This window comes from Musca vetustissima, unplaced genomic scaffold, assembly GCF_032173495.1.
Source record: "Musca vetustissima isolate MV318-11 ecotype Yass unplaced genomic scaffold, APGP_CSIRO_Mvet_v1 utg4395, whole genome shotgun sequence".
Lineage (NCBI taxonomy): Eukaryota > Metazoa > Arthropoda > Insecta > Diptera > Muscidae > Musca > Musca vetustissima.
In genome coordinates, this window is record NW_026885219.1 from 508,159 (window position 1) to 580,247 (window position 72,089).

At 31.2% G+C, this 72,089-nt stretch overlaps 1 protein-coding gene across 1 annotated transcript; it reads left to right on the top strand.

Annotated features, from left to right (window-relative positions):
• Positions 1-5,717: 5,717 nt before the first annotated feature.
• LOC133332356 (sodium/potassium-transporting ATPase subunit beta-2) lies at positions 5,718-43,085 on the top strand. The gene is made up of 7 exons (XM_061540753.1): positions 5,718-5,875; positions 30,318-30,458; positions 32,487-32,606; positions 33,101-33,267; positions 33,336-33,446; positions 33,662-33,827; positions 42,604-43,085. The coding sequence occupies exons 1-7, from the start codon at positions 5,746-5,748 to the stop codon at positions 42,705-42,707; spliced, it is 939 nt and encodes a 312-aa protein (XP_061396737.1). The 5' UTR covers positions 5,718-5,745; the 3' UTR covers positions 42,708-43,085.
• The last annotated feature ends 29,004 nt before the right edge of the window (positions 43,086-72,089 follow it).

A 72,089-nucleotide genomic window follows, 5' to 3' on the forward strand; every position in this document is an offset into this window, starting at 1 on the left:
TGGAATAGTCCTGATTTAACAGTACCCTTACATTTTTTGTATTTTGAGGATTTTGAACACACTTTAACCGAATTAGACGTAATTTAGTATTCGGGTTATCATTGGATAGCAAGTCTCCCTCCCAAAAAAATTATCAATATTGATCTCGCTTTCGAAAAGCATTTATTTTGGTATTTTTGGTGCTTGTGAAAGTTTTTTAATTTAACATTTGTTTTAAAAAGTGTACACCAAAAATGTTCACCGCTCAATATAAATCTATAGTAATGGGGACTAATTCCCCCAGCCCACGGAATAGCTCCAAATAGTTAGTTTATATCAGCATTAAGCAACCGTCCGCACTTTTGCTCTCTTTAACAGTATTATGTGTGTAAAAAAGGCACAAAAGAGGAACTTTCTGTCCTCTATTGGTTTATATACCTGAAAGTATGAAATTTGGAGACAATATATATAGGCATGCCCGTCTGTCGGTACATTTGTTGTAATCATACTACATTCAAACTATATTGGGATTTCAAACTAAATGGTCAGGTTCGGAACTAAGCAAATAATGTTTATATTGGTCCACTATTAGGTATAACCTCATATATAGATTTACGTATTTGTAATAACGCCTATATAAAGATATCTTATGTTTTTGATTCAATCGGAGATTTTAGTCGCATTTGCAGTAGTATAGTTTCACGTGGGGTCGAAAACTTCAGTCCAAATTTATGTCATAGTACCTATGTATGTATATCAAATTTTAACTTCACATAGGCCTTATATAAAAGTTCCGATCAATTTTAATTATTTTGAATGTTCATCATTCAAAATAGACCTGCTTCACTTTGAAAATATATATTTGTTCACTTCTTATATTCTTTTATACACATTACAATATCTGAAATTGTGACATAATGACCACCCTCTAGTCCTTATGTGGATAACATTAACATTTGAATCAACTAATTGGGTAAGTAAATAAAAAATAGAATAGAATATACAATCGATTCCAAATGTGAGTTTCATAGCGTATATGTCAAATAAAATACATTAGGATTTACTAGACATATATGCTACTGAATGGACTTTTGAAATCGAGTGGATTTCGTAGACTAATGCAGTTCAGAAAAATATTCAATTCAGCTTAGTTTTTCTACAGAAACCCTAAATATATCAAACTATTTGTACAGGAAAATTAAATATCGATAACTTAATTGAGCCAATATTTGGTGCAGACAAATTCATGTTAGTTAACTTTCACACTTTTTCAATAGAAACATTCAATTCAGCCACATTTTTTCGCCGAAAACCTAAATTCAGCTAACTTTTTTTACAGAAGAAATCAATTTACTTAACATTTGTACAGAAAAAACTCAATTCAGCAAACTTTTCCGATGGAAAAATTCAAAAAAATCGCAATTCAGCTAACATTTTGTACTGAAACATTGCATTTAAATAAATTTTTCCATAGAAAACAAAATTCAGCTAACTTTTTATGTTGAAGAATCCAATCACCTAACTTTTTCTAAGGAAAAATTCAATTCAGCTAACTTTTTCTGATGAAAAACTCAATCAAGTAAACTTTTCGAATAGAAATCACCAATTTAGCGTATAGAAAATGTTTAAGGCTTGAATGTTTTTTAAATAGAATTTGGTTTGAAGTAGGAATTTAAAAATATTAGTTTACAATATTAAAAAATTAGTATATGGAAAATATTAGTATATATTAGTTTGTTATGAAAAATATTGTGAAAGACAGCAGTCAGTCGATTACTTCAATTATATGCAGTTATTTTCCTATGACATTTTTATTTTGAAACTCGTCCATATGATTATTTATTTTTAAATTTTATTTTTTTTTAACTTTGTTAAAAATTTTTGAAATTAAAATGTTTTTGTAAGTTTTTTTAATAACAAATCCTACTAAGACTAATTTACTGCCAATTTGTTTTATGTAAAGCCTATTCGAATTTTAATTCCAAAAAATATTTCCTACAAAATTGTTATTCAATCCAATCATGGCTACGAATAGAAAAGAAAATCCATACTCCCTGAGGTCATTTGGCGACAAATGAAATTCCCACAAAAACATACATTCGGAAAAAACGGCTTTAGACAATTCACAGTCGTTAATACAAAAAACAGCAAACGAAAGAATGCTCAGAGAGGAAATAGTAATCAAGAAATACTGAAAAAGTGGAAATTTGAGAAAAGAAAAAGGAAAGAAATGAAAAAATTACTTTTATATGAACAATAATATTTTTCAATGTTCAATTAGTTTTGTATAGAATTTTATATAATGTTAGTATTTCGAAAAAGAAACATTTTTTTTCTATAGAAAGAAAAAAATATTGTTATTACATTAAAAGAAACAAAGGGCCTGAAATACAAAAGTCTGGGTTGAGAGTGGGAGAGCTAAGTTAGTGACACATATCCGAAACGAAAAAGCGCCATCCCCTCCCCCACTTGAAATAATAAAATAACAACAACAACACACAATGATAAAGGACTTTGTTACAGATACCAATAGAGAAATGTTGCTACAAAAAGGAAACCATAAAATAAATGGAAATGTCACAAAAGAAAATTATGAAAAACATACAGACAAAAAATAACACACACACAAAACTCACTCACGCAGGAAAGAGAGAAAGACAGAGGGAAAATGACATACTATCTCTCTCTTTGCTACATATTACTTGCTCAAATTATCACAGAGTTTGGGGTTTCTCTCACACACTCTTTCTCTCTCTCTTGTGGAGATATGAAAGCTTTAGTACAAATACATCACTGTGGGAACAAAGAGAGAGTGAGTGAGAGAAAGTGTGAGCATAAGAGCGTGCTTTATTTAGTACACCACCACCATTAAGGAGCGAGCCCCAAAAATATTTTCTGCTGCCTTCTGTTGTTCAACCAAAACTTAGTTCAAACGTTCGTTCGGTTGGTCGGCGGTCGGTCTTTCAAAACGGAATCGAAGAAGAGAACGTCGTCGTCGCTGTCGTTGTATACTTGACTTAAAAAAAAGAACTTTTTTCTTTTTGGTTTGTGCGCTCGGTTACATAACACAGTTCTGTAGGCCAAATGTTGGGACAAATTTTATAAAAGTAAAGAAAAAATCCATTGAAAATTTATTAAAATACAATAAAACAAATAAACTCAAACAATTAAATAAAACTGTAATGAACTCCAGCAAATAAATTGTGAATTTATAAAAGTTGAAAAAAAAAACTGTTATAAAAAGACTTTAAAACGACTAACTTAAAGTGAAGAAACAAATTAAATAATTGAAAAAAAAACTGTGAAAAATTATATAAAAACTGAATGAAAGACTTTTTGAGTTAATAAAACAAAAAAACGAAAAATAATATATATTAGCAGATGTTCTCATAATATCTATACCTTAACTATTTGATTTGCCCTCTAAAACCCTCGCCCCTTTTTCCTTATACCCTTCATATATATATATGTATATATTTTTTTTGTTCTCCCTAACCTTAACAGATGGATTGTAAATGTTGCGGAAATAAGAAGTATATTTTTTATCTTAAAAATTTTTTCGTCATAATTTCGGAAAAGGACATTTTGAAAATATGTTATCTAAATAATGGATATAGAAACCATCCTCCTGCCAACAAATTTTATAACATAAAACCTCAAGCTGTTAAATAATATGCATAACAATATAATATTGCCTCGCCCCGACATTTAAAGACATATAATTATTTACAGCCTGAAAGTATACCTTACTTGATTACAATAGCAGTTCCCCTCGGGTTATGCTACACGGATTTGCTTTTACAATAGTAATTCCTCAGCGCTGCCTTACAAAAAACCGATTCATTTTTATATATATTTTTATTTATTGCTGAGGCTGGCACTTATGGAACTCAAACAAAACTAAACTTTTTTGCAATAAGAAAACAATCTAAGAGTTTTTTTTTCGTTGGAAAAATATAGTGCTAAAATATACTTATTCCTTGGCGATATATCGATAATACTGGTAGCCAATTAGAGTTCTGATATCTTTTATTCAAAAACAAATAAATTCACTCGAATGCATAGACTATTTTGGATGTTGTGATCTCATGAATTTGCTTATTATTGTCTGGACTATTATCTAAGGTATTCTTCTTTTGCAATCAATTTATTTCGTGCAGTTATCTCAACTGCACCAAGAGTTATGATCTGAAGAAATCGATTACCGAAGATATACTAAAAGTTGGATACTTTAGGTTACTGGTATTTTTTCGAATATATCCGAAATTTTATGAATGAGATCAAAACATTATTGATTTGATAAGCAGTTTAGGCATTATTCTTTCGAAATCCACTTAATTCGAGAAGTTATCCCAACTGAGCTCAATGTTACGACTTGTAGAAATCGATTACCGAAGAAATACCAAAAGATGGAAATTTAGGGTTAGTGGAATTTTATCCGAATATCTCCGATATTTGGTGAGGGACATCTACATATAATTGTCTAGATAATCAGCTAAGGCATTCGTCTTTCCAAATCAAGTTATTTCGAGAAGTTATCTCAACTACAATCAAAGTTATGACTTCTCAAAATTGATACTAAAAATTTAAATTTTTTTGGGTTTATTGTAATTTTTACAGATATTTCCGATATTTGATTAGGGCCATCAATATATTATTGCCTGGATTATTAGCCAAGGTATTCTTCTTTCAAAATCAAGTTATTTCGAGAAGTTATCCCAACTGCGCTCAATGTTATGACCTCTAGAAATCGATTACCGAAGAAATACCAAAAGTTGGAAATTTTGGGTTAGTTGAATTTTTTCCGAATATCTTTGATATTTGGTGAGGGACATCTACTTATAATTATCCAGATAATCAGCTAAGGCATTCTTCTTTCCAAATCAAGATATTTCGAGAAGTTTTCTCGACTACATTCAAAGTTTAAGTTTGTTTACCATATAAATACTAAAAATGTAAAAAATTTTGGGTTAGTTGTAATTTTTACAGATATTTCCGATTAGATATTATATCAGAATCAGATATGCACCGCCTGATTTCAGCCTGAAAATATGCAGCAGCTGTTTTCTATACAACTCATCGGGATGTATTTGTATTTTCTGTGCAACTTTACAAGCCAAGTGTTAAATACAATATTTTATCAAACTCTTTTCCAAATTTTCCTCATTTCTCCCTCATTTTTTATATTCTAACCTCTTGCTAATTCGCATTCCTTCACTTTCCTTTTAACTTTTAGGTGTCATCATTAGACTCAACCAATAAAAAAATTACAAAAAAAAAAGTATTAAAATAAAACGACGGAACGCACCATAGGACAAAAAGTGTAAAAAAACAACACACAGCATTTTCACAAAATATCGCCCAACGTCAACTACTCGAAGTCCTAAACATCTCGACAAGCCCCCCTTACAACAACAGCAAGCAAGCAAACAACAAGAGCTGTCAACATGTTTTTGCAACACCACAGTTGATTATGATATTTAAAAGGACATTGCAGCATCAGCAACAACAACAAAAACCGCAACAATATTATTATTCAATAATTAATTGTTATACGAATATTTAAGATTTAAAATTAAAAACAAAAAAAAAAAACATCATAACCACAAAAAAACTAAACCTTCCACAAAAAAAATTAAATAAATAACGATTTTTTGTAAATCAAACAACAACAAGAAAAACTTTCAACGCATCTTTAACAACAAAAAGTTAATTTAAAACTCCTCCCTGTAAACACCAACCAACACACACAAACAAATCGCAAAAATGGCCGATAAAAAGATTGCTGAACAATATTATGCGCCACCACCCAAAATGGGCAAATGGGAAGGCTTCAAGAAATTTCTGTGGAACAGTGATACTAGCCAATGTCTGGGCCGAACAGGTGGCAGTTGGGGTAAGTGCAAATATGCATTTAAATTTAATTATAAAAATCTTATATACATTTATTTTGTTAACATTTTAAATAAAATTAAGAATTTGTAAAACGTAACTGAATGTATAAAACGAAACGCCGAAAAAAAAACGATTTAAATATTTAATTTTTTATTACAAAATATTTGGACATATACACAAAATTCTGTTCCAGAACCTGCAAGAATCTTCTAATTTTCAAATGTTTCGTAACTTTTTACTCCAATATCGTTTCTGATATTTGTAAAGTTTTACTACAGAAATTTAATAGGACAAACATAATTTTACTTCAAGGTTCTTCCCAACGAAACTAATAGTATTTTACATTGGATTGGATTTTGTAAATCTAGTGGGTTTAAATTGTCAATTACATTGCATATATGTCAAATAAATCCTCATGAAGTAGGTTAACTCGGTAAAAAGTTATAATGCACACTTCCGTTAAAAGTGAATTTGGGTATATGATTTTAAATCGACTAGATTAATGAAATCCTGAAATGCACACTAATCGTTTACACATACCTTGAGTTTATGTAAATAACAGTCATCTTCCCGGTATAGCAGTGACAAATTCCACTTTACTCCATACCCTTATATATGGCAAAATAAATAGATAGCACAGCTGACTATCCGATTAACTGTCAAAGTGCATAGTTTCTGACCTTATTAATAGATCTTGATCATACCCTTATCTAACACAAACAGACTAGTCCCTAACTGGTCCCATAAGAACTAGTTCAGTACCGATTATATGATTCCAAACACTATTTTATACATTTGAATTCTTTTTTTTTTATAAATATAAATAAATAATATTTCCAAAACTTCTTTCACAAGCAGTCGAAATTAAAAATAAATATTTTTATTTTTTATATTGAAAATAAACATTTCAATTCATTCACCACATTATTTGTTTACTTTGCTCAATATTGGGAAAAAAATCTATAAATATATATTTATTTACAATTTTGATCGCAAACAAATGACTGAGCTTTGTCTGGAAAATACAAAATAAATTACGAACAAGATAAGCAAATTAATAAAATTATCAACACAATGTGAAAAGTTCCCAGGAAAGCGTAAATAAATGCCTGGGATAACTGATAAGCCATCGAATTGAAAGCGAACAAAAAATAAACTTTGTTTTAATGAATGAATTAATGATGCACACAATTACTCATTAAACCATAGCGAAGCATTCACAAGTACTATTGAATTAGTAATAATAATAAAAAACAAATGGAAATATAAATTGTGTTTTGTGTGTGTCACAGCCACCTGGAAAGAAGAACTAGTTCGCATTGAACCAAGTTCTTCTTTTACACGGAGATCAATGCCTATTAATTAAGTCATTCAGGGAGACCAGCTGGATATCAGCTGTTTCTCAAGTTTGCTGTCAAAATCCATTACTGTGAATTGACTTCCTTTATGAAAACGCAAACAAAAGTCCAAATGTTTGACATTAGACTTGAGAACAGCTGACTTTGGCTAACTGACTTATTAATAGATCTTGACAGGCGGGCGTTATTGGATGTACTTGACACTCTCTACATTACCCGATGTTGAGGTGCTGCTTGAAAAAAAAACTGGAATAAAACAGATTCTTTTCGCTCCTATGCGATCTTATCAATAAGTCTTAGCTTCTAAGTACAGTATCGGACAAAACAATATAAAAGTTAGTTCAAATAAAAGTTAAGGGATATTTAAATTCAAAAATTTAGATTACTTATATTATAAAAGGATGCCCCTCTTATCTAAACCAAGTTTTTACTAATTTCGGGGTTTATTACGTATCACGGTGTGCTGCCTTGTTCAATAGCTCAATTCCTTTGAATATATGCCAAGTAAATCCTCATAATGCAGGTTAACCCGGTAACAAGTTCTTATGTAAATGCAATTTTAATGAACTAAAAATAACGACTTTGTAAGACCAACTTCAATCGCTCTTTCCAGAGAATCGTTCATTTGAACTAGTTCGTTCGTAAACAGTACAACTCCACATTGTTTTGTGGAATCAACGGCAGTTTCCTATTAAAATACGAAAGAGATCGAATGAAGAATATGGGTATAAAGGAACGAGTCCAGAAAAAAAGAGTTCGAAAAGTAATGAAATCAAAAAAGGAACGTGGTCAGAAAAAGGAACTATATTAATTAAAGAGCTGGAACTAGTTCCGAACGTTCCTTTCTGGGAACTAGTTAGTTCCGGAACTATCCAGCTCTAATAAACTGCTCAAGGATGTTTTTATAGGTCAGGCATGTCACTAGCAATAATATTGAATTTTGTTTCATCAATGAGGATAAAGTTTTTCCATTGCTTCAGTGTTCCTATTGATCACGCTTAGATATGAGAGACTTCTTAGCTGACATATAAACCAGTGGTGGACATAACTATGTGAGAGTAAATGTAGGTGAGCGTAACTGAGGATTCATCACCAAAAATGACTGAGGAAAAGTGAATAAATGAAACTGCATTTTTTAACATTTACGCTAACGTATGATTTTGGGAAGCTTTGAGCATCAATGATATAAGCTAATAAATAGGGATAAGTAAGTCGAATTTCGACTAATCGACGCTTTGTATTGATCGGCTTTTGATCTTTGTAGTAGTCATATAGTCGACTTTTAAAGGTCGACTTGACTTATTATCACAAACCCCAATTGTCCAAAAATTACACATTCCAGAAGTTAATTTCATTTATTGACAGCAATTCATGTAAAAAATAAAATTTTAGTCGACTTTAAATTTAGTCGGTAAAAATTGAGAAATCTACTTTTTAGTCAACGGCTGGAATCGAAATGTCTAAAAATCGATTTTTTGGATATAGACAAAAATGTTTGGATATATTTTTTGGATATAGACAAAAATTTTCGCTGGTATATGTATCTCTAGTTCCAATTGATTATTGGGAGACTTCTTGGTTGACCGATAAGCTAACAAATCAGCATCGATAAGACGTCGAGAAACAGTTCTAGTGCTTACCAGAATATATAATTATTGTACCAATGGTGCAACAAATTTGAATCGTTCTTACAATTAACGCATCGGTTCATTTGTCATTTCTCGTGGCTGCTGATACATAAATTGTAAGTATTCAAATTTCTTTGTAGGATGGTAATAATAGGTCGATTCCCGTACTATACTGCAAAAACAGTACTTATACATTTTATTAAGTTGTTACTGACGTAATAAGAAACCTAAACTCACAAAACCAAGTTTAAATGTATGGCAAAAGTTTTGTCCGATGCTGTAGATCTCAGACAATAGGACTTTCTACAAAGTAATCAAACAAAAATAGTTGAAAATATTTTGACCCATAATACATTCAATATCATTTGTTTATAATTTTATACAAGCTACATACAAAGTAAAACAAATATACAGTGAGTTACAGTCAAAATTATCCACTTGGCAATTGTAATTTCAGCCTCACAGTGAAAAATATCCAAGATAATTTTTTTACAAATCGATTATTTTGGATGGTTGATACTAAATATGATATCCCTTCTTATGTTTTATAGCTTTCAACCTTGCCGACATAGATTTTACCAAGTTTTCTGTGTAAGATGTCTGAATTTTTCCCCATTCACTTGTAAATCATTTCTCAGACTTGGTATGCTTGAATTATTATGGCTTCTAATATATTTCTCCAAAATACTCCATAAATTCTCTATACGATTCAAATCCGGGGACTGAGGATGTATATGAGGTATATAGAATTTTAGTCTTTGTTTTACTTTTGGCATTTAACATTTTCTTTTGTCTTCATTACTGTATGACCTCACCAAAAAACTAGATATTTTGTGTATTCCGCATAGGAAATATTGGAAATTACTGTAATTACGAAACAAGTGAACATCAATCGGCACAGCCTTCCCACTCCTGCCATATACCCAACTACTTTGTTTCTATTTTATTATTCCCTTTTGTTTTCTTTCACATTCCTCCCCCCGTTAAATGGTGGTATTAAAATTGTAGATTTTCTACCATTCTCGTTGATTGTCCTTGTCGATTGGCGCCGAATATATCACCTCAAACCATTGAAAAAAAAGAAGAAAAATAAAACACTTTGTATGACTAATCATCAAAGTTGTTGTCATGGCGTGTTTGTCTGTCGTCATGTCGTGTTCGAGGGCAATCAGTGGCAAATGCTTAACATATTATAGTCATTGGAATATTCTGATGTTGTTGTTGTTTTTTATTTACTCAATATATCAATAGGTTCATAAAAAATGTCGGTTCGAGGGTGGGTATTCAAAAGGCTTTTAGTAGGGTAGCTTGATTAAAGTGTTGTACCGCCTCTCCTCCTTTAATGGCAACAGACAATAAAAATGATAACTACTGTTTTTTCGGGGTTGGAGTTGGGGGTGGTTAAAAATTCAGCTTAATATCGTCATTAGCGCCAAGAATAGCTGACGTAAAGTTGGAAAAATACAGAAAAGAAATTAGTTTTTGGTTTCCATGAAAAACAGAAAATATAATAATGATGTTTGTAATGTATTAAATAAACTATGGAAATGTGACACTTGTAATACCCCCAACCCTCGATTACTCACACATTTCGATTTGTGACATTTGTAATACCCTAACCACTACTCTTTACAATTTTTTAACGATTTATAAACATTTAATTTATTTTTAAAGCAAAAATAAATAATTTCCTCTTTCAATCAAAAAAGCACAGAAAACATGCACGCAATTTCGGAACCAACAACCGTCCAAGCGTCGAATCCCACCCACTTCATCCATATATATTTTTTTATTGTGTGGGCTATATCATTAATTTTTTGTTTTTTTATTATTTACAGATGATTTACAATTTTGCATTTGTGGCTTTCAAGCACTGACATACTTAAATACAAAACGTGATTTTTGCTGAAAATTGTATATTTTCTAGTAGTTGTTTTTTAAGTAAATTATTTAAATAACTGAAATGGACATTTAGAATTTTTAGCCATAAAATATTGTGGTTCAGTAGTCCACAGTAATAGAAAAAAATTAAAAATGAAACAAAATATTTAAACGGTTTCAGAATTTCTAAAAATCACATGCCAATTCAGGCACGTGGTGTAATAAATTACGGAATACCGTGTCAAATAACAATGTGTCCCATTCTTTTAAATCAGCCGCACCTGCCGACCAAGGCTGTCAGATGCCCATAACCGTATTACGGAGGCTTAGTAAGGGAATACGGTTATGCAGTCAGATTCAAAAGAAAGTGTACACCAACTAATGCAAAAATTACAACATCGTAGAGTTCAACAAAATATTCGAAGGCAGTTCGGAAAGTTCTTTGCCTAGCACAAAAAGCTCGGTATAAACAGAAAAATGTTATGTGTTTTGGAAACTTCCATCTCTGTTATGAACACATGTTAATTTTTTTCCGATCTGGCAACTCCTTCATATAGAAACAGGAGTTCAAAAAAGACGCATCCGCAATTTTTTACAATGGAGAAATGCGTGATTGTAAAAAAAATTGCGGATGCGTCTTTTTTGAACACCTGTTTTTATATGAAGAAGTTGCCAGATCGAAACAAAATTTAACATGTGTTCATAACAGAAATGGAAGTTTTTAAGATACTTAACTTTTTTTCTGTTTATACCGCACTTTTTGTGCTATGCTAAACACTTTCCGAACTGCCATCGTATATTTTTTGAACTCTACGAAGTTGTAATTTTCGATTTGCACGAAATTTGGCATAGCGTGCTTAATAAAGTCTAGAATGATATGTGTTAGGTTACGTGAAAATCGGTTCAGATTTATATATAGCTGCTATATATATTTTCGTCCGATTTAATGTAAATGGTGTGTCAAAGTCCCTATATATCTTTCGATTTGCATAAAATTTGGCATATCGTACAGTTTCGTCCAGTTTTATGTAAATAGAATGATGAGTGCTAAGTTTCGTGAAAATCGGTACAGTTTTAGATTTACCTCCCCTATATTTTCTTCTGATATTAATGTTTCTTCGAGAAAACATTGACATGAAATTGTTAGCATACATATATACAATACACCCAAAGTGGTAAAGGGTATCATATAGACGGCCCAGACCGACTTCACTACTTTTTTTAAAAAATCCAGTCCTTTATTGGATCTTTGAAAAATATTTTTAAAAAATCCACGCCTCGTTGAAATTTTAAACCAGTAAGCGGAGAAGTATAGTCGGGCGACCATACGATACTACCAACTACCACGAAACTCTAACTTTCTGCGGATATTTATTTCGAGCCTGGAATTTCGTGATATTTGTACCATATTGCGCGATTAGAGGTCAACAAAACCTCTTCCTTACCCTGACATATTTTCTGAATATTATTAATATTTAGTACAGCCCTTCAAATTACTTGTCCAGATTCCCTTCACTGTGGGTTGTGTGGTGATGTTCGGCTTTTAATTGTGGACTATAAATCGACTCGAAAAAATACAAAAAATTATGTTTTTGGTCCACTTCATCCTAAAATTATTATCTGAACATAACCGAAAATTATAAGCGTTGTCCTTGACCATAGAACACAAATTTTGTAATTTTTTACACAAAAGTCAGGGTCCATTTGACCCGCTAAATATTGTCCGATCTTTATCAAAACAGTCGTGCTTATTCTTTGGCCCGACCCCCTTCTCCATGTAAAAATTCACGATGTTCGGGCCATAATTGCGGCCTCTGGAGCGACAAAAAAAGTTTTTGGTCCTTTTCATTCCCTAAATATTCACCGATCTTTACCAAAAACAATAAGGGACTTCATTGGTCAGAGCCAACCCTACATACAAAATTTCGTGAAGATTGGTCGTGAAGATTTGGTCGTTGAAAAATATTGTAAAAAAATCCCCGCCTCTATTGGGTCGCTGAAAAATATTTTTAAAAAATTTACGCCTCTATTAGGTCTTTGAAAAATAACAAATCCATGCCTCTATTGGGTTGTTGAAAAACATTTAAAAATTAGTAAATATTCAACATAACTGCCTAACATAATTATGTCAGCTCCTGAATCCTTGATTTTTTAAATTTATAATAAATATTCCTATAATTGAAAACAACAAATGTTATTATGCATTTTTTACCTCATGGAGAACATTTACTAACAAAATTATGAAAATATTGATTGAAAAATTGCCACAGAAACTATGATGGCACTGAAATGACAGCTAACAAATCCACGTCATTTCATTTTAGTACTAGTCTAAACCGCTCCGATTTGATATCACGATAGTCTAGGTATTTCGTGTTTTAATAAAATAATATTCCCCACAAAAGAAGCATTGACAATTTTTAACAACTTTTGAAAAGCATAATAAATATATGAAAAGAACATCGCCATCAGAAATATGCCAGCAACAGAAAATCCAAAAAAGAATGACGAGATCAAAATACCCACCCCACAATTTTCATTCTTTAAGTTCTTTTTCGATTCTCTTGTAGCAGTAGCATTGTTTTGATGTATGTATATTTAAGAGTAAATCAAACAAATATATTTGTTTACATACAAAAAAATAAATAAAATAAACGGCCATATCAATGCGATATTCAAGACTCGATATCTTCATTTCATTCCATTTTTTCTTTTCACTTTATTTATATTGAGCCTAATGAAGACTTTATGAAAATTGATGACGTTCGACACAATCGCAATACGAAAGAAGAAGAAGATTTATACACAACAACAACAATAACAAATTTGAAATCAGACGCCAAGCAATTTATTTGTGCAGAAGAAAGTATATATGTTTGTGGATATATGTATGTATAAACAATATCAAAAATTCACATAAATGTGGGGACTATGAAATATGAATTTTTGTTTTGGTATATTTATAGTTGATTTTGAAAACTCGTTATTTGTTTGTAAAGGAAAATTAATTATATTTATACAGCTGGAAATGTGATGCTAGCACAAATACACGACAATGGACAAATAAATAAAGCGTTATTTTATCCCTTTTAATGGTTAAAAATTTCATTGGCGTCAAGGGAGAATTTTTATCCTCGTGCGGTAAAAGGCACTATAACTAATTCTACTATAGAGTCACTGAACTTTTAGAAAAAAAACAAAATGTTAAATGAACATTTGTTTTGAATTAATATTTTTTTTAAATAAATTTACAATGCATTTTATTATGCATTTAACTACACATTGTTGTTGACAACTAAAAAACCAAAACATTTTAAATTACCCCCTCATAATAATTACTGTCACAATAATTTATGGCTCTTTTGTCTATAAACTATTTTTCCTTCTTGGAAAAGAGACAACAACAAAAAATAATTAATTATTGTCTGTTAATATGTAAAACAACAATAACAAAATAAATAAAATCACACAAATCTTCCACTGATTTTAATCTCATTACAAAAAAGCCCCGAGATTTTCTTAAGAAATTTATATTCTTCAAGATAAAAATTACTTTTGACATGCCAATATTTTTTTTGTTTTGCTATGGAAATCGCTCATGAAAATCAATAGATATGTACGGTATTGAAAATGTTAATAAACATTGCTTAAGCATTTTGTGAAGCTTTTCAATTTAATTGTCAATAAATCAATACATGCATGTGTACATGTCACACAGTGTATCGAACGCCCCAATACAATTCTTCTGGAAGCTGAAGTGAATATTTCAAGAGTAGAAGGCGAAGACGACGATGACAAAGACGAACGCGATAAAGGTCGTTATAGTCAATAATTGTTAATAATTGATATGTTAAAATCGTTGTTATGAAAAAAAACGACAACAATAATACTAATAATTATAACTGACAACAATGACATATGTACATACACATTTTCAATGGATATGTTAGTAATGATTTTTATCAAAAAATAATGTTTAATTAGTTTAACGATAGGTACATCGTATCTATATGTTAGAAGTAGTATAAATATATACTATTCTAAAAAAACAGAACCTCATATTTGTAGCCTCCATAAAGGCGCTTTTAGACTACAGCTATTCAAAATAAACTACTCATATATTCAAAGGAATTAACAATTAAACCTACTGGGTTAACAAAATCCAGTACAATGTAAACTTACTATAAATCGTGACAATTTCAAATACAACCCTGTTTTTAACCAAAAAATAATTGTTTCTCCTTGACAACGTTACCTAAAATCCAACGAGGCGTACAAAAATATTCAATTTCGAAATTTCGTCGAAATGTTTTGTATGGCCGTATTACTCAAATACGTCGAGTCCATATCTCTTAGCGAACTAAATCGAGGATTAACTTGAAAATTTCTAAAATGTGTCCAATTATTTTATTATTTCATTGAAAAATTCATATTTTCTATATATTTTGTTTCTTTTCAAGAAAAAACAAATTACGTTCTGTCATAGTTTGAATTTGATCCGTACGTCGACGTATTTCGGTAAATACATGTGTTCTACTTTTGGGGTGAATAACTTCGAACGAGCTAGTTGAATTTTCGGTAGGGCTGTAAAATTAAATTGTTTTCAAAATAACTACCTAACAAAAATATGAAATATTGGTATTTTTAAATTTATAATAAATGTTACTATAATTTATAATAACAAATATATTTATACATTTCTGACCTAATGCCTATCAAAATTATAAAAATATTTATTGAAAATTATTGGTCTGTTCCAGTACTTTTTTAATAGTAAATCTAGTAAAAGGGAGACATTTCAAAATCACTCTCAGAGTATAAAATAATTTGAAAAGTTCGGAAACGCAAATCTAGTAAATATGCCAAAATTAGATGGCAATACTTCAAATCAACATAACAGCAAATCAGAAGTTGGCATTCCTGTTTACTATTTTTACTCGGACAAATTTTTCGAGTAAAAAGTTTACAAAGAGAACGCCATTTTGTTTTGTGTTCTCTTAAATTTGGTTCAATGTTTTACTAGTTTCGTGGGTTCAGGAACGCAAAACTTGTAAAAATAGTGGATTCTTTTAGGTTCTGGAACGGAACTTATATGTCATAGAAGTTATGAAAGCAATGAAATGTGTATGTATTCGTAAACAAATAACAGCTGACAAATCCATTTCATTTGAATAGTGTAAACTACTAGGATTCTAGATCTGGATTTACAAATCAAGTAGATTTAGAAGGCCTAGTCTAAACGCGCATCGAGATAATTTCAATTACGACCCTGCTTTTGCACTAAAAATATATAAAGACTTATCCTTGATGTATGCTACAAAATACGTTACAATTCAAAATAAATGATCAAAAGTCTGGTGGCTGATGAAAAATTAAGACTTACTGTTCTCAAAACAGCAACTGTGTTTATGAATTGTTGACCTAATAAGGAGCAATCCCTATTCGAATTATAAAAATATTTATTGAGAAACTGCCACAGAAATTATGAAACCAGTGAAATGTGTATGTATACCTAAACAAATAACAGGTGGCAAATCAATTTTATACAGTTTAAACTAGTCTAAAGTGTTATGATTTGATACTTCGATTAACTAATCGAGTCAATTTAGAAGGCATAATCTAAACGCGCCTTATTATCCAAAATAGAAAGATCTCTGTTGTTATTATTGTGTTCACATTTATGTCAATAAAACAAAATCATTGTCAGGTTTTAAGAAACGTTGATCTAAAGGATTTAATGAACCCTCATGTTAAGGCCTATTAATAAGGTCATCAAGAGAGATCAGCTGCTTCTCAAGTTTGCTTTCAAAATCCATTATTATGAATTGACTTCCGTTATGAAAACATAAACAAACGCCAAATTTGTGACATTAGGCATGAGAAAAGACGATTGGCTTTCACTTGCTGGATGAGCTTATTAATAGATCATGATTTAGATCTATATGATAATAGCGATCTCTTTATCACTTTAGGTCGAACAAATGCTATTTTGATAAATTGGATTCCGTCCAAATACAATATTTTCTCTTTGTTCTTAGAGATTTACGATGGAATGCAGATTTAGCTCTGCCGTCTTATAAAAATCATTAGAAAAAATAGACTATTCGTGGATCTGGATGTTATTGTTTTATGACATATTGGCATAAATATTTTAACGATCCCTATGTGACCAAGCTTTACTTTGGCAACCTAGTTCGAACTAAATTAGAATATTGTTGATAGATTTGGATCCATTTCTCTAATTCTGAATCCTGAATCTGATAAATTTGAATCCGTCTTATGTTTATTAGTATTCCATGATCTACTAAATCATATTCTGTCAATAAGGTCAATAACGCATTCATTTGTACCGGTACCTTTCTAGAAATCGTACTGATGTTCAAAAATGAAACTATTTTCAGACCATAGTAGCATCTGTTGACCAACACTATCATTCTCCGAATTTCAAAACTGATATCATTAGTTTTATTTATGGGGTTACCAAGGTGTATAAAATTACTGACAATATCAAAGCTGTAGTTTTCAACAGTCCTCACTATCTCAGTCCCGCTCGCAATGCTCGGCCCAATGAAGTATTGATACAAAATTGTAGAAACATCCAAAACGCATTTGATAGGTACAACATGAAAAATTGATGAGTTCATTGAGGAATATTGGAGTCGAAGAGAATAAATTAGATTAATAAGCCGATGTTTTCCTATCTTCACATCCCTACAACACCAGGGAATTATACCAGCAAGCTGAGTTACCACGTGTTTACAATAGTCTAGTTTAGATTGACAGAAGTTGGTACGACATTTTAGGAGACTTTTTTCTTTTCCCCATCTTCACTTCAAAATCGGGTAAGTCTCATGTTTTCTGACATTTACCATGAAGCTTATTTATAGATTTCATTCTTCAATTATGTAATTTATGATTTCTTTACTAACATTTTCAACTTTGAACGGGCATATTGCTGTGACACTACGACAAAAAAAAAACGAAAGCAGGAAAATCCTACAAAGTCAGCCAGTTTATATTTATTTTCAGCTATAAATAAAATATTACATACATTCCTAGTATATATAAATATATATGTATATAGACAAAAAGGCAAAAGCTTCCTCTGGCAACACAAGCCAAGGCATTCAATTTCAATGTAATTTTCTTTTTTTTCTGTCGCTCAAGCCAATAACAAAAAGAAATTTGCTTTTGTTGCTATTGTAGTTTTGCTTTCTTATTCTTATGAAAAAATGATATGATATGCATGCTGGACACTTTGCTTGTGGCTGGCCGGTCTTCTTATACACTGGCAATTCAAAATGTCAAGTACACATTTGGATGCACAAGGCCCTACCGCCCTCCTCGTCCAGCCACCTTTAGAAAAAAGTCGATATGTAAAAAAAAGAAAAGCCAAATGGAACAAATAGTACAATTATATAATTGATGACGATAGCAGAAAAAACTGCAACTGAGCACCCAACCCCACCTCCCAGCAACAACATCAAAGCCCCATTATTGTCTTATGGCCAACCATTCGAAAACACTTACTCATTCACTTTCAGTATGTAATTGAAACGTATTTTTGATGGTTTTTTTGCCAACAATAATTATGCATTGAGATTTTTAGGGAGGTAAAGCATATGGCTACTATGAAATTGTTATTGCAAAGCATTGGTTTAAAAATAGGAACTAATAGTACGTTTACATTATACTGGATTAAGTAAACCCAGTGGGTTTAAATTGTCAATTCCATTGCTTATATGTCAAATAAATCTACATAGGGAGGGTTAACCATGCAAAAAGTTTCAATGCAAATGCCGCTTAAAAGACCTAACCTCTCAATCGATTAGTTTAGGAAAGAATCAAAATAGGATAGAATTTATACTAATTTGGATTTCCTTCTTAATTTTTGTATTTGGTCCTTCGATCAAAAAGACATCTTAGATTTCTTGGATTTATAGCCATTTGACAATTCCAAAACTGAAATTTCTGAATTTGCTTTTCAATATTGTCTCTTATCTCTCTTGTTGTCAGCTATCAATTATATCAAGTCTGAGTATCTTTGGAAATTCTCAAGTACGCAATTCAAGTTGAAGACAAAAAAATATCCGACACTCCAGACTTACCTGAAGAGCACTTTGAGATGTAGGTTGACATTGGACTACCATTTTTATGATACTTGTATGTACTTAAAAAGTATTGCAAATTATTACATCAAAAAATATGTCAGGGGAAGTAATATTTCATCGGTTAGAACTTTTTAAAACCTAAAAGTGATATAACATGACAGACAATAAAGTGAATGTCGAAATGAAGGTTAATTAGCCACCATAAGTTGAGTACGGGCAGAATATTTTTAAGGAACTTCACGGCAAAAAACTCCATAATTTCTAATAGTTAACTAATCGCTGAATACCTATTATGTTCGTGTCATAATCTTATAACCAGACCAGCAGCATCTGGAACATGCATAGATTGTGTGTACAATAATATGCTAAATACAATTTTAACCAGCTCTATAGAAACGTCAATACCTGATTACAATCTTATGGTTGTTAGTCTTGATTTAAATTATGGAAGAGATGAAATTGTGTCGAAAATATAGGTTTAATAATAAAAAGCTAGGTGTATATTTTAATAGATATTTATGTCCATCTGATGAAAAACTAAACTTATAAAATGTTATTAAATGCTCTATTGCCGGCTTAAAGACTTTGTAAATCCACCAGCAAAAATGTTGTAGATGTAAGGAAATAATCAGAAGTTGCACGACGGAAAATATAAAACATTAAAAAGCGACGTATCGCTATAGGGATGACAATTATAGTATAGTTCCATATCATATTAGGTTGAGGAAATATAAATCAATTATATTTTCGGCAGGTGGCTGTACTGGTAGATTTCTTGTAAAGTTTTGATCAAACAATTTCTGATTTATGCTCATTGGAAGGGTGACATTTCGCAGTAAAAAAATTATTTTGCTGGTTTTAACTTTGTTGCATTCAGTTATGAGTTACAGGGTGTTAAAAATGGACGTGAACAAAGAGACAATTTGGTACATTTTATAGTTTTTCTTTGACAAAGGCGAAAATGCAAGCCAAGCGGATAAAATTGTGAATAGTTTCGATACTGTAACGGCCAATTATGTCCAATTTTGGTTTCGAAGTTGACCGGCATGTTAGCACTCGTAACATCGCCCAGGAGCTAAAAATCGACCATAGTACTATTTTAAACCATTTAGAAACGGCCAGAATTGGCCAATAGGTATCGTGTCGTGTTCCACCAGGAGAACGCTAGGCCACATACATCTACAGTGACTCGCCAGAAACTTAGAGAGCTTTGTTGGGAAGTTTCAATGCATCCGCCATACAGCCCGGACTTGGCACGAAGCGATTATCATATTTTTCCTGCATTGCAAAATTTCTTTAATGACAAAAATTAGTATCTAAGGAGGATTGTGAAAATCGACTACTAGAGTTTTTTGCAAACAGAGAGCAGGATTTCTATGGTAGAGGCATTATGAAGTTACAAAACACGTCATACAACAAAACGGTGCATATTTGCCCAAATCGGACATTCTGAAGCATGTTAAATAAAGTCCTATAGTTCATATAAAAATAATGGATTTCTTTTTCCCCCAACTATATTATTGCCTAATTACAGTAGGTTCTTGTCATGTCAACCAACCAAAAAATATTAAACCATACATTTTCGGCAGGGTTTTCAAACAAAATTGAGGTTAGAAAATGGCCAAATAGTCTAAATTGTTTACAATTTTATAAATTTAATTAATTTGTATGCTATATAGGTGGGAAATTAGGAGATCTAATGAGAGCAGAGTGCAAGAAGCCATTCTGCTTTTAGCAAAGTATTTTGAAGCAAACTAGACCTTAACAAATTAGCTCTAGTTTAATACTTAATTTTTTCAGTAGCCAACAGAATGTTTACACTCTAAAACAAACAAATCACACATCTACTAACAACCTGACATGTTAATTTGTATCTCATTTTGGGTGTTTGAACTTAATGTTAATTATTAGTAAAAATATCCGATATCGGTCTAAAAACAAACCGAGCATTAAAAATAGAACAAACAAAAACTGAATGTGCTAATAAATTTCGTCTACATTTCACACCCATGACGTTCAAAACTAATAACTCACCCACAACATGTCATACACAGCAACACACACTTTTCAAAGACAATATCTAAAATAAGTAACAAATTGATTATGAATATATGATATTTTTAGTATTAAAATATCGACACAGTTCACGTGTGAACTTTCTAACACCTTTTTTTCGTACAGACGTCATAACTAAATTAACATTCTAGCGGCGAATATTGCAAATGTCAATTAGTAACAGCCAGGGTTTTTTTTCGTTTGGTTTCGTTCATTTCACAGTGCCGCACTAAAGTGCTCAAGTACTTGAGTTCATGTGAAGGTTATTGGTTGGTAACGATTGTCGGTGTTATGTAAATTGATTTGTAATAATAATTGGGCTCTGAAGGTTACAAATAGGTTATGAAATAATTAGACTAATTGTCAGAGTGATGGGAATCTAAATATTTTGTAATATATTACACTACAACACTACAACTTTTTACCAGGTTAACCTACCTAATGAAGATTTATTTGACATATATGCAATGTAATTGAAAAATCGACGAAGCTTCACTTTCAAAGAAATATTTAAAAAAGTCCGGCGCAGTAAACTATCTATTTCAGGTTTTATTATTCTTCATGAAGTAGGGCGTATGGTCGCACTTATTTCCATTTCCTGAATCACTTTGCTACAAAAAGTATATCCTTTCAAAGCAAACCAAATTTTGATATCTTTGATTTTGTCCCCATTTCTCTTTCTCAGCACCTGCCAATTTTTCATATTCTAAAGGATACTTATTTTTAACATTGAAAATTTCTCAAAAAATTGTCAATCGGTAGATTAAAAAGGCTACCCTTATTTTGTCTTCTGAAAAAGAAAACTGGCAACAAACACAAATCAATGACCGAAAATTATATTTTCCTCTTCTCTTTCTCCTCCTCCTTCCTTCCATCCCACTTTCATTACATTTCAAGGACATACATTTTGCTTGTATTTCCTACTTTCCTTATGATTAGGTAACATATGTTAGCCTTCACTATCAACACTAATACTGGCCAGAGTACTTGGCCAGCTTTAAGGAGGTCACAATGACATCATCAATGGCGATTTGAATCATAGCCAGGATTTTCGTTATTTTATTTTTTTTTTTTGTATAATTTGTGTTTGCGATTTTGGAAACAAAAATGATTTTAGATAACAATACACAGGGTTACCATACAATGGAGGCTATTTCTCAAAAAAACGTCTATAAGGCATATAAGGATTCCACTCCATTTAAATATATTTATTTATCAACTAATTTACCTATTTCAGGTTATCAGAGTATAAAAAACCTATTGACTGATAATTTTCGAAATTGCTGATATTTTAGAAATTTTTTAGTATTTCGAATTTATTATTTACCATTTCGAAACTGGAATATTATTACGTTATATAACCAATAGCGCTATGACTTGTTTGCAACCTTTTTACATTAGATTCGATAAAATATTAATGATTAGGTGATTTTATACAAAAAACCTTATCCCCATATACATTTGAAATGTTTTTTGTTTATGAGCATTTATACGAATTTTTCTAAACTTTTTTGAGACACTGTAGGCAAGTAGGTCTACAATTAGTTTACACATTGAATAAATCCCGGAGTGATTTCCTCAGATTCAAATTTTATTATTTAAAACAAAAAGTTTCGGCATTTGATGTTGACCGATCATTATCATATAGCCATTCGAACTAGTTCATCAGATCCCTTCCCGGTGTAACATTTGTGATGTTCGGAATATAATAGTGGCCTTTAGAGCGACTAGAAAATCAAAAACTGTCTTGGGTCCATTTCATCCTTCAAAATATCATCCGAATATCACCGAAAGAAATATAACCATCACGATTGGATTAACTATCAAAGTGCGTAGTTTCTACTTGAATTCGAAGTGCAATGTTGCCAACCATGTGAAATATTATAAGGAAAAATTTGACAGATAATCGAGATAAAAACAAAGGTTTTGTTTATTGCATCATGGTAGTACCTAAGCAGAACCATGGCACAATAGTAGTGCATAGTTTCTACTTGAATTCGATGTGCAACCAACCAATAGAAATTTTTCACTCTGACTCGTTTAGCAATTTTATTTTTATTGTGATAAATTGCATTATCTCGATTTGATTGCTAAATCGAGCTCAATTTGCTATAAAAAATTAAATCCATTCAATATTCTCGAAATTCTATGCTAAATCGACACAATTTTAAATACAACATTACAAGATAATTTCAAATACAACCCTGCATTTGTCCCAAAAAAAAAAAAAATAAAATAAAATAAAAAAATAAAAACTTCTCCTTAAAATATACTACAAAATACGATACAGTTCAAATAATTGCCTACAAAAAATATGGTAGCTGATGAAAAATTTATTTTTTTTTTTTTAAATGTCACAGAAATTATGAGACCAGTGAAATATGTATGTATACGTAAACAAACAAGCGCTGACAAATCCACTTCATTTCATTTTAATACGAATCGAAATAATTTCATATACAACTCTGCGTTTGCATCAAAATATTAAATATTAATGACTTCTCCTAGAAGTATGCTACAAAATACGTTACAATTAAAAAATAATTACCTACTCTAGCAGCTGATAAAAAACATATATTTTTTTAAGTTATAATGAATTAAATATTACAACAAATGTTTTATAGAGAACATTTCCTTACAAAATTTTGGAAATTTTGATTGAAAATTGTTCACAGAAACTATGAAACCAGTGAAATGTGTATGTATAAGAAAACAAATAACGGATGACAAATAAACTTTATATCATTTTAACAACAGCTAGGATTTGGTACTTCGATTAAACAATCGAGTTGATTTAGAAGACATAGTCTTTACCGCGCCTTAAGCTCATTGGTTAAACGCCATTTAAGAAATGTTGGCTAAAATTATGCACTATATTAGATGATAAATATAAAACCTATTTTTATTACAGTTTTAAATGTTTTATTTATTTACCTAATTTATCAATATATGCACATTCTGAAATTCCTTAAGGAAGGTCTCCTATATGTCTAATGAATTTTAATTAATTATTTTCAATTATTTTTTGTTTTATAAATAGACGCCTAAATGTATGCTTCATTTTCTTAGAACTCCATCTAAAGGAAAAGTTTGAATTAATACAGTTTAATTGATTCGAGTATAATTTCATGTTTCAAATCAATTTATTTTTTACAAAATTCACCGAAATTCCCATAACATCCCCTCTTTTAAGAAATTCTACACGATGTCGTCACACCAAACAAAAAAGAACAGAACAAGAACAACACAATTGTCAAGTTTATTAAAAAGCATCCATACAAATAATTTCTTTTGACGGCATAACAATAAAAAAACATTATATATACATATGTATATGTATGTATATATTCTAAAAAGGTCTTATATGGCATAAACAATTAAATTGTTGTTGCTATTGGTGGTGGTGTCGCCGCCACCATAACTCAAGCCACATATCTCCTCTATACACGAATGTGAAGACAAAGCAGTTGTTATGATGTTGATGATTACAATGAGCATGCAATACAATTGAGATCAAAAGATGGGCATTTATAATATTTTTTTCATAATTCAAGTGCTTTCATTTTTGTTGTTGTTGGTTTTTTTAGCAGTCCAATTCACTATGTTCAATTAAAAATGGAAAGAAGCATAATTTCACATACTGGAAATTTGTTGTTGTTGTTGTTAAGACCTATGAATAAAATTTAGAATTGTTTAATTTGTTGACTGATAGTAATTTGTGATTTGGGCAACATACATACGTAAATATTGAAAGAAATTTTGAAATTTGTGTATTAATTGTGTTAATGAATTGTCTGTATATATTTAAATGATTCGTTGTTATATTTAAAGTTCAAGGGCAAGTTTTTTTTTATTATTTAGCAATCTATTTTTTGTTGTGTCCAGAGTGGGAGAATTGAAATTGTTTAAAGTTTCGAAACAAAGGCTTGATACATGTGGGCCTCAAATTGAAAATTTGTTTTATAATTGCATATTAATGAGGACTCAAACTAAAATTTAAAAAAAACGTGGCCAAAAATTCCAAATATTAGGAATTATCCCTATATAGGGGCTAACGTAAAAAGTGGGAAAATATATTAAAAAAATCCATTGAAACCCGTTTTATTTTGTAACATACCGAATATTTAGGATACCCTTATATGGGAGCTATACTTAGGTGATCGATATATACCATTCACAATATTAAAAATTCCTGGAAAAGTATTGCGGAGTATATATTGTGAGCTCTGTCGTGATAGACGGACATGGCTAAATCGACATAGAATTTGATTCGGATCAACAATATATGACTAAGGTGAATATATGAAATGACATATTTTATGTACACACCACCTGATTTAAAAGTCCTTTTATGATATTATTTAAAAATCCACGTTTGGTGATCTGATAAGTCTTCAAAAATAATTTGAAATTCAATTATTGTTCAGAAAGTTAATGCTCCAGAACTCCTTCAAAATTTTTCTTTAAAAAATCCACGAATATTTCTTAAGAAGTCTGTCAAAAAATATTCTTTAAAAAATCTATTGCTTCTCAGGAATTCCTTAAAAAATATTCTTTAAGATATTTTGAAGAAAATACTTCGAAATAATTATTTTTAAAAAAAACATGCTTATTGCTCAAGAAGTCCTGCAAAATTTTTATTTTAAAAAATCATGCTTATTATTCAAGAAGTCCTGCAAAAAAATTATTTCAAAAATTCACCCTTATTGCTTAGGAAGTCCTTTCAAAAATATTCTTTAAAAAATACACGTTTATTGTTCTGATGGTCCTTCAAAATATTTTTTTTTAAATCCTCAAAATAATTATTTAAAAAATCCATGTTTAATGCTATAGAAGCCCTTCAAAATAATTATTTAAAAATCCACGATTATTTCTCTGAAGGTACTTCAAAATAATTATTTAAGAAATCCACGCTTATGGCTGTAATAGTCCCTCAAAATAATAATTTAAAAAATCCACGTTAATTGCTCTGAACGTCCCTCCAAATAGTTATTTAAAAAATCCACGTTTATTGTTCTGAAAGTCCCTCAAAAAATTATTTAAAAAACCACGATTATTGAAGATCCTTTCAAAAATATTCTTTAAAAATCCATGCCTATTGTTCAAAACGAACTTTTTAAAATATTCTTTAAAAAATCCACATTTATTGTTCTAGAAGTCCTTCAAAAAAATTGTTCTTTAAAAATCAACGCTTATGACTCAGGAAGTCCTTCAAAAAATATTCCTTAAAAATCAACGCTTATTGCTCATTTAAAAATTCACATTGGTCCTTTAAATAATCCACATTGGTTACCCCCAGATATCGGTGATCTTAAATTAACAAAACTAATTTTTACATCGTTTTGCTGTGACTCTGCAAAGTGTCACATTGCGGCTCCCCTTGGTGCATCATGTCCGCCACCATAACATGAACATTAAGTCAATTGATTTACGTTAAATGTTCAGAGCTCAGCATGGTAGGCCATTAAGTGACATCAAAAAACACTTGGACACGTACACAGGATACACAGGAGTAGAATATAATTTAACTAATGGTGGTCACAGGCCACAGGCAAACTCCAGAGAATAAAGAAACAAAAACTAGGAAAACTAAATCTGCAAGTACTTTGAAATCCACAATGACCTCAAAAGAATAAGAAAAAAAATCTCAAGTTGTGCCATGCAACAACAAAGGCAAAAAATATGGAATAACTTTAAATGTGGCCTAGCACCAGAATCCTTAGCTTTATGGGAGAGCAAAAACAGAAAGGAAGTGGCAAGAAAGAAAAGCGAATAGCGAAGATGAAGCAAAAGCAAACCTGGGGGAAAAATCTATATCAGCTGTATATTTGCTATGAACTTTGACATTTACTGAAGCTTCGTTGTTACACATACACACACACAGAAACTCACAGCAAAGAAAGGTGCGGTAAAAAAAGAGGGCAAACGAATTTCAACAAAACACAATCTCTAAGAATTTTTGTGGTTTAAATAAATCCTTTAATGAACTTTTCGAATATTTTAATTAAAAGCATAAAAATAAGGATTTTATTTCCTCAAAAAAAAAAAAATATTTTTATTATCTGAAAATAGGAAAAAATCCAAATTTCCCCTTTTCAATTTATTTTGTGAAACCCCAAAAAGAGGAACGTAAGGACCTGCGCATTGGCATTTTGTGGATATATTGGAAAAAATTTTCCCTCCTTCCTCACACCTTTCAACATAACGAAAAGAAATCTCTTATATAAACTTACTAATGCGTGAGACTTATACATACCCAGAAAAAACAACAACAGCGACACGAAACCACCAACCAGCCAGCAAATTTCGATGGCTTTGTTGTAGGTCCTGTTTTTTTTCGGCTGCCAGCCTTCTGGCATTTATGGTGTGATGATTGTGTATGTATATGTGGTCTTTGGTTGTTTGTTCCTTTTGCCCCTTCTAGAAATTACGTCACATGTTTGAGGATTTTTTGTGGGCTTTGTTCCTTTTTTTCTGTTGTTGTTGTTGTTGGACAAACAACAATGTTGCCCCACTCTAATCGTGTTAATATATGTTCATCATTGGATTATATCCAACGTTTTTTGTTGTTGCTGTTGTTGTTATTAGTAACTGTTATAAATCAACTCGAACTTGTCATTGAATATCCTTGTCAGAAAAAAATTGGAAAGAGGATATTTATTTTGATTATATTTTTGGAGAGTTTCAGAATTAAATTTGAAAAAATGGAAGACATTAAAATCTATAGAAGTACTACAAAAATATTATTTTAAAAAATCCTATAAAAGTCTTTAAAAATAAGTATTAAAAAATCCTAGGTTATTACTCCGAAAGTCCTTCAAAAATATTCTTAAAAAAATCCTAGATTATTACTCAGAAAGTCCTTCAAAAATATTCTTAAAAAATCCACGCCTATTGCTCAGAAAGTCATTCAAAATATTCTTAAAGAAATCCACGCCTATTGCTCAGAAAGTCATTCAAAAATATTCTTTAAAAAATCAACGCCTATTGCTCAGAAAGTCATTCAAAAATATTCTTAAAAAATACAAGTCTATTGCTCAGAAAGTCCTTCAAAAATATTATTTTAAAAATCCACGCCTATGGCTCTGGAAGTCATTCAAAAATATTCTTTTGAAAATCCACGCCTATTGCTCAGAAAGTCATTCAAAAATATTATTTTGAAAATCCGCGCCTATTTCTCAGAAAGTCCTTCTAAATAATTATTAAAAAACACGCTTATTGGTTGGGAAGTCCTTCAAAATAATTATTTAATATTTATTGACCTAGAAGTCCTTTAAAAATCCACGCTTATTCACCCAGAAATCCTTTAAAAAAATATTATAAAAATCCCTCCATGCTTATTATGTTTCTCTTCTCTCATATGAGCTTCTAATCACTAAATAGCCCTTAATTTATTTTTAATTAATTATTAATTGCCTAACAATCTATCTCTCCATTACCCCAACCACCTTTAGGGTACCCGAAGGGCAACAATATTTGCCTAACAAAGTGATTGTTAATCAGACCTTTCTGTGCCTTTCACAAACCTGCGCTCCCCTCCTTCACCTTATTGAACAACAAAATAAGGACATTTTTTGTTTAGATATAATGGCTAAATGGCTAGGCAAACTCACACACACACATCTATCAAATGACAATAAGGGCACTCACACACAAACACATTTACGAAAAGACAATTTCCTGCACGAAATGACCTTTCAATCACTCTTAATTACATTGACATATATATGAAAGGCCTGATATATATGTAAAACATATACCAACATAGACGGATGGGCACACACATATACCCTTATCCATTTATAAGGATTAATATTGACATGTTTGTGTATGTGTTTGGAATTTATATGGAAAACCATACGCTTCTATTTGTAAATTGAAATGTTAAAAAAGTCCTTAGCCCAAAAAAATAAACAAAAAATGAAAGTGGAAATAAACGTCAATATATCCTAACTGACAAGGGTCCGTTTTTTATAGGCATGAAGCAATAAAATGATATCAAAAATGTTATGTATGGGAAATGGCATGTGTGCCGAAGAGAAAGGAGGGACCGAATACACCATGTTTTTTTACTTTCATTTCTGTTTGCCAAGAGTCATTAATCAGAGCCACATCATCACAAAGTTTGTTGACGCCATTGTTTGACAGTACAATTGTTTTGGTAAGGGGACAAAGCAGGTAAGTTACATTTTTCAAAAACAATTATTTAAAAGATCCACGCTTATCGGTCCAAAAGCTCTTCAAAAAATTATTTTAAAAATCAACGCTTATTGGTCTTAAGCCCTTCAAACAAATTAAAATCCATGTTTATTGGTCTATAAGCCCTTAAAAAAATATATTTAAAAAATCCACGCTTATTGGTCTAAAAGCCCTTCAAAAAAATTATTTAAAAAATCCAAGTTTATTTGCCTATGAGTCCTTCAAAATAATTATTAAAAAAATCACGTTTATTGGTCTATAAATCCTTCAAAATAATTATTTTGAAAATCCACGCTTATTGGTCTAAAAGTCCTTCAAGGTCCCTCAAAATAATTACTTAAAAACCAAACGCTTACTGCCTTAAAAGTCCTTCGAAATAATTAGAAGCCATTTCAAAATAAATATTTATAGCTCTGACAGTCCTTAAAAATGATGTATATTATCTGAGAAGCTCTCATAGAATATTGCAAGAAATCCTTTAGTTAATCTTGCGCGCCACTTCCATCTTTTTATTCCTACCATCAATTTCCTTTCGAATGCAGAATTTTCCACTTTTGTAATTATAATTCGATTTAGCAGCAATATAAATATATTGACATTGGCTTACTACAAAATCGAGCTAAATTGCTATTCTTGCACCTTACACCCCAACCGGTAATCCTTCAAACCACCGCCATGAAGCCGCATTTAAATATTTAAAATCGCATTAAAAAATAATCTACGATGTTCTAAGCGAAAACGGGACAAAATAGAGAAAGCTAATAGCATATAGGATACAGCAACAACAGCAAAAAAATAAAAATAAGCTCAAGATTTGCTATTCAAATGCTAAAGCAACATCTTCACAATACCCAGACCGCCCAGGCCACGGGGGTTGGGTGTTTAAAAGAGATAAAGTTAAAATGTTAATTAAATTGCGAAATAAACATGAATCGAGTGGAGGGATAACTAAAGTGAGAGGGGAGAACGTGTTTGGCTTAAAATAACCTAATGCCTACGGTGTAATTTGTTATGATATTTAATTAATTCAGTTACGTTCAGCATTTTTATTTCTTTTTTTTCTTATTTCTTAATGACATTGGCATCAGCAAAAAATAGAAAATGATAAATAAATAAAATTATCATAATTTTGAATTTAAATACCTAAATATATGACTGTCATAATTAATTACATATTTCTTCTTCTTCTCTCATTTCTCTTCTATTTATAGCGAAAATTCTGATATTTTATGTTATATTCTATGCGGCATTAACTGGATTCTTTGCTGCCATGTTAGCTGTATTTTATCAAACTTTGGAAGTAGACAAACCCAAATGGACACTGGATAATGGTTTAATCGGATCAAATCCTGGTAAGTAAATAAAAACTTTTTACAATAATATTAGTATTAATATAATTAATATTAGTATTAATATAATAACGTTGGGCGCCATAATTTCCTTCGAATTTATTTATTAAATGTAGACACACACCTTTATGAACCTTTGACGCCAAAGCGTTACTTCGACCACATTTTTTTTATTTACTTTATTTATTTTTTTGGCGAAAGCAATTTAATTAGCTAATTGGATTTTTGGTTTCAAACATTTGGGTTAGTTAAATGGCTAAATCCTATAAACATTTCACTTTGATTAAGTGTATGTCTTTATCATGCAATTGTTCGAATGCCATTAATGTGTTTGCGTGTACCTCAGTTTTGAAAATGAAATTAAAGATTTTATTATTGGATTTTTGGGTATGATATAATACGTTTTGATACGTTGGGCGCCAAAATGTGGTGGAGTAGTTAATAAATATATAAGCATACAGATATTGGCCCCAATATGAGACGGAAGTCACCCAACATGACTTATTTGAAAATCATCACTCATAAAAAGTCCATGCAGCCACTGTGTAATATATATATTATTTGTACATAGAATGTCATTTTTTAAAATCATATTCAAAAAGTAGTTTTTGTCAAAATTTCATCCGCCTCTCGGACACTTTAGAGAGGAAATTTTGGTGAAGTTGTTCTCAGATAATATTAAATACTTTTAAGATGTTGGGCGCCAAACCAAAATAAGTGTCTTATAGCTCCAAAAGTATCTGAAGTAGTCCTATATATTTTTTTAAATCAAAACTGAACTCCACAACCTGATTTTTTTTGAAATCATCAATCATAAAAAACCCATGCTTAAAAAACGTTGGGCGCCACTGTGTGATATATACGTTACATGTACATAGAATATGATGGATTAATACCATGGTCAGGAAGTAATTTTCCATAAGTGAATTTTCCTAAACTTTACAGAGGAACTTTTGGTTAAGTTGTTCTCAGATAATATTAAATATTTTGGGATGTTAGGGGCCAAACTAAAATGTGAGCCTTATAGTTCCAAAAGTCTCTCAAGAAGCCCTATGTGTTTCTGTTGGATTCGTCGCAATTTCACAGAAGACGTATTGATGAGTTCAATATTTAATATTTCTTCTTTAAAGCGCCGTAGGAATTGCTACAGTTTAGGTTATGTAAGGATGACAATGTCAGAAGTGGAATGTTTTGTGTTATAGGAAGGCATATAAAAATAAACTAAGTGATTTCTCTGATTATCGCATAAAGGACCATATTGCGGTGTGATAGAAGAGGTTAAATTCTGATTTTCTACACCTTAAAGAAGATTTGTTGTTGCAACACACACACACAATTGACTGAGGTGACAGACCGTGGTCGAGTAAGACTACGGTCGTTTCGGATCGTACACCCCACCCCTTTAATAAAAGTGGGATTAGTCTGTGTCTGGTAGAAGTGTTTTACATGCATAGGTATACTTGTTATTTTGCAACCCAGAACTAAAATTGTGAATATTTGGTTGAAAAATAAATGTTATTTACGTTGGGCGCCATATTTGCATTATATAATGTTGGGCGCCATTTTTTATAAATAATATTTGTGACATCAACGTTTTTTTATTATTTAAACGTCGAGGTAGGAAATTGTGTAGCGTGTCCATTCACATTTGTAATTAAAAGTGAGGTGCGAAGTATTCACGTTGGGCGCCAAATTACAAATTTAATCGATGCTTTAAGTATTTTGCAATTGGGATCTATATTTGGTTATTTATATGAATTGCGATTATGTGGGCGTCAAACTACAAATTTAATCGATGATTTAAGTATTTTGCAATTGGGATCTATATTTGGTTACCAGATGAATTGCGATTATGTTAGGCGCCAGCATTAGTTCGAAGATTATTTGTATTTTCGGAAATCTAATTCATATGTAAATGTCACGTGGGGGCATATTTTATATTTGCTAATTGTGATATTTATATTTTTTATTTTGTTTTTTTTTTTAAAGTCCTTACTAATTGCTGTTCTTTAATTTGTTTTTCCTTTACAGGTCTTGGTTTTCGGCCAATGCCCCCAGAGGTCAATGTCGAAAGTACTTTAGTGTGGTATGAATCCTCCAGGCCTGACAACTACAAATACTGGGTTGAGGAAACTGCCAGATTTTTAAAAGGTAAGCGCAAGTCCTACACACCGCCCGTCCTTCCTTTACATTCCAGGGTCCATAATGTGTTAACAACTATCGACATGTTTTTGGTATTGATTTTTTTCTTTGATTTGATTTTGTGGGGAAAATTAATTTTGAAAATTTAATTTTGTTTTATTTTTAAATTTGAATTTTTGTTCCGATGAAAGCGGTTTCATTTAGTAAGTATAATGAAAATGAATACAACATTTTTTTGAAAGTAATTGTCTAGAAGAAATGGAGAGCATTTAATGAAAATACCTAACCAAGAAGTAATATCATGCTCGTCGAATTCCTACCCTTTTGAAAGCCTAAAATTATGCTATACTTTTTATATAAAATTAAATTTGGGATATTTTTGATTTCACATTTTTTGTATGATTTTGATTTTATACTTTTTTACTAGTATTTAAAAAAATATATATATTTTAAATATCAGTTACTAATTTTATTTGTCCGTCCTCCCTGGGAAAACACTTTAGCCTATGATGATTTACCCAAAGGCAACCAAGTAAACTGCTCATTTGAAAATCCACCACCACCTGGCAAAGTTTGTGGCATTGATCGTGCTCAATTTGCTCCCTGCACTGAGGAAAATAACTTTGGCTACAATCTTGCCAGACCCTGTATATTCCTCAAGTTGAACAAGGTATGTGTAACTGAATCTAGATAATAAATTTGTGTATGGCTAATGCTAATGCTTGCTTTTTCTTATAGATCTACAACTGGGTTCCTGAAATTTACAACGACACAAAGACAGTACCCGAACACATGCCAGCTGAGTTGAAACGACACATCACAGAAAAGAATAGTTTGAGACCACATGAGGTAAGTTTTTTGGGCAGGAAAGTCGACCTCTGAGACTTTTTAGGATAGATTTACAGATTTTTCATCCCAAAAAAATTTAATTTAAAATTTGTAATTCTCTCCAAATAAATCCAGCCGTTCAAAAATGGGGTCTTGAAACAATGACCCTTAATCTAATATTTTTTTTAATTTATTTCTAATAATTATTATTTCAATTTATTTATTTTTTATTACAGACCAACGTTGTCTGGGTATCCTGCGAAGGTGAAAATCCTGCTGATGTTGAAAATATTAAAGCCCGTGACTATTATCCACGCATGGGTTTCCCATGGTTCTATTTCCCATTCAAAAATATTGAAGGTTATGTACCACCCATTGTTGCTGTGCAATTTACTGTCGAAAGTAAGTATTGACATACATTTATTTACTGATTCATAAAATTAGATTTTGAAAATTGTGGGGACCCGAAATTGAAATTGAGTAAACAATTATTTATTGGCGAGTAGACAACCTATCAAGGCTTTCAGATTACTTTTTTAAATGATACCTTTGTTAAGTTTACGTTGCTCTAAATATCCGCATCACGATGCCAATTCAAATATTAAGAATTACAGATAAAATCATGTTAGTTATTTTGATGATAGGACAAAAATTGGATGTTATGGTATGTAATGTGAACTATTTGTAACGTCTAACGTATTTTCCAATCAGGACTTGGGATTTTGAAATATAATATTTAATTTTCTCGTTGGGGGCCAACTATTTGAAGCATCAAATTCTTTGATACTTCTAATAATAATCCAAGGTAGAAACTGTGAAGTGATATATTTCATCCCAATATTATATTAATATATGTCTAATTTTTTATGTTGGGCGCCATATTATTAAAAGTATAAACTCTATTCCTCCAAAACTATTCTCAAAAATCAAAACCTATACTCGCCCTTAAAATGCAGACCTATATTTATAATTATTTATGTTGGGCGCCATATTATTAAAAGCATAAGTTCCAGTTCTTCTAAAACTATTCTCGAAAATTTAAGCCTATAATTAAAATTCAGGCCTACATTCTAAATTCTTTGATAAAAATTATGTTTATTTAGTTTTAATATGGAAGCTAAAATACGTTAGATTTTTATTCTGAAAATGTCCGAGATATGTGAACTGCTTGTAATGTCTAAAATTTTTATATTTTCCAATAAAGACTGACGATTTTGAAGTATAGCATTTCACTTTTTACGTTGGGCGCCAACTATTTGAAATATCAACAAAATCCAAGGTGAAAACTTTGGAGTGATATATTTCATGCCAATATTAAATTTATAGGTCCTTAATTAATTATGTTGGGAGCCATATTATAAAAAAGTATAAGTTCTAGTCCTTTTTAAACTATTTTAAACCAGTGAGCGGAGCAGTATAGTCGGACGGAGCCGACCATATGATACCCTACACAACTTCGACGAAAATCTAACTTTCTTTGGTTCTATATTCTGAGCATGGACACTATTTCGCGATATTTGCACCCTCCCTTCACCGTGGGTTGTGTTGTGATGTTCGGACTATACACCGACTCGAAAACACACAAAAAATTAAGTTTTCGGTCCACTTCATCCCAAAATTATTATCTCATCATCGCCGAAAATTATAGGCGTTGTCCTTGACCATAACTGGAACCTCATGGAACCTATCAAAGCAATCAGCTCTATATCTCCGCCCTCCAGTGTGGTAATGGTTTACTAAATAATATCTAAATACGTATGCATCTGAAAATATGTACGTGCAACTCCGTCATCCGAGTACATACGACAATATATTTGGTATCAATTTAAAGGCCAAACTCTCCTCTTGGATATATTATCAACTTCTCGGGTCTATGTCCTTCAGGAGTAAATATATACGCTATATAATACAAATTTTGTAATTTTTCACACAAAAGTCAGGGTCCATTTGACACGCTAAATATTGACCGATCTTTATCAAAACAGGCATGCTTATTCTTTGGCCCGATCCCCTTCTCCATGTAAAATTTCGCGATGTTCGGGCTATAATTGCGGCCTCTGGAGCGACCAGAAAAACCGACAAAAATTTAGTATTTGGTCCATTTCATCCCCTACATATTAAGCGATCTCCAGCAAAAACAACAGGGGTCTTCATTGGCCAGAACCCAACCTACATGCAAAATTTCGTGAAGATTGGTCCATAACTGTGGCCTGTATCGTGTTTACAAATTATAATGGACAGACGGACGGACGGACACACATGTCTAGATCGACTCAGCTAGTCGAGATATGACGATCGGTATACATAAAGGTGGGTCTAGGACCAATATTTCGCGGTGTTACAAACTTTTGGGGCTGCACAAAGCTATAATACCCTGACAACATAGTTGTGTACGGTATAAAAATTGAAGCCTATAATCGGTCTTCCTTAAATGCAGGCCTATGTTTCTAATTTTCTGACAAGAATCGTATTTTTACGTTGGGGGCTAACTATTTGGTATTTTGAAATTCAAGTTGAAAATTTTGGAGTTATGTATTTAATGTTAATATTAAATTTACAGATGCTTTGTAATTTATTATTAAACAAATAAGTTCTAGTCCTTCTTAACCTATTCACAAAAATTTTAGCACAAGATTTTCTTACCAAAGTAAAAATGCTTGAAAATATATTTTTCTTAGCTTTGAGGTGAGCGTTAAGATTTGATTCCAAGCCAAAGATCCGAAATTCGCGTCGAGAATGAATCTCGTCGATAATACTCCTGCGAGGTGGAAACCAAATCGAGTATATTCTATTTTACTATGTGACTCGAATAATAAGTAGCGCATTACACTTCAACCGTTTTCGAGTGCACCGTTACCGAATCTTTCATTCCAATATTTAATTTATTAGTGCACACCTTTATGTTGGGCGCCAGTTTATTAGAAATGTGATAAAAAAAGTGTCATATTGCGATTATTCCAAAAAGACACGCATGAACCTCATAGAATAGATTTTCAAAAAAAAAAATCCTTGCTTCTTAAAAACTTTAAAAAATCATTTTAAAAGATCCATGCTTTGACTGGTTTTGGAAAAAAAATATTTTAAAATGACCTTGCTTTGTACATATAAGCTTCTACAATGAGCCCAAAAAATCGATCGAAACCTTGAATAAGCCTGAACCATATTCTTAATAAATTGATGGTTCGAGTGGGAGCTAAATAGGCTCGAAGCATGAAAAATTTAATAAATGTAAAATATTCTTTGTTTTCAAGTTGGCCGCCGATTTTTTTTATATTTTATGACATTTACGATTGTGTATACTTAGTAGTCCAGGACGAATGTTATATGGTAGAATCTTTCATGCCTATATTTAATTGATTAGTGCACATCTATATGTTGGGCGCCATTTTATTACAAATGTGATAAAAAGTGTTAGTCATTCTGAAACTATTCGAAAAATTTGAATTTGATAGGACTTCGAACACATTTTTTTAAAAAATCCATGTTTGTAGTGGTCTTCAAAAATATGTATTAAAAAAGTCAACTTTTTGTTATTAAAATATTTTAAAAATGCAAACTTCTGAAATGTCTATGTATTTGTATGTCTATGTATTTTGATAAAAAAAAACTCTTCGTATAAGCCCAAAAAATATTCCAAAAAATTACTTCATCAATTCTTCTGATAGTCCTTTAAAAAAAAGATTTAAAAATATCTATCAGCCAACGAGCTAATACTGTTATTAGCCAACTTTATTATAAATTTGTGTCATCAGTAATGGGCATAGAGAATGTGAGATTTTCTTCCCCTTTGTAATGGTCATATTTGTTGGATTTTGTTTCCACCTACTTTTCGGTCAATTAATACATTACAATAAAATAGCAAATAAATAGTAATTATATACGATTAAGGGTGAAATAAAGTAAAAGGAAGAAGAAATTACAGAGGAAAATCAATATGTTCCATACTTTGGGGTTTATGATTATATATATCAGCCTGTGGGGGTATTACACTTATCCTGACTTTTGTATGCAATTTGGGTAATTCCGAATTTTCCAAGAAATTGACATTTTATGGGGAAGATATCTGAGATGATAGTTAATCTAAGACAAGAATAAATATTAAGGTCTGCCAATTGTAGACCACGATTCACAAATCGAATACATTTTTATCGACGATTTTACCATGTGTGGAGAAGGCACCAGAATATGTTAATTTAAGTTTGAAGGACATATTACTATATGTGCAAATTTGGGATAAAATCGGTTGTTCCCAGCCTGTTAGATTGGCAAAAAGGACAAATCGACTTCAAACAATCGGAAACAAATTTAGTCGAAAGAAACTTGTGGTCTACGAGAAATATTTCGATGAGACATACATTTTTGTCGTAGCAATGTGTATTTACCCTTATTAGTCATAAGGCTGATGGTATAAAAATATTACCGTTGGTAATAAATGTTTCATTCAAGAATTTTCTTTCAAATAACATGATTTTTCGCAAGATTAAATATTTAATTTAATTTATGTTTTTTTGTTTGCTTCATTTAAACGTTTTAATTCCGTTTTATGTTTGTATGTACTTTTTTACCTGATGGTGTTACGTATTGTATGCATGATGACATATTAACCTGATTCCTGGTACATACAAGCCACGAACGCCGACGTTCATAGCAAAAATAAAACCACACAAAAAACGAAGAAAATGCACATGGCTAAAAGTCAAATTTTAGCCGTAACAACCAACACCACCTCCAGTATCACCACCACCCTGTTTTGAACATTTTGATACAGTTGTTGTTGTTCTTCTTCTTTTTTATTTTATATAACAATTGTTTTCCGCTGAGTTCAACTTTTCTTTTTTTCTGGTATTTAACTACCACTTTAAATGGTTAAGTAGATGGAAGGCGGAAGGGGAGAGAGTGGAGTGGGCGTATGTATGGCTTTTCATATGATTTTGAGTTAACTCAGGAAATTGTTATTGTTTTTTTTTTTTGATGATTTCTGTGTTTCCTTTTCGACTTAAGTAGAGTGGAAGATTAATATGTTGTGTGTGTTTATTTTTTAGTTATTTATGCGAAAAATAAATGAAAACAATTTCCTAGCATTTATTTTAATTATTATAGTAATTTTCTTTTAGTACGGAATTATGGTTTCATTTTTAATAACCCATAAACCCAAAATCCTAGAAAATTATATTGTTTCCTATGTCATAGTTATTTGTTTTGCTTCTTTACTAAACATCGTTTTTGTTAATTGTATATAATTACCATTTATATTAACATATACATATTTCTATTTTTTGGTTAAATTTATTGGACCATTAATTGCCCGGAAAATAGGCGGAAACTAAAACTAAACTAAAAACAAATAATTTGGCCATTTCAAAGGCAAAGAGGAATCTCATTTGTCTATGCCTTCTAATGATAGCGAGGATTTATTGCAAAGTGGGCTAATAGCTATAAGTATCCATTAAGGGAGGATATGGCAAATAAATATGCATACACCACTACCACAATATTTTTTGAGCGACTGTAATATATATTTTGGGGTGTTGAGTATGCTCTTATTTAACGATATTTTTCAAGGAATATCGGAGCCATAGGCTTTTTAAGAAAAAAATCAACAATTATAAACTATTTATCAGAAATGGTAATAGTCTTGCAAATGGCGCCCAACATAGAAGAGTATGCTCCTTTTTAAGAACATTTATACAATAAATATCAAATCCCCAGCCTTGAATTTATTAGAAAAAAATAATTCAGTTTTTATTGACAAATTATAAAAGATAATAGTATTGGAAAATGGCGCCCAACGTAAAAGATTATGCTTCTGCCAATTCAATACTTCAATGGTGATAATTTTCGCTCGGGGCTGTCACAAATAGTCAAAGGCTATCAGAAATATATGCTTGATATTTTCAGAATAATTTTCCTAACTTATTCTACAATCTTACTTCACAAAGTATTGTATACCTTTTTTGCAGGCTACGTTTTCAGAGAATATCGAAGCGTTTAGTTTATTTTTACAATTTTCTTAATTTTTACACATATTTTGGGTTCAAATTAGAAATTTTTTCCAAAACATGGGTCTCGATTAGGTCCTCTTTAAACCATTTAAATCGCAGAGAACACACCTTAAACTATTCAAAATTAAATCTTTTCCGAAAGTTTGCTAACCGGTTTTCTCCCACCTCCCCCAATTTTACGTTATCTTTTATATCCTTCTGTTCAATAGCATTTGAACAGATGAACAAAGTTGAACAGAAATTTCATTATGACTCGAGGAAGTAGTGACAGGATGAATGAATAGAACAAAATGAAACTTTCACACCAAACCCCTTTCCGCTCCCCCTTTCTCTCTCGTTCTCTCGGTTGTCAGTGGGGTTTTTTCCAAATGTCCATTGCCATTGATTTCATTCGAATGGTGTCAACATATTTTTTGTAAACGCTTCTAAAACAAAATTGTACAAAAGGATTGGCTGTCTTTCTTCCTTTTTCCTCCTCATGCTGGTGCTCTTGTTCTTCTTTTATTGCTTTAAGCTAAGCTAAAGTGATGAACAGAAAAGATAGAACCCATAACAGGATATCCTTTAAAAAATGTTTTTACACAAAAAATTTTTACACATCAATAATGTTTTTATGTTTCGTTGTGATGGTGATAGTTGTTGTTGTTTTTTGGTTGTGGATTTTCAACTAACATAGGTTTACAATAGACATGTTTAGATAAGGACATTTTGGTTTTAAATTTCAGAAATTTATTTGAGAAAAAAATCAAATTTAATTTAAAAAAAATAAATTAAATTAGTCCTTCCAAAAACTTCACGCTTATGGACCAGTTAGCCCTTCCAAAAAATATTATTTAAAAAATCTACTCTTATGGACCGGTTAGTCCTTCCAAAAATAATCTTTAAAAATCTACGCTTATTGACCGGTCCAGGCCGGTATATTCTTTGAAAATCCACGCTCGTGGACCGGTCCGGTATATTCTTTGAAAATCCACGCTCGTGTACCGGTCCGGTATATTCTTTAAAAATCCACGCTTATGGACTGGTTAGCCTTTCAAAATATTCTATAAAATATACGCACATAAAACTGTTAGTCCTTCAAAAAAAAAAAAAAAAAAAAAATACTTTTAAAAAATCCACCCTTAGGGTTTTGATGGTTCTTCCAAAAATATTCTTTAAAAATCCACGCTTAGTGATCTGCTAGTCCTTGAAAAATATTCTTTAAAATCCACGCTTATGGACCGGCTAGTCTCGCAATTGATTTGAAAACCCTTAAAAATAATATTCAAAATCTTAACATAAAATGTGGCGCCCAACGTAGAAACTATATATGTTTATGTTATTTAAAAAACCCACTAGTATGCATATATCATTGAAAAAAATTGTATTCAATTCGTAATATAAAATTCGAAAAACTATATAGGTTCGTATATGTGATGAGGATCTCTATAGAGGTTCGCGCAGGTTGTGATGACCTCTATAAAGGTCCCTATAGGTGATAATGAGCTCCACAGAGGTCCGTATTGGTTGTGAGGAACTCTATATATGTGGTGAGAGCATCATCGGGGTTCGAGTTGCTCAACAGAGGTCCGTATAGGTTTTTAGGAGCTGTATAAAGGTTTTTATTGGTGGTGAGGAACTATACAGAGGTCCGTATAGGTTTTTAGGAGATCTATAAAGGTCTTTATTGGTGGTGAGGAGCTTTATAGAGATCCATATAGGTGCTTGGATGCTCTACAGAGTTTCGTAAGGTCGTGAGGAGCTCTATAAAGTTCTGTATAGGAGGTGAGGGGCCTATATAGGTCCATATAGGTTGTGGAGATAACTAAATTGGAGCGTATATGTGGTGAAGAGCTTTATACAGTTCCATATAGGTTGTAAGGAGCTGTATAGTGTGTATATAGGTTGTGTGGAGCTCTATAAAGGTTTGTATAGGTGGTGTATAGTTTCATGGAAGTACGTATGTATGGTGAGGAGCTCTACAGAAGTCCGTATAAGTAGTGAATCCGGGATAACTAAATAGCTCCATATAGGTGGTGAGAAGCTGTGTAGTGGTTCATATAGGGTGTGTGGATTTCTATAGCCGTTCGTAAAGGTGGTGAGGAGCTCTTCTGAGGCCAAAAAATGGATAGGGCTTTATAGAGGTCCACATCGGGGGTGAAGAGGTCCGTATAGGTTGTGCGGATCTCTGAATAGGAGCGTATAGGTGGCGAGAAGCTCTATAAAGATCCGTATATGTGGTGAGGAACTCAATAGAGATCCCAGTAGGTGATGAGTAGCTCCATAGAGGTCCGTATAGGTTGTGAACAGCTCTATAGAGGTCCGTTTAGGTGGTGGGGATCTCTTAATAGGTGGTGAGTTTCTCTATTATGGTCCGTATAGGAGGTGAGGAGCTCTATAGAGGTCCGTATTGGTTGTGAACAGCTCTATAGAGGTCCGTATAGGTTGTGAACAGCTCTATAGATGTATCTGTAGGTAGTGAGTAGCTTCAGGGAGGTCTGTAAGGAGCTCTATAAAGGTCCGTGTAGGATGTGCGGAGCTCTATAGATGTCCCTGTAGGAGGTGAGGATTTCTCTAGTGGTTCGTATAGGTGATGAAAAGCCCTATAGAAGTCCCTTCGGTTTGACTTGGGCATTTAACATAAAATTTAAATCTTCCCAAATTGTATCACTTTGATAGTTCTTTAAAAATATTCTTTAGTAAAGTAATGACCGGATTTCTCCCCTCCATTTCTTAAAAATAAATCACTTTATATTTAAATATCGATTTTTTACAATTCTTTTTCAACCATGAATACATAAATCAATATACATATGTGCACTTGTATGTGTGTCATCCATGTTTGACTGCAAAATAACTCACGCTGCTGTTCATCGTATTGAGGTTGAATAGTAAATTTTCTTTTTTTCTATCTGCCGTTTGTCTTTTTTCCACGAAAAAGTTGGTGGGTTAGGGGGAGGGAAAACTTTTAATATCACATGTCAACGGCGAAGTGTAATGGAATTTTGTTACTGTATGTGTACCAAAGAAAAAGAAACTACAACAAAAAAACTTTGTTAACTTATTTACATGGAAAGTAGTTTTGTGGCAACGAAAAAAAAAATTGGGATCATGATTTTGATTTCTTCCAGAAAATTTAAAATGTATATTTACACAAAATATTAATTTTCTCTTCTGTATTTTTTGTGCTCTTTCAGCTGGTGTCTTAATCAATATTGAATGCAAAGCCTGGGCTCGTAACATCCATCACGATCGTTCAGAAAGGAGAGGATCCGTCCACTTCGAGTTGATGGTTGATTAAGAACAAACAACAACTAATCAAGATAATCTGCAATTGCTACAGCAACAACAACAACAAAAACTGCATACAGAACAGCAACAAGAACAGCATAAAGAGCATCAGAAGCAGCAACAGCAGAATAGCAACAATGAAATAAATAATACTACAACAACATCAACCAGAACAACAAAAACAGCAGCAGCAGCAACAACAACAGCAAATATGGAAGGTTTTTAAGTAATACAAAAAAAGAAGAAAAAACACAAATAACAAAAAAAAAATTAGAACAAAAAACCAACTGTAAGAAATTTAAAACAAAAACAAAAAAATTCTAAACCCTAAACGCAAAGCATTATTTCAAATCCAAAAAATAATGCAACGAAAATAAATGGAATAAAATAATAATAAAAAACACACACACAGAAAAGATTACAGCAAAAACCAAAGATGCAAAACAAATAATAAAAAAACAACTATAAAAAATGAAAGAAAAAATTATAACAAAAAAACAAACAGACCTAAAATGATGAAAAAAAATATAAAAAATAGCAAAAAACTAAGTAAAATCTTTAGAAACTAATAACAACAACAAGAACAACAAACCAAGTTGAAATAAAAAAATACATGCTTAATTTTTGAGACAGATTTAAAAGTAAAAAAAAAGAAGAAGAGAAGAAACCACAAAACAATACAAACAAAAAAAATAATAAGAACAACATTTAGATTTATGTTTTATGATTTTTGTTCCTTTCATTAAAGAAAAAAGTTCATATTTTTCAATCTTTGTTAAGTTTATGTTTGAAAATTTCTAACAAAAGAAAACTACAATAACAATAAAAACCAAAACCCAAATCCCCACAATAGGAAAATTGGCTAAATTTGATAATTTATTTTTCATTATTCATTTCAAATGCTTTTTGTTTAAAATTTGATTCAGTATTAGTAAATGAAAAAACTGCTTTTCGTTCGTCATGCTTGAGGTGTGATTTTCTTTAAATTGTTTATCATTTGTTTCGTTTTCACTATAAATTATTGCTATTTTATTCATTACAAATTCAGTATAAGCTTCAAAGTCTAGATTTTAAAAGAAAATTTCAAAAAAAAAGAAAAACAAAAATTTAAAAGTTAAGATTAATTAAAAGGAAATATGTATTTACTTCAAAATAAGAATTGCAATGCCATTAACGCCATCTGTTATAAATATTTCACACTATTATGTATATGAGCTGATAGTAACTAAATAAAGCCGCTCTCTCTCATTCCATAAAAACAAAACCAACAACCAATGTTTATCATCTTACTCAAATGGTAGGGTTGCCGTTATGCTGCAAAAAGTAATTTTGCGAAGGGCTAAAATAATCTCCCTGTGATGCCAAACGAATCAGCTGATTGTCACAGAAAACTGTTCTAGAGATAAATTTGTTAGGATATTCAGTTCCTAATGAATACGAGAATGCTGTAAAAATGAAAAATTACAAAAATTGTATAAGCTTGGGAGGAAAAAATTGATAAAGATCAAAAATATATACTGAATTAAATAGGATGGAAAACTATGAACATCAACCTGTAGGAGGAATAAATGTCTTTAAAATTTTGTTGATTATAGATTTTTGGACTACAAAACTTCGTAAAATTTTAAAGATAAAAATGCATACTAAATTAAATAGGATGTAAAATTATGAAGATGATCCCAGTAGAAGAAATTTCCGTGATCAGTGACGCAACCAACTTTGGACTATATATCCATAGATATTTCGAATTTTTTGAATAACAATCCCCAGTCGAAATGACAACCGATTTCTTAGTAATAAACAAGAAAGAGAAATCAGCATAAATAAGAAAATAACCGTTCTTCAAAGGCTGGGGAGAATAGTTATGAAAAAATTATCAACAAAAACGTCCTCAACTAACAAAGATAACACCTTTGGGGCTTCCAATCCGCCTACATTACGTGCCCTTTATAAAAGCAAACTAACTCATAATGAATAAGAATAAATTTCGAAATGAAAATAAATCAATCCTCGGGTTAACAGAATCTTAAAAAGTTTCTTGAAGCTCGAATAATGGTGAATAAATCAATCCTCAGATTAATAAAACTTAAGAAGTTCTTGGAAGCTTGGGATGAAGATCGAATAATCAATACTATATTAATAGGATAATATCGAGACCTGTCATTGCATTGTATAAACGAACTACTTCGTAATCACAAAGGTTTGTTGAACTGATCCCGAGACTCTTAAAATATTGTTGAAAATTTAATAAAAAAGAATTATTCACGAAGAAGATCATAATGGTGAATACAAACCTCGGGATAGACAACCCTACTCATTGCGAGCTCGTTTGATAGATAAACCAATTCGTAATGTTTAGGGATTCCTATTATACTAAGTAATTTCGTGAAATTACTCGGAGAGTAATTCCGTTTTTTACGAAGTCCCCGAAATTCCTAGTCTTTGCGAGATCGTTCAATTAAGGAATCAGATCGTAATCACTTAGTAAAGTAAACTATTGGACCTCAGAAATTATACCGAAAATTGGGTGTGAAAATTCGTCTGCAACTTAAGGAATATTAAGTAACTGGAATAATGTGAACTGAACCTTATGAAATATATAGCGAAAAAACAAACTCATAGACAAATTCAACTTCGGAGACTAAAGTAACGATGGTAACAAATACGCAAAATTAATTGATCCTCATCAGTAAATGATGAGGAGTTAAAGTAAAAAATCTTTGCGACATAATAAAGTTTTACAATTCTCGAAATCATCGTTCTGGAAACATTTGCCTTTGGAACCGATGGAATTCCACAAAAGTTCTATAATTTTATTGAGTTTTAATTACAGAACTTTTGTGCCGTGGAATGAGCTAATGTATTTTTATTTCAGGAGGATTTTCCCACGAGCGGAGTTATATTACAACCTTGTAATAAATATGCACGGGAGTAAACTTTTTTTTTTGAAAATATTTCAGCGGTTTGTATTTTTCTCTTGAGCTTATGTGTCTTGGTTTCAGGAGGTTTTCACGCCAGCTGAGATATCCTAGAACCTAAAAAAAATCCCAGGAACAATGGAAACTACAAGAGAAATTCCAACCTTGACCTGGAAATAAGCACAGCAATATCAACGTATAGATCAAGGACTAATTGCTTTCAAGGACAGAGTAAATAAAACTTGAGAGGACATACTATGGCAAACCCACATTATCTGATTAGATTATGAAATTTCAGTTTCAATAAAAAAACATAGGGGGAAGAGCCGAGAACATATTCATCAGTTTCAAAATAAATTGAGAGATGACGCTATACAAATTCTATGTTGACAATATTTTAATAGTGTGAAAACAGATAGAAATCACAAAAAAATTACAATCAGCTGATCTTCGGTACGTGTTATGAAATAATAAAATGGAGTCTTTTTAGCAAATTCAAAAATAGAAATGATCAGAAGATCATTGTTCCTTCTTCTTGAAATAAAAATTTAGATTTTTATTAGAAATTTTAAAAATAAAAATGATCAACTGATCTTCGTTACTTCTTCTTCATGAAAAAATTCTTATTAGAAAATTTAATATAATTAATGAAGCTAATTAAAAAAATCACATCTCAAGCATGACAAAAATTAGCATTTTTAAAACAAAGTCGTTTTTTGTAAAAAAAATATATAAAAAATTATATCGAAAATCAGCACAGCGAAATTTTGTTGATACAGATTTGTAATAACTGTGTACTTAAAAAAAAACTAAAATAAAAAATTGGAAATTTTATGTAAAATTGGTATTCGAAGAAAAATACAATAACGGGATAACCCCATATTTCTGCATGCCTATTTTGTCATTAATTAATTTTCTTTAAAATTAATTTTTGGTTGGCAACAAAAATGCTGTTTTGGTTACAAACAAATCAATAAAACCAACTACAACAACTTTTGTTTGTTTAAATTTGTTATAAATTTAAGCAAGAAAACGAAACTTACCCCTCCTCCCTCCCTAAAACAACAACACATGAGAAGGAGATGAACAAAGAAAGAAAAAAACCTAATTACTTAATAACAGAAGATGAAAAACAAAACCAAGAAGAAGAAGATTTATAAAATATTGTAGATTTTTAAATATTTAAAGCATTATTTAGGAAATTTTCAAGTAAATAAATAATAATAATAAAATGAAAAAAGCTAAGGAGTCTAGAAAATAATGATGCATTAAAAAACCAAAAACAAAAAAAAACTAATCCTCTTTACTTAAAGCAAAAAAAAAAATAAAATAAAAAATAAGTAATTTATTATAAAAAAAAAGAACAAAAAAATAAGTTAAGTAAAGATAACTAAACAAAGTAAAAAAACAAAAACAGAGACAAATATACACACACATCTTGAGAAAAAAACAATAATAATAACAAGAAGAAATAAAACAAGTGAAGAGTACCGTTAAAAAAGAAATTGATCATAATTTACAATATAAATGTATATTTATTTAACAAACCAAACCAAAAAAGGAGACATGAAAATATTTCGTTGTTACAAAAAACCAAAACAAAATCAAATACAACCTTGTTTTTCTTCTTGTAAACAAACCAAATCCAAGACAACAACCAAAAATGCAACTCTGCTTAATAAGCTTTGGTTACACTGAACAAAAAACGAAAACCCAAAAAAATGAACAAAGTAAATAAAAAAATACACCCACCACTCTCTCAACACCACACAACTCACACACACTCACTCTTCTCTCTATCTCTTTCTCTGTAACTCTTCTCACATAAACTGCTGTAAAACTTTATCAACAAAAAAAGAGTAAAGAGAACAAAACCAAACAAATCTTCATTCTGTTTTTTGCAATTCAATGAAAAAAACTATATGTGTTCCCAAAAACAAAAAAACCAAACAAATTAAGTAAAGTAAAATAACATAATAATAAAAACTAAGTAATGAAAACCAACAACAAATAAAATAACAAAAACCCAAAAACCACTATTTGTTTTTTGTTGTGTTTGATTTAAGAATAAATTCCAAATAATTTAAATTTGTTTTCCATTCAAAATAAAATTTAGTTGTTAGTCAAACAGTTTCCTCTCTGCCTCCCTCTCTCTCTCTATCGCGAAGCCATTTATGTTTTTAGTCCTAATGAGTATGTTCTTTCTTTTTCTCATCCCCTCTCTTCTTTTTTCAATTTTCAAAAGAACAACTGGAGAGTATTATTAGAGAAAAAAGGTAAAAAATATTATAAATAAATGAATAAAAATTAATTTAAAAACTTATATAAATCATTTTTTTAAAGAACTTGTACACTGCTATAGCTCAACGCTAAAAGGGATTTCGATGAAAATATGTTTTCATTCGTAAATGTTGCGAAAAAACGTGTTTTTAGGTACACTGAAAAAAATCATGTGGAAATGGTAAATATTTTCAAGAGAACATCCTTGATGTTATCAAAAAAATCTGATACTGTTAGGATTTAATTTAGAAATTCTATAGGACTTTTTTTAGAAATTCATTAGAATTCAATAACAAGAAGAAATTGTTGGGAGTATTTAGTTGAAATCCTGCAGGATTTCTTTTTTGATCTTGGTATTCACGAGTTGTCTAACAGAAATCTCTCAATGTCTTTGAAGTAAAAACCAAATATCTGATTTAACGAAGGACTTTAAAAAGAGAGTTTTATTTTTATGCATTGGGAAGTCCTATAATAGAAATATGCGAAATTGTTTTTCATGCTCAAAAAAAAAGCATAGACCTGGGTCTTCAAAAGCCATTGACAGTTTTTTACGAGAACTCCTTGGGAAAGTCTCAAGTGCTAAGATGTCCTATATGACATCCTCTAGAAATTCGAAGTCTTCTTCTTTCTAGAACTTCGTTTAAAACTCTTACATTACTTCTTTTAGTTCAAAAATCGGGTGGCCACAAATGATTTTTAAGCCCTAATGGCCAGATAGACAATTATTATTATTAAAAACAGTATTCTCTAACATCACAGGTGGAGATCACCTTATCATCTGAAATGATTTGATTAAATGCCTTTGAGTTTAACCGAAAAAGTATTTAAAAGTGGGGAAATATATATTTTCCATGATTGGAATAATTCTCATGGCGCCCAAATGTTTCTTCTTACAAAATACTACGATCTAAAGTCATCAAATGACCCTGAGTTTATCAAAAAAGCCCGAAATTCCCTTCTCAAAAGTTGTCCACTAAAATTGGTTTGGAGTATATCTCGTGGCGCCCAAATGTAGCCATCAAATGACCTTGAGTTTAACCAAACAAGTATTTAAAAAAGGCCGTATTAAATTTCCCAAGAGTTCTCTTTTTTATGAATTGAGTATCTCTATAAGATTTGAGTTTTCTCATAGAGACATCCGAATGGATTTTGATTCCTTCTCTAACTCCAGTGGCGGAGGTCGACTTCTCGTCTGAAATTATTTGAGTATCTCTCGTGGCGCCCAACTGTCTTCTTATGAATTATTAAAATCTTAGGCCAACAAATGACCTTGAGTTTAACAGAAAAAAGGATATAGAAATGGTGGAACTACAATTTGATAACTTCAGTATCTCTCGTGGCGCCCAAATGTTTCTTCTTATAAAATAAACCATCAAAGACCCAGAGTATAACCAAAAGAGTATTTTAAAAGATGCCGAATTACATTTCCCAAGTGTTCTCTTCTAAAAAAAAGGATTTTTCAAGGAAAAGTCTTCATAGATAGGTTATCATGATAATCTCAAATAAATCTAAATGAGAATGATTTGTAACTCCATAGCACAGACAGAAATCGACCTGCTGACGCACTAGTCTTGAGTAATGAATTATTGATCATTTACAGAAGAATGTGAGCGATAAAAATAGAATACATAAGAAATAGCACACAGGAATCTTCTAAAACGCAGACGTGTATTAATGGACGCGAAGCTCAGGTATTCTGGTGAATGGCGAATACTCATTTCTCTCCGAAAAGGATTTATAGTAAACGTGATCCTTGAAATCAATTAATTGTACTTACTTCTGGTAGGAGTCTTTAAATAAAAAAAATACATTTTATCATGATTAATTAGGTTCTAAAAACTCAATAGGGGCTTGAAAAAAATATTACCATCCCAAAGAAGAGTTGGGTATTGTCATTGATGACATATCGATAGATGCAAAGTCCTTGGGTATAGAAGATATGTGGTATTGTCATCAAAGACCACGTTGTATTCACAATGCGAAATCTATTGGATTTATCATTGCGGTCCCAGAAGAATGTGGCTTTTCCATTAAGAACTGTCCTCGTCTACGATGAAAAATAGTATGCAAAAAGCAATGCTTAGAGACTAATGCTCTCATTTGCAGCAAAGCTAACTTACGGGTCGTATAAGTAACGACAGAAAGCATACGCACCAGAGAACCCATATATAATTTAAGGCAGTGATGCTCATAATACTTGCATAAGTATTTGTATGATACTCTCCCGCCAATGTTTAACAAACGGCAAAGCCAAATTGATAGAGAATACGTGTGGTTTGTTGCCACGAAAACGTAAAGGGCTGAGCAACACTGATTTAAGGTGACATGAAATACTTTTTTATATGAGTACAGTATATGAGGACAATTTACTCTCTACCCAAAATTCCATTTTTTCGGCAGAAACACCTTAGGACTTAATATTTACCATTATCACACAAAAGTTTCAAAATAAAAATCGAAATCCCTTTCCAAATAAGTCAAGAGTAAAAACCAAATCAGACATTGTGTTGTTGTAGGAATTTATTTAACAACCGCAGTAAAAAAGGCTAAACAAAGCGCAAAATTTTCACAAACAAAAAATAAAACGCAAAGCAAAGTTGTAATTGAATGTGTTATCCATACTTTAGAGAGAAGATGTGGCGAAAAGAAATGATACAAACAACAAAAACAAAACACAAAAATGGGGAAAAATATATATTCAAATAACTGCCATTTTTTACACACAAATAAAAATGTATGTAAAAATAATTTTTATTTTTTGAGTGTTATGCAAAAATATAATTATTAATTATAATAACAAATAAAAAACAACAGCTACAACCACAAGAAGAAGAACAACAACAAGAATCACAAATATGAGAACACAACAACTTTCAAAGTTATATATAAAAAACATATAAGAAACTTAATACAAAATTGTGAAAGTAAGAAAAAAAACAAAACAAATTGCGTTTGAAAAGAACAGAAATGAAACGAAACTGAATTTTGTATTCCAAAACAAAAGCCTTGTCCTATAACTAACTTTATTAGTTCCAGCAACAACAATGCAATGCTATACAGATGTGGCCTATAACGATAGACAACAGCCAGCAGCAACAACATCAACAGCATAGTGGTAAACCAAGCTAAATGCAAAACAAAACCCCCCTTTTGAAAATTGTTAAACTTTATTGAAAGCAAAAGCAAACCAAAAAAAGACATGAATTATGAGTCACCCTGTAGTTAAGCATAATTCCACAAATCAAACCAAACTTAACCATTAAATGAATACAAACAAAAAAGAAAGAAAACAAAAAAAAAACAACAATGTTAACAATTAATTTTTAAACAAAATTTATTTAATAAAGATCATTAAGTTTTGTCTTTAAAAACAACCAAAAACAACTTGATTTTGTTTTTTATTTAAACCATATACCATACCAAACCATCCATCATCAACAATAACAACAACAACAAATAAATAAATGAAGAAGAACAAACTATCGTTCAGAACACACACCAAGGAGTCAGTCGTACATCATTTTATTTCACATGTAAATGTTTATTCCATATTTTGAAATTACAAATATTTATTTGAAATAAATAATGTTGGATAGTTCAAGGATTAGATATAAAAATACCTTGAAAACATTCGAATAACAATTTAAGATGATCTTACTGGGTGGCGCCTAAATATGTTATTATTAAGGTAACCCTGTACGATCAGCTGTTTCTTAAGTTTGCTGTCAAACTACATTATTGTGAATTAAATTCACATTATGAAGAAGTAAACAAGAAGTTTGTAATCTGTACATCCAAAAGCATTACTTTCACGCTGTACAATTTCTTATTCATATGTTTTCATTGAAATATAATTAATTTTGATATTCTGTACGCTGTTTGTACTAATTGTAGCAAATGATGAGCCAACACAATTATTGTGATTTCCAATTAGAAACATTTTTGACAGTTACTGCAAAGATCACATGGACTTGGTCATAATCAGCTGACCGGAGTACTCTATTCCTTCAAAAGTCTACCGAATAACAGAAACATCTAAAAAAAAACTATTGAAGAACCCATTAGGAAAGGTTTGAGTTTATTAATCAGAGTTATATTTTTATAAAAAATGGTGCTGTATAAACTTCATGAATGCTGTTAAAGATTGATATTATTGAATAATCCAGTTTGCACAGATACTTTAACAATCATTTGGACTTGCTGATAATCAGCTGATCTGGCTAATTTATTCCTTCAAAAGTCTAGCAAGAAAAAATCTTGCACACATTGATAAAACTAGTATGGAACCAATTAGGATATGTTCGAGTTTATAAATCAGAGATATATTTTTATAAAAAGTAGTGTTGTGTAAACTTAATGGATGCTGCAAAAGGTTGATATTATTGAATAATCCGCTTTGTACAAATATTTTAACAATCGTCTGGTTTTGCTGATATTCAGTTGATTTGGGCACGTCATTCCTTTAAAAGTTTATTGAATAACTATTAGTAAAACACCAAAGTGACATAACTAGTAAAGAACCCATTGGGAAATGTTTGAGTTTATAAATCAGAGTTATATTTTTATAAAACAATGGTGTTGTGTAAACCTTATGGATGTTGGTAAAGATTGATATTGTTGAATAATCCGGTTTGTACAGATACAGCTGATCAAAGTACTTTATTCCTTCAAAAGTTTACCTAATCACTTTTTAACAAAAGTCATGTTGTAAAACTAGTAAGTAAGCCGTTAGGAAATGTTTGAAGGTATAAATCAGAGTTATATTTTTATAAAAAAATGTCTTGAGTAAACTTCATGGATGCTGGAAAAGATTGATATTGTTGAACAAACATGTTTGTATAGATTCTTTAACAATCATAATCAGCTGGTCGGAGTACTTTATTTCTTCAAAGAGTCCACCATGAACATCTTGCCCATATTGACAAAACAAAAATGCAACAGTTACCCTAACACTCATTTCGCTTTGCTTATAATCAGCTGATCGGTACTCCTTCTAAAGTTTAATGAGTAAATTTTTGTCAAATTGACAAAACTAGTAAAAACCCAGTAGGAAAGGATTCAGTTTATAAATCAGAGTTATATTTTTTAAAAAAAAGTTCATGGATGTTGGTAAAAATTGGAATTGTAAATCCTTACCTTAACGGAATAGGGAAACAAGAAGTTGTTATGAACTAATAACATGTTCTGCTCTCATGTTCAATGCCAAAAGTTGGACATTGGTTACATTATAATGTGATGTCTATCAGAATAATGAATATTAAAAGAGCATATTAATAGGTCTTGGTCATACATTATCGACAGCAAGATCTATTATTAAGATTACCCAGCAAGCGAAAGTCAGCTGTTTAAGTTTTCAATTTACTCACACTTTATATGGGACATAGGAACTCCTACAGCTTCTCAATTAGAGTGTGTAAGAGATATTCATATGAAAGACTAAAACAGCTGATTGGACAAACATCTGATGGTTTTTACTATTTCCAATTCAAAAAACAATATTTTTGAAGTCGGAGAAGGGAGAAAATGCAATGTAATGACATTAGCATATCAAACTATAGAGTGTTTCAAGACAAGATATCTATGTTTAACAGGGTGTCTACAAATGTGTAAAATAATACATTGCAATTTTTTTACTTAAACACCAGTAAATAGCTCATTCAACAAACATCTAATCGTGTTTACTATTTCCAATATCCAGTAATATTTTTGAAGTTCTCATAAATAAAATTTTTAAGTTGGGGAAGGGAGAAAATATAATGTAATAACAACAGTACATCAAACTATTCTATAGGGAGATTCAAGAGCAGCCATATATTTTTAACTGGGTCTTTACAAAAATATTATAGTAATATATTACACAATTTTATTTAAACTTAAAAAGTAAAAAGCTGATTCAACAAACATCTTATCTACATTTTCGAGACTTTAAAAAATTGTATTTCAACAGTTTCTAATCTAATTAAATACAACTGGAGTTAGTTATATTCAACTATAGGGTGGTTCAGATATTTAAAAAAGTGTCAAAGTAATGCAGATCAGCTGATTCAACAAACATCTGATCGTGTTTACGATTTATAACTTATCCAGTTATGTTTTTGAAATCCTCATCAGAGAACTGTTAAATCTAATGTATTATTTCAATATATTTTTGTATGGAACAATCACAAAAGCCAAAATAAAAGGGCTTGACATCCAAAAAGGGCTTGACATCCAAAAAGGGCTTGACATCGAATATCCCTTCATGAGGATCCATCAGAGTTTATTCTTTAGTCGAAATTATATTGTGATGATTTAAACCAATATCCCATTCATGAAAATGCCGTGATCTTGGTTGATTGGCATCGTTTCAAAAGTGCGCATTTTGAACTGGTAGTATAGTGTTTCGCTCATGAACTTCACCATACTGAAATTTTTGAATTCCCGGTATGAATTGGTAGATTGATGTAAGGTTATGTTCAACGTCTCTATTGTGAAAATTCATATTGAACCTAACGGACCAACCTTTAAATAGCAAAACTGCTAAAGGCGCACGTCCACATCGTTCAGGGTATAGAAAACCATGGAAATGTTGTTCTCTGCTTTCTAAAAGTATCTGCGGAAAGGAGAATTAACTATAAAACTGACCACTGTGCACAAGAAAAAGAAAATTAAAATAAAATTTATAACCTTCAGCCGAACCATCATTTGATATTTTTGCGCACTCAAAAATTAGTAAACTTTTTAAAATTTCTTCAGTGTTAGGAGTCCAAAAAAATGTTTAAAAGAAATGTTTAATTTCAAATAGACTTTAAAGCTTAAACAAAAGACTCTTTTTAAAGGATTTTGCAAATCGTTCATATTCAGATATTCTTTTTAATTTAAATGGAATCATTTTGAATCTCATTAATATAATGAACATTTACATGTAGAAAATGATGTACAACCCAAACAAAATTTACAGAAAAATCGTCTCAATACAATAATACAAAAACCAAGAAAATGATGCAGTGCTACTAAAAGAAGACAAAAATATAAATCCCACATTTAAATGTAAGCAACGTTTAGGCTTTAAGACACTATACAAAAACAACAACAAAAATATATAAAATGGACCTGATTCTGTTGATTCTAGAAAACTAAATTCCCCACGAAATTTTCAAAATTCATAATACAATTTTAAGGTATTTTTACTCTTACACATTCAAAATAAAAATATATATAATCTTTTCCTATCCATACATACAAACGCATACATATACACATAAACACAATGTTTGCTTATATATAACAATAAGAGCTAATATATATACATATATATATATTTAGAAAAGTAACTAAAACAAAAACAAAAAAACATTCCCCCACTCCCCTTAAAATAATATAGAAAAACAAACATTGTTCATATTATACATAACAAAAACGAAAGAAAATTGCCCTTTTTGTCAGTGTGAAGCATTAATAAAAATATATATAAAACAAAAAATTAAATAAGCTAGTTAAATAATATGATATATAAAAGAAATCCCAACATATTGTGTAAAACCACTTTGCTAAAAAAAAATCCCCCTAAAAATAATTCATAAAGAAAAAAACTCATTAAGCTTCTATGTAAAACTATTTGGTTAATGAAAATAAAAAATAAATAAAGTTCAAAATATAATTAATTATTAGATTATTAAATAATAAAAGAATATATATCTAAGGAAAATATGTCATAGGTTGAGATTTTGGTAATGGAGTAATCTATAACTATTTAAATAAATTTAATAAAAATTAATAATTTTTATAAAATTTATTTAAACAAATTATAGCCTATAACTATTTTCTTTAATTTTTGTTATTCAAAATAAAAGAAATATATAATTTAGTTTCCTTAAAATAAAAAAAATAATTTATTTTTAAAAAATAAATAAAAAATCCTTAATATATATTGCTTTAATTTAGATTTAATAAATAAGAAAACAAAACTAAAATTTAATATTAACATATTCAAAACAACAACAACATCATTCAATGAAAACAAAACAAACAAAAAACAAATCAACCAACTACAAAATCATGGTATATATATAAACAACAACAAACACTGCTTTTTGTAAAATTTAAGTTTAACATTTAAAAACAGAGGTAAATTATATAATATTAAACAAAAATCTACAACAACAACAATACATAAGGTAAAAGTAACATCAACAACCATTTATTAAAATCCAAAAAAAGTCATATGAAAAATTGAGGTAAACTAAAAAAATACACACACACACACAAAATCGTTTAAATAATAAAGTAACAAAACAAAACTAAAGTAAAGTAAAAAACCAAACCAAAAAAATAAAAATAAATTTTACCGAATTCAATAAAAAACAAACAAATACAAAAAGTAATAATGTTGATATGGAATTAAGTAATTCCAAAATAAAAAACAAACAAAAAACACAACAATTTATTTTGCGTTTTATTTCAGAAGGCTTAAACGAATGGTAGGTATTTTCAAGCTTCGGACACATATTTTAAATCAAAGAACAAATCATACTAGAAATTGTATAGACAAATTGGACGACGAGTCATACCGAATTGTTGAATTTTTATATAATACTAGCAGACCCGGCAAACGTTGTTTTGTCCTATCAGAATTGCATCAATTTAGCAAAACGAAAAGAAACTATATAGCGCGCCATCTGTAGAACGAACTTAAAATTAGACAGAAACACTCATCACGCCCCATAGAACAACTACATAAAATTTGGTCAAAATCGGTGCAGTAGTTCTTGAGTTATGTTGTAAAAACACAAAAAAGTAAATATTGCGCCATCTGTCGGATGAACTTCAAACTACACAGAAACACTCCTCACGCCCCATAGTGCCTGTACATATAATTTGGTCAAAATCGGTGCAGTAGTTTTTGAGTTTAGCGATCACGAACATACAAATTTTTATTTATATAGAGATTAATTCATTCATTCAAGCGTGAACCTAATTGTTAATTGTTTTTTATAGAGACCAATCAATAAGCGTAGTAGAAAAATATTTTCCAATGATCAATGAAAGAGTTTTCTTTTATATATAAAATATTTAAGACACCAATAGGAGCGCAATTAAAAAAAATAAGTTTTCCTAGGCACCAACTTGATTGTATTTTAATCAATGCCAACAAGGAGGTACATGTATTATTTTAACATATGATACGCTACACAACAACCACCGAACTCTAATTTTATGATGATCTATATTCCGTGCCTGGCCCATACTCGGTGGTATTTTCGTCCTCTTAATCGATTAGAGATCAAGAGCGCCTCATTCATACCCTGGCATATTTTATGAATCATGTTTTTTCTGGAGTAAACCATACAGCAAACATTTCTGGTCCATTCCGTCTCCTAAATATCATCTGATCATCACCGACGACCTGAACATCAGGTACTATTTCATAGCGATCCGCGTGACATTTTCGCTTTCTTGTGTGGTAATGGTAAAAATACGTAGACACCTGTAAATATTTGAGTACAAATCACACATCCGAGTACATACAACAATATAATTTGTATAATTTTCAAGTTCAACAACTCCTCTTGGATATACCATCAACTTCCCGGAATTCAAATGTTGTCATCTTTCACACAAATGTCTGGGTTCATTTAACCAGCTAAATATTGATCGACCTTCATCAACAATCAATATTCTTTGGCATGATCCCCTTCTCCATGCAACATATCGTCATGTTCGGATCATAATTGTGGCCTCTTGAGCGACCAGAAAAACAGAAAAAAATAAAGTTTTTGACTCATTTCAAATCCTAAATATTACCAAAAACAATAGGGGTCTTCTTTGGCCACAACACCACAGTGGGAAAAATACCGATATAGCGCGCAGAAAAAAATGAACGTGAAGAAAACTTTAAAACATTAATGCAGTTTTAAAGTAGAGTGTTGAGTGTACTTAAGTCCGTATAAAATAATCCGAATTAATAAGATAGAACGGAATAACGGTACATTTAAAATAGATATGTTTTCCAATGTTGAAAATTGTATTTTTTAGTTATAAAATTGCGATGGTCGTGTGCATTATGTGAATATATTTTTATAGAATTTTGTCCATTTTTGATATATAGTATTGGTATTTAATTAAATGGAAAAGTTATATAACCCATAAGTTATTTTAATGTAGGTGTTTCGGGCTAAAAATATATAAGGTCCGTTTTTTTTTTTAATTCCTTCAATTAAAATAGGGGTTTCGTTTGGAGTGCGGTCGAGTTCAGCGTTGATTTTTTTCATTTTTTTGTGTGTCTGTCTAGAACATCATACTAAATTTTTTCCTGCGACTCTCGGATTTATGGCATTTTTTTTTAAAAAATGCCAATTTGGTGTAGGAAGCTTTTTTAAGGTTTTGTTCAAATAAAATTAAAATTTTGTTGATATGATCAATTATATCATTATATTATTATTGGAATAGATAAGAAAAAAAAAACAAGTTCAAAATGTCCGTCCTAAGGTTTCAGAGTAATGGGTGTGAGTATGAAAATGAGGGTATTTAAGTAAGCTGCTCCAAACATTGATTTTAAACTCATACATTTATTCCAAATGTCTTTCTAAATTAAAATTGAAATTACAACGAAATCGGTTGTAAGAGTCTTTTCACATACCGCAGAAAAAGGGATTTATGCTATATCGGAATCACTACCCAATTATATGGAATTTGCGGTGCAACACCAAAAGTAATGAATGATTACAACAAAATTTCGTCATTAACACCAAACATCAACTCATACGAATACGGCCTGTCACCTTACATGCAAGGATTCGATGTTTAGAATGTATATTACACATTTCATACCGACTGGTTTTGAAAAAGTGGAAAATTAATAGCTCCGATCGGCCACTTTTCTAAGAAAGGAAGGCACGTATCATTAATGATTTGAAGGAAGAAATTCACATTATTGTTGACACACCTAAGTCAGTATCCGGAACAACAAACGATGGCAATATTGCTAGGCGTTTTTTTAGCCAACCTGGCTTGGCATCGTCGATAACTGGTGTTGATGAAAAATTAATTAAAAATTGTAGTATCATCCTTTCAACCATGGCCTGTGGAAATGCTATTAACGCAGAGTCATTTAAAAAACTTACTGAGGAAAAAACTTACGACAAGAACCGTAGAACCTTGGTTCTATGTGCCTTCAAGCATACACAAAATATTAGGGCATGGAGCTGATATAATTAAATGTGCAGCTTTGCCATAGGAATGAAGAAGCCATGGAATCCAGAAGTAAGGACTTTCGGAACTACAGGGAACTGTACACCAGAAAAATTAGTCGTCAGGAAACAATGAGGGGTCTTTTCAATAGGTTTGTATTTTCTTCTGATCCAAAAATATCATGTTTGTCTCGTAGTACATCTCTTAACCATCGATATAGTTAGCTACTATCTGAAGAAGTCCTTAAACTACTGGAGGATACAATGATACCAAATAATGAAGATCAAAACTCGGATTCTGAATGTGATTAGTATTTAATAAGTAATGCCAAAATTTTAGAAAATATGTATATAGTTTAATGTTTTAGATATATAATACTAACAATAATAAAGATACATATAATAACAATAGTGTTTGCTCTTAACCCACTCTTTACCCTCCAAATGTTTCAGAATTTTTAAAAGAAGCTCCCATTTTGGAAGTACTATTAGTTATAACAAAAATGTTGCTTATTAAAAAATGTTTAAAAAGCTTCAAAATCGTAATTTTCACGTAAAAATGTATGTTTGTTCTAAACAAAAAATTCGGCGCTTAGTGGGTTAACAAAAAAAAAATTGCGAAATTTTTTTTATAAAATAATTAAAATTGTCCATCTAAATATATTCTTATCCAAAATATCGATAAACAAACAGTAAAACATCTACTTTTATTTTCTGCGCGCTAGATCTGCATTTTTTCCCACTGTGAACCCATCTTACATGCACAGAGATCGATTCAGCCAGTCGAGATATGACGATCGGCATACTTAAAAGTGGGTCTAAGAACAATATTTTGCGGCTTTACAAACTCTTGGGTCAGCACAAAGTTATAATACCCTGACAATATAGTTGTGTAGGGTATAAATATCTCAGAATATTATTCGCATATTTTTGAAAATAACTGTATATAGTGGAAATATAGAAAAAAAGACGTTTAGTGGATTTATTATATTTTATACAGGTATATGGCCTGTACACCTTTTTGACAGTCAAAACTCTAAAAAATCGTAACTCTGACCATCCCTGTGAGAAATCAACTCCTTGCATTCGAAGATAATTATACACTGCACCATAAAGTGGAGTTTATATTTAATTTGTCATTCCGTTTGCAACAACTCGAAATATTTACCGAAGACCCCATTATATATATGGGCAATATTGCCAATTTTTTAATATTCCATTTTCAAAAAATCAGCGTTTTTGTTTTTGTTTTTGGTACACATATAGAGAAAAATGTTCTGACTCCGAAACCGTTCGCGATCAAATTTTTGGTTGATGCGCGCAAAAGTTATCGAGGTTTTAATTGTGGCCATAAGAAAAAAATCTTAAAACAACGCAGTTTATGATATTGACCAAAAACGTTGATATAGGTCTTCCTCCCTTAATTAAGAATATGGATATATTATAATAATAGCGCTAAAGTTGCACATCTTCGCGAAATATGAGAAAAATAAAAAATATAGCAAATTACATCAATATTTTCATTATATTAATGACATACATATACACACCTAAAAATTAATTTAAAAATATCTACATAATATAAACACCACGATGAATCAAATGATATCAAGTCCGTGTAGCGGTTTGTAAATCACAGCGACAACAAAACAAGATTTTGAGGAAAATATTGGTTTTTGGTTCGAAAAAGTAATGTCATCATATTTATTTTTTTTTTTTTTTTAATTTTATACAGGAAATATCAGAAAAAATGTTATTCTGCTATTTTACCCGAATTTCGCCGAAAATTTTACATATATAATAATAATAATCACTTTATTGTATAAGTATACGACTTGCGAATTATATCAAGACCCTTCCGATAAATCTTGGAGTTCTATAAATAGGAATAAATCTTAAAATAAAATAATATTATGAAATATACATTTTAAATTGCGTCTAAATCGCGTAATTTTCAAAATCATTTGTGGCGCATGCGGTTTCCAGGAAGTACTGAAGTTTATCTTCCTATCCATATATATTTTATGAAATTTCATTCGACGGCTATGATGTGCCACACGTTGCATTGAAGTACCCAAATAATCGTAAAACGCGAATAATTTCCGAAAACTCCATATGCCATTAACGCGCATCCAATTTCGGTGTGCACCCTAAAAAAATACATCGATCTATATCGATTTCAATGTGGTCCATTAAAAACCATGGATGTGCCAGCTCACACTATTTTTGAGATAAATTGGGTACATCTCTCTTTCGGCTGAAGTTTTTAAAGTTCTCTTTTCGAAAAAGATCCGTATGAGGTCGTTTATTGAAGCGGAAATGATCCACAGAAAACGCAAATAAATCCGTGATATTTTCAAAAACATTTTTTGTCAAATTTCGTGTTTTTGGAAGGCCAGTTCCCGCCGTTCTAATAGATGGATTTTCACGAAGAAGATTTTATATCATCCGAAACGTAAAAAAAACCCTTATTGATCGCGGGTACCCATATCATTCAGTTGACAGATCTAAAAATTTGGCCCGAAAAATAGGTTTTTTAGAAATTTGATCGCACAAAATGATCACCATCGGATGAGTATTGCTCTGAAGCTGTGCATGCTACATACACAAAATACATATCAAATTACGCAGATTCGCGACTACAATAATCGTATACTCGATTTTTAGAAATTCCTGTCTGCGTATTACAAAATAAGGTTTGGAGGTCAATATCATGAGCAGTTTGCAACGACAGATCAATTAACCCAAAACTATTCACTTTTTTTCATATACTTATATAATTCCCGATTAAAAAAATGGCAATATTGCCCATATATATATATATATATATATACATTCTTGATTGGAATAAAATTCTATGTCGATTTACGCATGTCCGTCTATTAAAATGAAAACGGTACCCCCAATATTCGGTAGTTTGGGAATTTTGAACAGATTGGCTGTAAGTTGTCATTTTGGGTTTTCATTTTATAGCTCATCTCCGTATCAAAATGTATTAATATTGGCCCAAGATTCAGCGGTGTATATGATCATAATTAGCATATATTTAGTCCATTGCTTTTAGTATCTCTAACTCACAATATCAAAAAATGAGTCGTTTATTATGAAAGTGGTTTAAGTCAATTTTTCCATTTTTGAGATATTTAAGTGTTTGTGTTTTATTTGTTTCAAAAAATTTGTTAAGTGGCATTAATTTTGTTTGTGGATTTGAGCCCTTAAACATGTTAGAATATACAACGTAATATATTTCGTAAACTTTACTAGAAACCCAGATGTGTATCAACTTACTTAAACGACATATCGACGCCTTCGAACCATAGTATGCTAAGTCGACTTAGCATGTTTTAAAGTTCTTTACGTTTTTAGATACTACGGTCCAATCCAAACCAAAGTTATAAGCAAAAATGTACTTAGCATGGCACGTACGATTAAAGAAACTTCCATACTTTGGAAGTTTCTACTGAAAAACTCAGTTTTCAGATTTAGCATACTATTCGGAGGCGTCGATATACATTAGAACTTTTTATCGGGTTAACCTACTATATGAGGATTTATTTGACATTGAAACTCACTGGGTTAACGAAATCCGGTTAAATCTAAACGTACTATAAAATAAGTTTCAAAATAAACGACTCAAGTGTCAATAAAATAAATGAAACAGCTGTGTTCATTCTGTTCAGTTGTGCAATAACAACCGTTGCATATTTGTAAACCGCAGTACTCGTAATTTATCCTCAACTGTTCAATATATATGGGGTGGCTATTTAGGTTGTTCACTCAATTGTAACACCAATTGTAATAACATTTCAACTCTCCCTATAGCTACCCAGTCTAAATTCAGTTTGTCTAATTATTAGTGAGGAATGTATGGCATTGTCCACCAAGGGCAGCGTTCGAAAATAAAGATTATGGTACGGGTCCATACTTTTCTGTACCGTACCAATGTGGATAGGTGCACTGTACCGGTACACAAACACTAAAAATATTTTTAGCGTTAATGTTTCGGAGCACAACGAAAATCGTAGCATACCGGCTGCGGTACACTAAAAATCGTAGTGTACCGACTGCGGTACATTAAAAATCGTTGTGTTCCACTGGTCGGAACACTAACAGTATTACACTACGAATTTCGTTGCGCTCCGGAACAGTAACACTAAAATATTTTTTAATGTTTGTGTACCGGAGCACTAACGCTAAAAATTTTTTATTCTATACCTTGTAACAAATCGAAGTTATTACGCTACCAACGACATCCTCTTATTTTTGGTGCCCTACTTCGTGGTTAACAAAACATTTTCGACGACTACAATAGGCGTGGATTTATTTAAGAATATTTTTTCAAGAACTACAATAGCCGTAGATTTTTTTAGGAATATATTTCAAGCACCAAGAAATATAATTAGAGTTGTGTAGTTCCGGAACGAACTAGTTCATTGGAACTTCCAATTAAGGAACATTACTTTCTCTGTTACCTGTTACTTTGTTTGATCCCGTGGATTTAAAAAAAAATATTTTCTTAAGAACAATCCATAAGGCCAAAAATTTCTGAGGAATATTTTTTTTTCAAGGACATCCACAATAATAAGCTCGATTTTTTAAAGAATATTTAAATGCGGATTTTTTAAAGAAATAGTGTCACAAGGAAGCATTGAGATGCTATTTCTATAGACTAGTTGAAAACAGTCATTTCATGTGAATAGAATATTCCTGCATGTTTTGATAACAATTCCTTCCATATCGCCTACGAATACATAATACATTTAGGTATTTCACTGATAGAATACTTTTACCTATATAGAATTTTTTCGGTAATCCATTGAGAGACAGAAAGTCTCTGTATGTCTGATATGTATAGGATGCATCTACAGGTCTTCTAGGAGGGGAAAATTTCTTCATGACTTCAAGCTCTTGTACGGAGAGACAACTTCTCCAAATATCCCATAGATATCATTTTTTTCGTTTATAGTGAGGTAGGCAGAGAGGGTCCGTCAGAAACAGTGACGTAAATGACATACATTTTCGACGTATATTACATACGTCAGAAACGTCGGAATCCCACCCAAAACCATTAGGTTTTTGACAAAATACCTATTTCCATTAATGAATTTGGAAATTACGTATGCTTTACTGAAATCAATATAAAATTTCAAAAATTTGTTCTCCAAAAAGTTTAGAATTTTGTATTAGTTCTAGTAAGGAACAGACAGATATATGTAAAAATAATATGTATTTTTGAAAATAACGGTATATGGTAATAATATTCGAATAAATGACGTTTTCTACATTTTATGCAGGTATATGACGTTTTCGACGTTTACACCTTTTTGACAGTCGAAAACCTAAAAATTCGTCATACGGACCATCCCTGAAGGTAGGTCCTCAGAGAAATCTTCAATATTTTTATGAGATCATCTTCTAACCGTCTTCTATGGAAATAAGGTCTGATCTGGTTCTTCCCTCAGTTGTTCTACTTATAGAACAAGTAGGCATATAATAGGCATCCCATTCAGATCCTTTATGGATCCCTGTGGATATTTAACGAATAGAATACCACATCAGGTCTTCTACGGATACAGGACTTTTAAATATATTCCACTGATATTGGAAATGAAAATCTAATGTATCATTTTTATTAACACTAGAATGCCGAAGGCGGTCATTTTGACCGCTTTCCAATTTCAAGTACAAAAGCAACTGTGCATTTAATGGCACTTTTTTAAATTTGGTGAATTTTTTATAGTAAACGTAATTCTATGAGGTACAAAGAGTCACCATATTTAAAAAAAAGTGTAATTAAATGCACAGTTGCTTTTGTACTTGAAATTGGAAAGCGGTCAAAATGACCGCCTTCGGCGTTCTTGTGTTAAAACAGGTTTAATGTAGATTTAGACTTAAAATCTAAAATAACGGAAAACAAGAATTTTTGAGATTTTGAAATTTTGTCAAGGTATTTTCCGTTAATTTTAAGGGAACATTTTCATCGTGTATCACCTGTCAAATGTTTGTTATGACATTTACCGGCATTACATATGATTGAAATCGGGGAAATTCCTTACATTGAACTACGCATGTCCTTATTTTCTATTCGCTCACTTTGTAAACACTTTCACTCTCAGTTTTTATTTGCCAAGGAACTAAACGAGAGAAACACACGAGAAATATGAAAAAAGAGGAAGAGAGGCGACAGTTTACCCTGACAACCAGTAATCAAACACATGATTCCCCTTTACTTTTCAGAGATATTCTGGCACAACACAGAGCCTTGACAGGACTGTGCCAAGCAACGTTTTAGTCACTCGAAAAAATAGGCAAAAAAAATACTTCTAATTTAAATTGTTTGTGTTGTTGTGTTTGTCATTCATTCACTCACTAACGGTAACTAAGAGGAAGGTCAAGATTTTATTAGTTAATACAATTTTTATTCTGTATTGTCGCCGTTGTTGCTAAATAACAGCAAGGATATTCGATTGCAAATAAATTGAGGTAAGTTTTGAAAAAAAGATCTCAACGTTTTTTTTCTTCGTTAGAAGTAAAGGAAAAATCATTAAACTATACTATATATACGACATATATAATCTGCATTTTTTATTTATTTGGCAAAAAATTCATTAGAACAAATGTCCTTGGTGGAAATTTTCCATTCTTCACATTGATGTTATACGACATGTCAGTGCATGAACTCTATAAATAATTGTCAATAAAATAATCGAAGTGAAAATATATTGTAAATGGAAAAACTCATCTATAGATATATATGTATGTATAAATTTAGTCATATACATATTTACACATAGGATTGTGTGTGTGTGTGTTTGTTTGCGTGTATGAGTGTTCACAGGACAACATTATATATCATATCTGTGTAGTTGTATGTAGATATGTGCACATGTATTACATAAAACGTTTTAGTCGGTTTCATATAAAAAAGGATTGCACATTGCAATTTGCGGAAAGTTGTTGAGATAATTTATCGAATTAATGTTTCCAATTGTATAGCAGCAATTTTCCTCATTAATGTGAGTTCTATACTGAATAGTGGAATTTTACAAGAAATTTTTCATTTGAGGAAATAAAGTTTGATTATTATAACAAAATTCAATACGCTGCTAAGCAATTAATCAATAAGAATCTTAGACAACATTTACTATTAGCTTTCGACAGGAAAATGAAAAATTGGAGATCTATTACAAATATTTGGTTTAAGTAATTTTATAATTAAAAATTTCTTTCAAAAGGCATTTCAAAATTTCTCGCCAAAGACGGTAAACACATATGTTCGTGATTTGTGGTATTAGTTTGCAGTTAAAGAAATCATTATGAAAAAGACGTTAAAGACTCGAAATAGAGAATATGTTTTACAAAAATGTTCATCATTCGCTTTGATTGAAGACGTGACATCTCAAAAATAACCTACAATAGCCAAAAATAAAACATTCAGAGTCAGCCGGAAAGAAATCATCACACCTAACATAAAAACTTGGCCTATGGCGAATTTGTGTTTCTGGATTCTTACTAGGCAAGGGCTTTAATTCGATATGAAATTGTCCACCCTCCAAAGTCTTATGATACAGTGTATTTAGGAAACCAACCCATACATTTTTATACCCTCCACCTTGTATGGAGTGGAGTTAATATGGATTTTCTTATATGTAGCCCATCGAAATAAAATTTTCTGACCCTAACAGTATAAAATGAGCTATATTGGTCCATAGTATTTTGAGCACGTGTTCCAACTGAATGAGCGCTATTTGAATGTATTGTATTGTCAATGGCAAAATCTCCTTGTCAAAATTTATTAATATTGATCCACTTTTAACAATAGCCCCCATAAACGTGTACTATACGATCACTATTACGACCAATGGGAGTATTGTAACTTTTTCTTTTTAATTTAATAGTCAAAAAAGCAGATTTCTAAAATCACTTAAATGCCTCAACGTGCACTGCATTAAAATGGAGCAATGTTATATTTACTCGAATACGGGATCAACGCTAATCTTATAATGAAACAAAAGTACTATTGTTTTTTTAACGCATATTCAAAACAGCTCAATTAAAGTAAAAATAAAAAGTAAAACAATGTTAACTGATAAAAAGAAGATTAAAAATTCTCAAAATATTTTGTTTTTGCAAATTCATTCGGATATAAGAAAATAAGTTTTTTATTCACAAAACTTTTTAAACCCTTTACCACACTGTGGTACAGGGTATTATGTCTTTGTCAATATGTTTGTAACCGGCAAAAGGAAACGAGATAGAAACATGGTTCCTTTTGAGAATATGCATAGAATCACTTTCTGAGTCAATTTTTGCATGATCGTCCGTCATATTCAAAACTCAAAATAGCTATTACTAGCGCTATAATAAAACGGAGATTAAAATCTGTAGTGTACCGAGGTACCTTTATTTGGGGGATACCCTGAAACTTGGGTATCCCCCAAATAATAAAATACTAATATACCGATATATCCCGTTTGCAATACCAAACATCCTAGGAGTGCTAGTAATGTGTGTGTGCATATTGAGATCACTATCGTGATTTCAACAGACAGACGGACAAACATATATCGACATATTCACAAATGATTACACATATTTGTTTTCTTTGCATACTTGTCAAATCACATTGAAATAGGTTTAATAGTCGCGAAAAAAGAGAGCACGAATAAAATAAATTTATTTTTGAATTGCCACAAAATGTTTTTTTCGGTTTTAGATTTTTTAGTATGGTTAAGGGAATACGGTTTTGTATAGATCTTCTAAAACATGTGACGATTTCTTTTAAAAATTCCTATAGGTTATTGTTAAATATCCTTCGATTCCTCTGTTAAGAGTTTTGACTTTAAAAATGACCAAATATATTGCAGTTACAGTATATGAAAATGATCAATATTAGCAAGTGAAAAAGCATTAAGTTCGGCGGGGCCGAAATGAAAATATAGGGAACATACCAAAAAGTGGACCTATATCGGCATTTCTAAAAACGGATTATGTAAACCATAATACAAATATACCCTCAGCCTTATGGCTAATAAGGGTGTATACACTTTAACACGGTGAAAATGTGCCTCATCGAAATATTCCGTTTCAGAAAATTTAGATTTCATCCAAACTTTGCCCATCTTATTATTTCTTCCAAACTTAGTTCACATTGGAAGATGGGGAATATCGGTCCACTCCTTCTGGAACCTCCACACAGGGGCTAGTTCATTATCAAACCTTACGGCGGCTATAGTTCATTATCAAACCTTACGTTCTAATTTTTTATCTCGCTATCCTTCGCAGGTGAAATGATTACAACAGAATCTTAGAACCAAAGTCAAAACGCGGAACAAATCAGATAACTATTTTAATATAAACCAGTAAGGAAAGTAGTAAAGACGGACTGGGCCGACTATATGGTACCCTTCACCACTTTGAGTATATTCTGAATATGTATCCTAACAGACGTAGCCTTTTCAAAGGAATATTGACATGAAATTGAACGAACTTAAATATGCTACCTTTATCTATAAATAAACCGACTAACATAAATTCTAACACATGCCATATTAATTTTTATTAGGCCGTTTTATCAATCGGCCTAGGTATGGTTCTTTAGTGAATCATTTACTTAAAATCGGACGAACGTATATATAGAAGCTATATGTAAATCTGAACCAATTTCAAGAAAACTTGACACACAAAAGGTTATAGTAACTTCAGTACATTATACAAAATTGTGTGCCGGTCGGCCAATCTTTGGGTCTTTAGTGCACAATTTAAATTAAATAGGTCGCAAATATATATTGGAGCTATATGTAAATTTGAACCGATTTTCACGAAACTTGGCACAAATTTCGTTCAAATCGAAAGATATATAGGGACTTTGGAGCCCCATTTACCTTAGATCGGACGGATATATATATATATATATATATCTGACCCGATTCACGAAACTTAGCACACATCATTCTGGACCTAATTCATTTACCTTAGATCGGACGGAAATATATATAAATCTGACCCGATTCACGAAACTTAGCACACATCATTCTGGACCTAATTCAGTACCCTATGCCAAATTTCGTTTAAATCGAAAGATAAATAGGGACTTTGGTGCCCCATTTACCTTAAAACATAATATTCTGTACCACAGTTTGGTGAAGGGTATAAAAAGGGGGTTATATGAGGACTACCCTAAGGACTACCCTGGTTTCTATTATCAAATCGATTTAGAATGGATAGTTTTGCGATACTTTAAAGATGTGGGTAAATACCCAAGTATTTACCCAAAAATTGGGTATAAACTCATTAACTGCGGAACCACTTGACATAGGCGGCCAAAATTTCGCATACATGTTTTTAATGTCAACGCAAATATGGAAATCCAAAATTGTTTTGATATAGCCCCCACATAACCATATCTCCTGATTTAAGGTATTTTTTGTATAATTGTCTGCAATTTGGCACAGAGTGTCGGCTGTTATTTGGCACAAATTGTTCTCTTTAGGTACCAAATGACCATGCAAATATTTATGTATGTAGGTCCACGTTTTCTGGTAGCCCCCATACAATGGTACCCCTATTTTGATATTTACCCAAAAATTGGATATAAACTCATTAACTGCCGAACCACATATATGCGGCCAAAATTTGGCTCAGATGGTTTTTATATCAATACAAATACTGGTATGGGAAATGGGGTCTCTGAGTCCAAGTTCTGATATAGCCCTCATATAACCGTACCTCCCGATTTTATTATATATATGTAAACTAGCATAAGCCCGATATGTCGTTAGCGGAATTTTTGTATAGTTAAATTGGATAAACTTAATTAAGCTACACAATATATATTATTTATATATTGAATATTTAGCATAAATTTGAAATATTTCAAATAATGATAGGTCCTATATCTTATTATTTTTAAGAAAATCTCAGATTTTACTCCGCATATCTTTCGAACAGAGACGTTGATGTTTTCATTCTACTAAATCGAGTACAACTTACTTATGTTTATATTTTCGGAAAGTGTACTTTTATTTTCTCGATCCTCCCGATGGACCAATGCAAATAGTACGTTTTTTAAATTTTTTGGTCCTTTAGGTTATTTCATGTTAATGGTAAAACATGTAGTACGTTTTGGTACTTGTGTACCCTTATAATACGAATTTGTAATATAATATTTTGCACAGCGCATCATTTATTATACAGAGACCTGCGTTTATAGGGAAGATTTCCATTAAAATTGCAGAAATTTATTTACGTGTTACAAAATCCACATTGGAAAAAATGTCGGTATTCCAATATATCCTCGACATAAAGATCCCGCCCATTATTCATTACATCGAAAGTATGGTTCAAAACATCATTAGAAATAAATATCAGTACTTGCAGAAATTTTAGAAACATTTCCGTTTAAAAATGCCAACTATTTCGTACTTGTGGTGTTCAGTGGCTTGTTTGCATAGTCTCACTTATTTGTGTATGAAGTCTCGTCCGGATTTCACTATATCGGAAGTTTAAACCATAGTTCAAAGAAAAATTCGGATATCTGTCACTAACCATCCTGTTTTGTACTTTCTAATACGAATTTTCGAAAATGAAAAAAATTTGAAATGTTATAGCTAAATAAACATAAAAAATTGAGGACTCCACCTCTACTCGTTCTGTCGTATACAATATTTAGTACATTAAGCACGAATGTCCAACAAAATTGCGAAAGTCATTGTTTTTCACAGAAAAACCTTGTACCAAATTCTATATCCACCCGTAACGCCTTATACAATGTTTTGTACTTTTTACTACATTTTAGAACTTATTTCTGGAAAATATTTATGTATAAATGTTTATTGACATAGTTGCAGATAAGTATTTTATAACAGGAGTACAATATTGAGTAATTGCTAGTACCGTGAGTAGAATTTACTAACTTTTTGGCGTATTACATTTGTTTATAGAGCATATAACCAAAAGAATAAAAATTTACAATGACACTGCGAAAACATGGTCACCCACGCACAATTTGTCGACAACTGAAGAAGCTAGCCAAAGTGGTTTACGCAGATAGAGAACAAAATTGCCATATACAAAAATAAGGTTGCGGGTCGGAAAATGTTTAAACCAAGATTTTATGAGCGATATTCAAATGTGCCCCACGTTGAAAGGTGCCCCCTACTTTTTAGTACCTTTAGTACTAATTTACAAAATTCTTTACACATTCTGAATCGCTTATCATGGACAAAGCTGTGTACCAAATTTTACAGTTCTACATCCAACCCTTCCGGTGTTTTACAGTTTTAGTACTATTTTCCAAAAATATTTTTGCAAATCATTATATTTGTATTAGCTTACGCTACATACCAAGTTTCAGATATGTATATCTACCAATTCCATACAAAAAAAATAACTTGTACTTTTTAGCACCTTTTAGTACTAAATTCTAAAATTTGTTCACACATATCACTTGGCTTATCCTAGGCTAAGCTGCATTCCAAATTTCAGAGTTCTACATCTGACCGTTCCGCTGTTATACAGTTTTAGTACTTTTTAGTACCATTTTAGTACTCATTTTCAAAAAATATTTTGGCAAATCATTATATTTGTATTAGCTCAAGCTGCATACCAAGTTTCAGATATGTATATCTACCTATTCCATTCCATATAATAATAGTCCTTTTTAGTACCTATTAGTACTAAATTCCAATTTTTTTTAGTTTTTTTTTTTTGGTACCTTTTAGTACGAATTTCGAAAACCCCCGCCTTATCACACGCCTCCCTCCCAAACCCCACCTACATGCCAAATTTCAAGTTTCTAGCTTTAGCCGTTTCGTCTGGGCGTTGATGATCAGTCAGTCACTTATAACGCAACTCTTATATATATATATATATATATATATAAACCTTAAACTGCAACAGACGTTTCATATATTGTTTAAATATCAAAGGGAAGTATACATGATATAGTCTCCAAGGTCCTTCCGCATTGCTCCACCTATATCTTGGCCACATGTTCTCTTGGAGTGTTTTTACATTACATGTTTT

Coding starts and splice junctions, on each gene's coding strand:
- LOC133332356 (XM_061540753.1), top strand. CDS start 5,746: ATGGCCGATAAAAAGATTGCTGAACAATATTATGCGCCACCACCCAAA. Junction 5,876..30,317: donor CCGAACAGGTGGCAGTTGGG/GTAAGTGCAAAT, acceptor TTCTATTTATAG/CGAAAATTCTGATATTTTAT. Junction 30,459..32,486: donor TTTAATCGGATCAAATCCTG/GTAAGTAAATAA, acceptor TTTCCTTTACAG/GTCTTGGTTTTCGGCCAATG.